The sequence below is a fragment of the Acomys minous genome (assembly GCF_964271855.1).
Source record: "Acomys minous genome assembly, chromosome: 6".
NCBI classification, from domain to species: Eukaryota; Metazoa; Chordata; class Mammalia; order Rodentia; family Muridae; genus Acomys; species Acomys minous.
In genome coordinates, this window is record NC_140487.1 from 118,284,932 (window position 1) to 118,351,597 (window position 66,666).

The window sequence follows — 66,666 nt, forward strand, 5'->3', positions numbered from 1 at the left end:
AAATAGGCTGGAAAGATGGCTCAGAGGTTAAGAGCACTGGCTGTTCTTACAAAGGTTTTGAATTCAATTCCTGGAAACCACACAGTGGCCCACAAACATCTATAATGAGATCTGGTGTCCTTTTCTGGCATGAAGGCACACATGCAGGCAGAACATTGTATACATAATAAGTAAATAAATATTTATTTACTTATTTATTTTGGTTTTTCGAGACAGGGTTTCTCTGTGAAGTCTTGGCTGTCCTGGACTAGCTTTGTAGACCAGGATGGCCTCGAACTCACAGTGATCTGCCTGCCTCTGCCTCCTGAGTGCTAGGATTAAAGGCGTGTGCCACCAAGCCCGGCCCTGTTTTTGCTTTTGTTTTGTATTTTTGGTTTTTTTAAGACAGGGTTTCTCTGTGTAGCCTTGGCTGTCCTGAACTCACTTTGTAGACCAGGCTGGCCTTGAATTCAGATATCCGCCTGCCTCTGCCTCCCCAGTGCTGGGGTTAAAGGTGTGCAACACCACACCCAGCTCCTGTTTTTGTTTTTTAAAGATTTATTTATTATTATGTATACAGTCCTCTGCCTGCACATACACCTGCAGGCCAGAAGAGGGCATCAGATCACCTTATAGATGGTTGTGAGCCACCATTTGGTTGCTGGGAATTGAACTCAGGATCTCTGGAGGAACAGGCAGTGCTCTTAACTTATAAGCCATCTCTCTAGCCCCGGCTTTTCTGTTTGTTTTTTTGTGTGTGTGTGTTTTTGTTTTTGTTTTTCTTCTTCTCTGCTTTAGCCCTGGCTGTCCTGCACTTACTTTGTAGACCAGTCTCCTCGAACTCACAGAGATCTGCCTGCCTCGGCCTCTGCCTCTGCCTCTGCCTCCCCCAGTGCAGGTCTTACAGGCATGTGCCACCACACCCTGTTGCATGGTCGGTTTTAATGTCAGTTTGTCACAAGTTAGAATCATGTGAGCAGGGGCCTAGCTGAAGAACTGTCCTGGTTACCTATGGATGCAGGAAGGCTCACTCCAGTGTGGGTGGCACCCTCTGATAGCAGCCCAGATGACAAGGAGGATCGCTTGCCTTTTGCTTGCTTGGACTTCCGTCTCGACATCAAGTCTATACACCCTGTTGCAGCTGCTCCGCCTGCCTCGGATTAACGGCAAGTGCTTCGGCATACCATGCCAGGCTTTTTTGTTTTTATTTTTTTCCCCTTTAGAACACATTTTTACATTTTGAAATGTATTTAGTATGTGCATGTGGACACTTGCGTGTGCATATGTACTAGCCTGCCCCAGCACTTGTGTGGGAATTGATTCTTTCCTTCTACCATGTGTGTTTCAGGGATTAATTTCAGGCCATCGGGCTGGAGAGGTGGCTCAGAGGTTAAGAGCACTGTCTGCTCTTCCAGAGGTCCTGAGTTCAATTCCCAGCAACCACATGGTGGCTGACAACCATCTAGCATGAGATCAGTGCCCTCTTCCGGCAGGCAGGCACACATGCAGGCAGAACACTGTATGCATAATAAATAAATATAGTTAAATTCAGGCCATCAGGCTTGGTGGCAAGTACTCTTACTGGATTGGCCATCTCACCACCAACGCCTTTTTTCTTTTTGAGACAGGGTCTCATGCATCCCAGTCTGGCCTTGAACTTGCCCAACTCACTCCAGTACTTAGGGAATGAATGGCCTTGACATTCTGATCCTCCTGCCTAGTCTCCCAAATGCTGGGACGACAGGTATACAAACCTGTGCCTACCTTAGACAGTGCTGGGACCCAAACCCAGGGCCTGCTGGGTAGTAAGTAGTAGGCACTCTACCAACCGTGTCCCATCCCCAGTCCTTTCTGTTTTGGGGGCCTCATACATTAGAGGCAAGCAGCATCCCACTGAGTTACACTTCCAAGCCTTGAGTGACCAAAATGTTAAGACTCTTTGCCAGACACAAAATATTTTTTCAGAAAAATAATTTGATAAGAAAAGAAATCCCTGCCAGCCCACATGTCCCAGTTTTTGTTTGGACAACGGTCCCTGTGCCCATAAAGAGGAAAGGACAGCTGAGTCCACTTCTCCCCGACATGTTGCCAGTGGATTCCCAGCCAGGCTCTGGGCTGAGACTGGAATGCCTTCTAGAACAAACAGTGGGTTCTGTTGGAAGCCAGAAGCAGTCTGGGTCTGGCGGACGCTGGCTCTTTGCCCACCAGATGAGTTGTTTCCTCTGCTCAGGGCAAACCAATGGGTGGAAACCAGATCACACAGCAGGGGCCCCAGTGGTTTTTTCCTCCTTCTGTGTAGCCTTGGTTGTCCTGGACTCGCTTTGTAGACTAGGCTGGCCTCGAACTCACAGCGATCCACTTGCCTCTGCCTCCCGAGTGCTGGGATTAAAGGCGTGCGCCACCACGCTCTGCTCTGGGAAACATTCTTTACAGCACATTGGTTATTTCAATGTCCACATCCAGACTGCAACCTGGTCTTGGGGCACAAAACCCAGCATCTGAATACACATTGCACGTGACCAACAGGGTTCTCTGTGTAACTTTTCTTGTCTTGGAATCCTGTAGACCAAGCTGGCCTTGAACTCACAGCGATCCTCCTGCCTCTGCCTCCCAAGTGCTGGGATCAAAGCACACCCCACAGCAGTGGTAGATAGTAACTCTTTAGATGGCTCAGAGAGGGTCACACTAAGGTGGGTGGAGTGGGTACCCAGCCCTTTCTGGCCAGGATCTCAGCCCTGAACAGGCCTGAGATGGACCCTCATTACCTTCAGCAAGTCAGGGTCAGGGACTGGGGACCCGTAGCCTTGACTATTCTGGACTCACTTTGTAGACCAGGCTGGCCTCGAACTCACAGCAATCCGCCTGCCTCTGCCTCTCAAGTGCTGAGATTAAAGGCGTGCACCACCACTGCCCGGCTGGGTCAGGACATCTTAGTCGCAGGTAGGCACTACGTCTCTACCACCCTACCTCACCTCCTTGGCCACCTCAGTAAGGCACCTCTGTACCACATCCCAGACTAGAGACTGCAGCAGCAAGCTTAAACTATGCAAGAAGGCAGTTGGTATAGAAAGACTAGATGCCTTTCCAGGTCTGGGCCACTTGCAACAAACAGCATGTTTGAAGAAAGTGAGAAGGCAGGTGCTGTGACCAGGACCTATAGTGGTCATGAGCTATGTGACCTGGTACTTTTAAATTTTGATTCTTCTGAGATGGGGTCTCATTATGTAGCCCTGGTTAGCTTGGAACTCACTATGTAGACCAGGCTGGCCTCAAACTCTACTGTCTTTTGGGTTGGGCGTGGTGGCACAGGCCCTTAATCCCAGCACTCAGGAGGCAGAGGCAGGTGGAACTCTGTGAGTTTGAGGCTAGCCTGGTCTACAAAGCGAGTCTAGGACAGCCAAGGCTACACAGAGAAACCCTGTCTCAAGAAAAAAAAATCTAATTTGAAGCCAGTCTGAGGTGCATGAGACACTTGCAATTTTTTTTTCGAGACAGGGTTTCTCTGTGTAGCCTTGACTGTCCTAGACTTGCTTTGTAGACCAGGCTGGCCTCAAATTCACAGGGATTCACCTGCCTCTGCCTCCCGAGTGCTGAGATTAAAGGCGTGCGCCACCATTACCAGGCTCCCTTTTCTGAATTATCTGTCTCTACTATTTTAAAGTTTTGTGTATGTATCTGTGTCTGTGAACATGAATACAAGTGTCCAAGGAGCCCAGAGGCATCATATCCCATGGGACCTCCTACCAACAGTTGTGAGGTGCCTCATATGGGACCTAGGCGTTACACTCAGGTCCTCACTAAAAGCACTACATGTGGCCAGGCACAGTACTCAGGAGGCAGAGGCAGGTGGAGCTCTGTGAATTCAAGGCCAGCCTGGTCTACAGAGTGAGTTCCATGAAAGCCAAGGCTAACACAGAGAGACCCTGTCTCCAGGGGGTGAGGGAAGCATTCCACGTTCCTAATCCTGAGCAGTTTCTCTAGCTCCCAACCGTCTTGATAAAACATGTATTCCTGGTGCAATTCTTTGTCCTGGGACACAAGAGCTTCAGCCTGTGTCCTTTGTCCCCAAGGAGACTCAGGGCACAGCCATGCTTGAGGCTCATATCCCAGAATCTTGCCATAAAAAAACCTATGGCCTTCAGGAAGCCCCTTTTTCTTTCTATGTCGCTGTGATCCTCAACATAGGTTGAAAAAGTCATCTTTATTGTTTGGGGGTGGGGGAGGGGTGGCAAGAGGCCAGGGGACCATTCTGAGGTCACAGTTGTCCTCTGCCCTCCCCTGGCCAGGAAAGGCGGGTCTGATGAAACTATCCATCTTCAAGAGAGAGGAATTTACTCAGGGGCCTTCATGTCCCTACCTCCCTGGGTCCCTAGCCCTGGCCATCTCCTCTCTTCAGGGCTGCCCCCCATGGGCTGCCCTGAACTTTAGGTGGGGACCAGGTCTGCCCCTCAGTGTCCAGGCCACATCTTGTGGTCAAGGCCTTGCTGGTCAGCCTGCGTAGGCCTGAGACTGACTTCAAGTCCTCCGTGGGGGCAGGTCAGGAGACGACGGCGCTTCTGGACGGGGCTGGCGTGGAAGGCTGGGTCTCACATGGACCTGTCAGTGTTGATACCTTTCCTGGTGTTACTGCTGCTGTTACTGTAGGCCTCTGGGATGGAAAGCCCTGGATGGGTGGGGTCAGAAGGGACACATCCCTCAGTCATCAGACCCTCTTACCCCTCTGGGACCCCAGGGTGCCAGCTTATATGGTCCCTGTCACCCACTTCCCCACTTGTAGTGACCTAAAAGGACGTGGTTCCCTGTCCTCCCGGATCAATATAACTCTGATCAGAATTGGGCCTCTGGGGGTGCTGGGAATCTTGGGGGGGCAGGATGGGAAGCGGGGTTGGGGGGGTACATGAAGGTGCTTACCTGTATCTCGCAGAGGTCGATTAGGGCGCGAGTACCTACCAGGCACCAGAGCTCACCCAGGAGGGAGACAAAGATACCTAGGAGGTCCACCCAGCGGCCCACCGTCATCAACAGGATGAAGAGGCCACCCATGCGCACCAGCACCGTCTGGACCTGGCCCTGTAGGCTGAAGCGGTGTTGCCGCTGCTCCTCTGCAGGACGTGGTTGTCACTATCTCGGCCAGCACCTTCTGGAGGTCAGCTGGGGCCAGCCTGTTCCACTTCTCAACTGCCTCCCCCAGGGATAGCATTATTTTCCCTGACTGCCTTCCTGCGTCCCCCTCTGGATACCCACAGGACTTAATACCCACCCTCTAGCCTCAAACACACAGCACCCCCCCCCCGCAAATTGAGACAGAGCCCTGCCTGCCAGCCTGTGGCAGAAATCTAACCCCTTTCTGCCTGTGGGTCTGATTCAACTGCAGCCCAGTCCACCTCTACCCAGCATGTGCCCTACTCTCCTGTCCCAAGCCTGGTCCCAGCCACCTTCCCATGTCGCTGAAGCTCATTCACAGGGGCCCCTGACTTTTGCTCTTGACCAAGCTCTACCAACAGCTAAAGTGTCCTGAACATGTCAGTAAGATGGCGCCACTCCTCTGTCATCCAGTTTAGGATGCTCCAAGGACTTCCTATGGCTTTCAGAATAGAATTCTAATCCAAGCCATGTCTTCTTACAAGGTCGGACTTGGTTTGGACCGAGGCCACTTCTTGTCCTCGCCAGATCTCTGACTCATGCCCCCTTCTCCATCCCAGCTATTCTGGCTCCCCGTTTTGCATGCGGAGCCTGCCAAAGCTTATTCCCACCTCAGGGTCTTCACACTTGCTCTCCCTACTGCGTGGGTCACCCTTCCCTGCCCCTTCCAACCAATTCCCAGGCTGCAAGCCAACAGGTTCTTTCTAGAGGCCAGATCTGACCAGCCACCCCCCCCCCCCACCAGTATCTCCTGCTTAGGACCGTGCCCAGCTAGCTTGGCTGGCCAGGCCTTTCTGAATTTGGCTAGCCTTACCCCAATCCCTGTTTTACCCTCGCCTTAACAACCCTGGATTACTCTCAGTGGGTTCTGCGTGGTCGTGCCCTTACTCCCTCTGTGCTTTGGCCAGCATTTCTCCTACCCACAATCCCTTTCATCTCACTTAGTCCTTAAGACAAGCCAGGTGCCAGCTCTTTATGGCTCCTATTATCACTGCTTTGAACAGCCCAGTACAGGTCCTGTCCCTGGACTGGGTGGCTGGGATGGCAAGGGGGTGTGACAAGGGAAGGATTCTCACCCTGCATGTAGATGACCAGCAGCGTGTAGCAGATAGTGAGGGGCGTCCAGAAGCGCACGGCCTCTGAGGTGTTCAGGAAATCCTGGTTGATGAGGGCCACAGCTGCCAGGTCACTCACAGCAAAGGCCACTGCCAGAGTGCGGCCCAGGAGCCTGGGCAGGCCATGCTGGCTGGCCAGCAGGCCCAAGCAGACCCCACAGTAGCGCTGGCTGCTGTGCAACTCATAGAGGCTGCAGATGTGTCGGCGGAGGCGCCGGGCGACCAAGGCAAGCAGCGCGGCCAGCCCCAGGCTCAGCAGCAGGTTCAGGGAGCGATGTGGGGCGCCTTCCTGCAGGAAGCTCAGGCCACAGCTCAGGCCACAGCCCAGCGAGAATTGACACACCAGGAAGAGTTGGAGTCGCTCCTTGTCCCCCGAGGCCTGCAGGGGAAGGAAGCCCAGGGGAGGCTGCATTGTGGGAGCCTGGCATCTGATGGGTGCATTCTCTTCCTAGAGGGTGATGGTTGTGGGCCTTGACTTCACACCTTACTCCCTGATGACTGTTGACCACAGACAAGCCACCTGCTCCCCTGAGCCTCAGTTTCTAAACTTGTGGAGACCCAACAAGACCCTCAATCATTATAGCTGTCAGGACAAAATGGGCGGAGCCCTCAAGGGACTTAGCCAAGGCTGTGTGGAAAGCTCAGTAATACAGGGCTTTTTTTTTTTTTTTGAGACAAGCTCTCTTTTTGTTTTTGCTGTTGTTGTTTTTTTTCAAGACAGGGTTTTGTAGAGGAATGTTAACTAAGAACATGGATGTTCTGGCAAGAGATCACATCTAAAGACCTTCTAGGCCTGTGTGATCCAGCTGAAATACAAACATGCCTTTAATCCAGGAGATCTGAGTTCAAGGCCAGCCTGGTATAGAGCAAGCATCAGGTAATGAAAAGCTTAGATCCAGGCCTGGTGCTATATGCCTTTAATCCCAAACAAAGGTAAAGTTAGTTTGTAGAAGGAAACACCCATGTTTGAAAGTGATGTCTAGGGCTGGAGAGATGGCTCAGAGGTTAAGAGCACCGTCTGCTCTTCCAAAGGTCCTGAGTTCAATTCCCAGCAACCATATGGTGGCTTATGACCATCTTAATGAGATCCAGTGCCTTCTTGGGGTGGGTAGGCACACATGCGGGCAGAAGACTGTATAAATAATAAATAAATCTTAAAAAAAAAAAAAAGAAAAAGTGATGTCTAATTGAATGGCAGAAAAGGTGATGAATCAGAAGATTTGACAGAATGTGACATGCCCAACTCTCAGGAAAAGAGAGAGGAAAAGGAAGCTACTTAAGAGGCAGTTTTTCAGAGAGAGAGAAGGCAGTTTTACCAGGACAGTAATAGAGAGATGGGTTTGCAGAGAGAGAGAGAGAGAGAGAACTCAGGTGAAGATAAAACAGGACAGAAAATGAGGAACCAGAAGATTAGAGCAGATTGCTGTTAGTTTGAGGCCAAGCAGAGCAATTCTGGGCCGAGAGAGAAGCCAGATTAAGTCAGCTGGGAGAGGAGTTTGAGCTAGAACAGCTGAGTTGAGCCAGCCAGCCCAGAGCTCAGGAAGAACGAGTAAGGGTGAGCTTATTAAGCAGTAAGTCTCAGAGGCTGAAAACATTCCAGGCCTAGGTTAGATTGTATGGAGGTTAGAAGCTTCCAGGCCTAGGCCAGGAGAAAGAGGTAGTAAGCTTCCAAAACAATGAAACAGGAGAATAAGCTACTTTAACAGGGTTTCTCTGTGTAGCCTTGGCTGTCCTGGACTCTCTTTGTAGACCAGGCTGGCCTCGAACTCATGGAGATCCTCCTGCCTCTGCTTCCCCAAGTGCTGGGACAAGATCTCATGTGTTCCAGGCTGGCCTCAAAGCCAATAGTTAGTCAAGGATGGCCCTGAACTTCCCACATTTCTGCCTCCATCTCTTGAGTACTGGCATTCCAGGCAGAAGCCACCATGCCTGGGTTTACACAGTGCCGGGGATCAAGTCCAGGGCTTTGTGCTTGCCAGGCATGCACTCTGCCAACCAGGCCACATTCCCAGCTCACAGGACAGACAGTTTGTGCGTGTGGAGGGACACAGATGCGTCTTGTGCCGCCATGGAGATGCGGACTTTGGCAATCAAAACTCCAAGTAACAAACTGCAGTCTCCGGTCTCCGTCTGAAGGAAAAGGGGACGCCACTAGGCCCTCCTTCCCAATCCAGAGGATGAAAGTGGCACAGAATTGCTCCGCCCTGCAGTCTCACCTTGCCCAGGGACAGCACTGTGGACACAGCCCGGAGGGAGAACTCCAGCACCACGAGGGCGGCTACCCTCGTCCCCACCAAGGTCAGGAACAGGGCCAGACCAGCCAGGTGCACCGTCTCCAACGAAGCCCACTGGGCTTGCAGCTGTTGCTTTTGGGGCTGCCGCTGGGGGTCACTGTAGGGGCAGAAAGGCTGAGAATTAGGATCGCCGTGTCCGGTGCTGGGAGGGTGCCAGGGCCCCAACCCTCTCCAAGAAGAGACCAGACTCCGCGCAGGGCCCAACCGCCTGGGCAGGGCTGGGTAGCACCGACGCGGGTACTCACTTGACACAGGCCACAAAGAAGTAAACTTTCAGAAGACTGTTGAGAACAGAGACTCCAAGGGCCCCGATCAGGCCTGAGCCGGGCAAAGGAGAGGGGTGCAGGGGCGTTAGGATCGTCCGGGAGGTGGCAGGGTGGCAGGGGACAGGCAGTTAGATGCGGAGGCTCCCACGTGGATGGTGGGGCCCACCCTGTACTCCGCCCACCCGAGCGAAGGGCGGGCCCAAGTGAGCATGCGGAAGGTGCTCACCTTGCAAGAGGCTGTCGAAGAGACTGGATCCCCATTCAAAGGAAGGGAGGCTGGGGAGCCAGGAGGAGAAGGAGGGTAGGGAGAACATGGCAGCCTCCGGGGATCCAGCCCCAGCTTCGGGCCGGGTCTGCGCTGGGACAGACTCAATGACATCACCGGTCAAAGGTATCTCTGGAGGCCAGGGGGTGGGACTAGGAAGGGGGGGGAAGGGAAATGTCAAAGGCCTGGGGGCGGGGCAGGAGAGCCAGAGGCTAGGCTTCTGGGATCAGGGACGCTGTTAACCTGCAGCTGCTGGTGGCTTCCCAGTAAGGCCTCAAGGGCAAAGCAGACTGGTGTTGGTCAGCTGTCCCTTCTAGACTTTAAGCCCACCATGCCTTCCGGAAGTCCCTCCTCTGCCGGCTCACCTGGCCTTCCCAGACTCAGGTGTGAGCGCGCACCGCACGCCACCTGAAGTGTGAGTCCCAAAGCAGCAGTTCTCCCCACAGCGCTAGAAGGTCTCTCTAGGCTCTGTCTCTGTAGGTTTCTGAAAATTACTGCAGCTCTACAGGCCGCGGGGAACGAATGGTTTGGAATTCCCTTAAAATTCAGGTTGGGTAAGCCAGGGTATGGTGGCACACGCCTTTAATCCTAGCACTCGGGAGGCAGAGGCAGGTGGATCGCTGTGAGTTCGGGGCCAGCAGCATGGTCTATAAAGCTAGTACAGAACAGCTAGGGCTACACAGAGAAACCCTGTCTCGAAAAACCAAAAAAAAAAAAAAAAAAAAAAAAAAAAAAAAAAAAAAAAAATTCAGGTTGAGTGAAGCCCGCCTCCGGGTCATACTGTTCCTCCTGGGTCCACTAGGCGGCAGGACTCACCTGCGCGGGTGGTCCCTGCTTTCTGGATCCTTCCTAGAAAAGGCTTGAGAGCTGAGGATCTGGCCGGAGCAGGGAAGCAGAGGGGAGTCGCGAGAGTACACAAAATAGAAAACTTTATTGGAGTGTTCATCTCGAGCAGTTTTTCCATACTCGGGGTGTGGTCGGGGAGGGTGGCTGGAGCTGTCTGGCCAAGAGTTTGTCCACTTTTATAGTATAAAGGCGACTGGGTGCCTTCCAGACCTGTGGTGGAGTGTGGCTGCAGTCTGAAGAGAGGGTCCAGAGTCTGTCTTTGGCCCTACGACCCACATGGGCAGGCACCCACTTCCCTAGGCCTGTATCTCCCTTGTCTGAGCTCCATCTGGAGGTACACAAATGTGGAAGCCTGAACTCTGATTCTCCCGACTGATATCCTAACCCGCTTCCTCAGGAGGTGACTGTGTGTGGAGACTGTGGTAGCTCCCTCTGTAATATGCGGTCCCCGTGTGGGCCCTATCCAAAATAACTGGGTTCCGTGTCTGTCTCGCCCCCATCTTCCTGTCCCCGTTCCTCTTCCTCTACCTTCCTCTTTTCCTCTCTTTCCTCCTCTCTCTCTTCTCTGGCTCTCATGGAGTCCAGGCTGGCCACAAACTCACTATGTAGCCGAGAATGACCTTGAACTTCTGACCCTCCTGGCTCCACCTCCCCCGTGCTGAGGTTACAGGTGTGTGTCACCGTTGCCCAGTTTATTCGATGCTGGGGCTGGGACCTGGAGCCTCATGAGGGCCGGGCAGGCAGTCTGCTGACTGGTCCTATGTCCCCAGCCTGAGGCTCAACTCGGGTGTATAGGGAAGACAGAAGACTTGCTCATCTTCAAGTCAAGGAGAGAGGCCTTTGGAGAAGTCAGCCCTGGGCTGAGGATGTGGGGCACCAGCAGAGCGCATGACTGGCATGCCCAGGTCCTGGTTCTACCACGGCACCACAGATAACAGAAATAAAGGGGAGGGGGGAGAGAGAGAAGCTAACACTGCCAATACCTCCTTGGGTTTCCAGGCATCAGAAGAGAAGAAAACAGGTATTCAAGCTGTCAAGGCTTTAGAAACCTGTTCAATAACTGGCCTTAGGGCTGGAGAGATGGCTCAGTGGTCAAGAAGACTGACTGCTCTTTCAGAGGATCCGGGTTCAATTCCCAGCACCCACACGGCAGCTCAGAACTGTCTGTTAATTCCAGGATCTGACACATTCCACACGGACATACATGCAGGAAAATAAAAAAATAAAAAAACAACTGGCCTTGGCCAACTAGACTGGGGACACTAAGGTCTCCCTCATGGCATAACCAAGGGTCTCCTCACCTGCAGCGTCCCCTGGGGAGGATACACAATCCAACAGTCCTGATCTAGCAGTGCTCTTGTGGGGATCACTGGACAGGGGTGAGGTGAGGTGGGGTGGGGTGGAGGTGGGGTGGGTGGGAGGGTGAAGGTGAGTGTGGGGAGTGGTCAGCGCTGAATTCCAGTCCTGTTTCTGTCACCACAAAACTGTGTGACTCCAGCCAGTGATGTCTGCCTTCAGCCTAGCTCTCCTTGTACTGAGAAAGGATTATGTGGTCACACAGCGGTCGGAGGACTGAGGGGCCAGCGCAGCTGAGTGGCTCTGCACATGGTGATCTTTACATGCAGGTATGACTGTGGCAGTGAGCTAGGGCACAGTAACCCAGGGGGAGTAGGAAACAAAGCAATGGCAACTTGGGGTGCACTGGTCCTAGGGCTTAGTTGATCGCAGTGGTCCACAGTCCCCTGCTCCCTCCCCCCCCCCCCACCTGTGGTAGGACCTGCCTCAAGCTGGCTCTGGGCAGCCAGTCCTACTGAAGCAGCCATCACCTCCACCAAGTGCCAGGCTGGTGGCGGGATGAGGCACGCACGGTCTAGGTTCCCTGGTGTGGGGCTCTTGCGGCCAGTTTCCGCAGCTCATCCCAGAAGAACATGCTAAGGATGGTGTGGGGGCCCAAGCGCAGATAGGCAGGGCCTAGGCCCTTGTACAGTGCCAGGGGTCCCTCCTGTTGACAGGTCTTCAGCAGGCAATCAGCAAGGCCCCTGTACAGCTGGCCCTGGGGATAATAAACATGCAGTAAGGGTTGAGAGGTCCCAGATGACACTGCCACGTGTGTCTACTGGTATGTCAGAGAAAGTGCCTGTCCCCACCTGGGACAATTATGGGCTGTGATAATAAAAAGTAGCCTCTCCCTTCAGGCAGATAGCCTCCCTCAGGGGTGCAGCTTGGACATAGCACACAGGCGACTCTGTCCTGACACTTCCTCTTGGCATTACCACAGGAAGGCCATGATTCCAATCCTGCCTTTTCCACTAATCATGTGGGTGACCTCAACCAGGTCACTTGATCTCTCCCATCAGGAGACAGAATAAAATCCAGTCAAGGGGCTATTAGTGTGTTGTGAATATGGTACATGTCCCCTAGTGGCTGTGCGTGCGTGCGTGCGTCCGGTGTCCCCACATCTTCCATTCCCCTATGGCCTGCTTACCCTGCCAGCTCTGTCCACCGGCTGATTGTAGAGTCGAGTGCTGACCACGTCCAAGGGAGTCATGACTGCAGCCACCGCCACACTGCTGATCATGCCTCCAGCGAGGGCCACCAGCCAGCTCTCTTCCAAAAACCACTGTGGGTGGGGGATGGTGCAGGCTGTTGACTCTGCCCGCTGCCCTTACCGGTAGTGTGCTCTCCCTGCCCCAAGCCCACGAGGGCTGGAAGGGTTGGGGTAGGTGAGCAAATCAGACCTCTCCAGCCATTTCCAACCCCCCAGTGCCAACCCTGCATTCCTCTGTGATTTCAGCGTTCACTGGTCACCCCCAAACTCCTGTCGGACACAAGGGCTGGGTTACAACTACAATGGCAGAGCCAACAATTTTATTTTATTTTTCCTCCTTCCATCCTACCCTTCCTTGAACTCTCTCTTTTTGTTGAGACAAATCAGGCTGTTCTCAAATTTGTCATCTTTCCGCCCCTACCTTCTAAGTACTGAGATTACAGGTGAGAATCCATGTCCCTTAGCTGTAACCTCTCTCCTTCCTCCTGCCCCCTCTCTGTGTAGCCCTGGCTGTCCTGGACTCTTTGTAGACCAGGCTGTCCTCGAACTCACAGAGATCTGCCTGCCTCTGCCTCCCAAGTACTGGGATTAAAGGCCTGTGCCACCACGCCCGGCTGACTTTGCACGCTGTTGCTGAGGACTTCCTTAAGTTTCTTGATCCTCCTGCCTCAGCATCCTAAATGTTAGGAATGTAAGTGTGTCCCACCATGTTCAGCAAGACCAGGTTTTGTTTTGGACCCCATCTGTCACTACCCTTGTGTAAAAGAGGCAGGGACCCTCTCCTGTGTTCCCAGCCCCTTACCTGTTGCTCCTGTACCCAAGCCTTGGCAGAGGTGAAGGTAGCCAGCTGGGTAGCTGAGCCCACTGTGACTCGGGGCACAGCCCCACCCACACCCCGCCACAGCCCCAGGAGTCCCTGTTGGCGCCAAATGGTCTCCAAGGCACCCAGGACAGTCTGCAGGAAGGAGAAGAAATGGGTCACGAGACAGATACAACTCTTGAACAGTCTGGGGCCCCGGGGTTCTGGGAAAGATACCTTACCTGATGCTGGTGTTGATGCCCCACGGCCACAGCAGCCACTGTCTGGGCTTGCAGCTGCGTCTTGACCTGGGAGTATAGAGAGATTGGGGATTCTGGGATAGAGGCTGGGAGCTGAGCTGAGCGCACCTGAGCTCTTCTTCTACTGCATGGTCTCCCTGACCCCACATCTGAAGCTTGGAGCAGTCTCAATTGGCCAGCGTTTTATTTATTTATTTGGTTTTTCGAGACAAGGTCTCTCTGTGTTAGCCTTGGCTGTCCTGGACTCACTTTGTAGACCAGGCTGGCCTCAAACTCACAGCGATCCGCCTGCCTCTGCCTCCCGAGTGCTGGGATTATAGGCATGCGCCACCATGCCCGGCTTCAGAGTTTTATTTTTTATTTTTAAATTTGGAAGTGTGAAAAAATAAAAATTGGAGCTGGGCAGTGGTGGCACACACCTTTAATCTCAGCACTCTGGAGGCAGAGGCAGGTGGATCCCTGTGAATTTGAGGCCAGCCTGGTCTACAAAGCGAGTCTAGGACAGTCAGGGCTACACAGAGAAACCCTATCTCAAAAAAAAAAATTGCAAGTGTCTCACGCACTTCAAATTAGATTTTTTTTTTGAGACAGGGTTTCTCTGTGTAGCCTTGGCTGTCCTAAATTCACTTTGTAGACCAGGCTGGCCTCGAACTCACAGAGATCTGCCTGCCTCTACCTCCCGAGTGCTGGGATTAAAGGCATGCACGACCAAACCAGGCTAGTTTTGTCATCATGATGTTAATTCTAATTTTCCTGTCTCTCCCTCTCAAATGCTGGGGTTATGGGCAGGCAGGTGGTGCCACATCTGGTTTATATTGTGCGTGGGAAGAGACCCAGGCCTTAGTACTTGCTAGGCAAGCACAGTACCAACTAAGCCATATCCTGAGGCCTGGGTTTGCATCTGGGTGGATCAGGTTTCTTAAGGAGCTCTTTGGGCTTCTGCCCTGCCACTCTCAGGGACAGAGTAAAATGACATTCAGTGCCCAGACCAGGACACAGCGGCCTTGCTCTGCAGCAGCTTTTACTCCTACTGTATGCCAGGCTCTCTAGGAGTAAGTATGGGCAAGCGGGGACTGGAGTCCACCTACTTTGTAACCTGTTCCTTCTGCCAGCTAAGACCAAGTGGGCATGGCCCCCAAAGGAGCAAGGGTCAGAGCGAGGGCAGATTCCAGGGCTGAGCCAGATATTCCCATTGGAAGTCCCCTCCCAAAGCACCCCGCCCAACCCAGGGCCACAGAGTCCACTGGTCACGTGGGTCACAGAGTTGTAAAGGAAGGAGAAGACACTTACCAGGTAAGCAGGACTCCCCACAAAGGCTCCCAATGCCCCAGCCATAGCACCCGCGACCACAGTGCCACCTGGGTACTGGGTGAGGCCAGCCTGGCATGCTAGGCTATAGCAGTAGAAACGGACCCCATTCATGAGGCCCTGGTAGAGAAGGCCGGCGGCCAGCCCCTTTTGCAGGCCGCACAGCCCATCTGCCCGCGCAACGGCTGCTATGGAAGACACAAAGCCCTGGTAGGGCCGTGGGTAGGTGCCTGGGGCCTGCAGTTCTCCTTGAAGTTGTAGACGCGTCTTCACCACTTCCAGGGGATTGGTGAACACACAGGCCAGGCAGCAGGCTGAGGCACCCAGCACCAGGTCCACAGCCGGGGACACCGTCTCCCCTGAATCCATAGCAGGAGCCATCTGTGCCTGGGTCAGGGTCACGGCACAGGCCATAGGTGGCAGATCTAGGCTATCTGCACCCCTGTGTGGCCATGGGGCTGGGGATCAAAGGGGGGTCAGTGCCATATCTACAGGACAGAGATCCTGCCACTGCCTGGAGGCCCCGGGTCTGCCCTGGAACTCCACCTGCTGTTCTGCAATCAGGGCTGTGGGACTCTGGACACGCCTCCTCTGGCTTGGACCAATCCCTGCTGCAGCTGGCCAGGGCGGGCCTGGACCCTGGGATCTGGAGGAAAGGGCACTTGGGACTGGGAGAGTGGGGCCTGAAGAAAGAGCCAAACTAGAGTAGGGGAGGGCAGTCCTTCTTGTCCTCAGACTTCCTGTCCCATCTCTAGTCCAGCCCTGGACATGTGGTGACTTGGCCCTAGGCGTGAGCTACCCAGGCTACATCTGCCACAGCCTGTGTGATTTCCTCTTTCCTGGTCTCAGACTTCTGTGTCCCTCTGTCATAGCTCCATTTTCTTTCGTTTAAAATGTTTATTCACCAGATGAGACTTGATAGGGTGAGGTCAGATGCTAGGGGAGGAGGGCTCCCCTTTCTGAGGCTTAGGGGAATCAGGGAAGGTGTCTACAAAGCACCAGCCAGGGCTGTTACACAGAGAAACCCTGTCTTGAGACAAGGTCTATGTAACTAACCCTGGCTGGCCTGAGGTAGGGTGGCCAGAAAATCAGAGATCCGCTTGTCTCTGCTTCTCAGTGCTGGCATCAAAGGCATGTGCCACCACACCCAGCTTTGTAGTGCCATTTCAACAAGAGTGAATGTAAGAAAGGATCCCAGGGCTGAGCAGAGCTATGAGTGAAAGTGTTTAGTTTCACGTGAGATGGTGTCTCATTCGCAGGGTCTCACTGTGCTGCCCAGGCCTCCTCCAAACTCAGGGTGTCTCCATCTGCCTCTGCCCATCAAGCGCTAGCAGCGTGAGGATGCACATCTGTCTACTTCACCCTTTTATGTACACGGGTGTTCTGTCGGCATGTATGTGTGTGCCTGGTAGCCATGGAGGCCAGAGAGGGTGTTGTAGCCTCTGGAACTGGAGTCACACATGATTTTGAGTGACTATGTGGGTAGATGCTAGGAATTGAACCCAGGTCCTCTAGACAAGCAGCCAGTCCAGTGTTCTAACCACTGAACAATTTCTCCAACCCCATTATTATTATTATTTTTTAAAGACAGGGTTTTTCTGTGTAGTGTTGGCTATCCTGTATCTAAGTAGACCAGGCTGGCCTGCAACTCATAGAGATCTATCTGTCTCTGCCTTTAGAGTGCTGGGGTTAAAGGCATGCAATACCACACCATTAATGTCAAGACCTATCTTTTTTTTTTTTTTTTTTTTAGACAGGGTCTCACTATGTAGGTTAGGTTTTCCTGTATGTGTGCTTGTTATGTGTGTGAGGGGATACACACATGACACAGATGTGTATGGAGGTCAGAGGACAACTTTGGGGATCATTATTAAATAAAAAAGGGTTACTTGAACACAAATCCTGCTCCACCATCAGTCAATAGGAAAACCAAGTGATTAATGGTGCACACAGCATGGACACAATGCACAACTAACTACATAAGCCACACCCATGCAGGCTGCAATCACCACTCAAGCCAATGCACATGTTTAAAACTTCACAACTGCTTGTTGCTAGAAATTTCCATCTCCCGTTTTCACATTGCTTCAGGTAGCCAGACTTGGGAGAACGGTGCTGCTACTGAGAGGGAGGCCAAATCCATGAAGTCTCACTCCAGAAGGGCCTTTGGGAGACTGATGTGTGAAAGCCCGTAAAAGGTGGCCCACACCTCTCCTGCTCACCCCAAACTGCGGAGTCCCTGGAATGGACCACCGTGAAGAGTAATCTTTGTGGTTCTAGGCATTTTCCTTTTCAACTAGGTCACCAGGCTCCCACTTGTGGCGGCCATGCAGGAAAGCAAGGCTGGTGCTGAGTGTGTGTGTGTGTGTGTGTGTGTGTGTGTGTGTGTGTGAGATAGAGATGCTGCAGGGAGGGGGGGGTGTGGCGCTCTCCTCCACCCACCTCACACTTAAAGAGGGCCAGTGACAAGTCTCAGCAATATAACGTCAATTTTATTTTATAAAACAAAACCCAATCGACTTGACCTGTCCCCCCAAGGGACCTAACAGCTCCAGCCAAGCAGGGGTCAGTCAGGTGTCAAAGTAGCCACCAGGCTCAAGGGCCTGGCTCCTCTCCCCGCCCCTCTCCTTTGCTCCTGGCAAGAGGGGCCAATTGATCCCTATAAGTTCTGCTGTATTTGAGGAAGAGGAGAGGCAGGGCTGTGGACATGCAGGGCCTCCTGGCAGCCACGGAGGGCTGCTGGCTGGGCCCAGGCTGTGCAAGGCGGGCCACTGTGCACGGGCTGGGTGCATGAGGAGGAGGCATGCACAGATATCTAGTGTTCCCGTTTCCCTGTGCAGTGAGGATAGTGTTCCAAAACGAACAAGGATGGCTGGGCACTTAGGACCCCCAGGGGGCCCTGACCATCTGCCCAGGCCCCTGACCCAGGAGAGGAAGATGGCGTGCCCACCCTCCTGGTCTGTTTGTGCTCCCTTAAATGGATGATATTATTCTCATAGCCACCCTGAGCAGATGGTGAGGACTAAGGTGGTGGCCCAGGGGACACTGTGTGTCTACAGAGCCCACAGGGCTCAGACCTTCTGCCCCAGTGACCTCTAGTCACTACCAGTTGGGCAGGATGCTAGGTGCTAGGCACCCACTCTGGATTCCTGTCTCAAGCCACACAAGTGGTTCTGCCACCCAAGGCAGGAGTGGGCTGTAGAGGCCTGTGGGCACCTGGCTCCGAAACAGCATGGTGGCATACCACAGTGCCCTTGCTGATCAGCCTGCCTCCTGCCTGCCTGCCTGCCTGCCTGCCTGCAGTGCTGCCCAGCCATGCTTCAGCACCAGGGGTCCCGGGAGGCTCTGCCACGGCACAAGCTGTCACTCCGCTGCCAGGCGCTATGAATGAGGCTCAGAGCATCTTCAAATTTCTGCTTGACGGAAGCTTCATGGATTGCCTTGTGAGGGAGGTCTACCTGTGTGGGGACAAGCAGGGAGCATAAGGGCTTTCCCAGGAGCCATGGAAGACCTCCAGGGCCCTGCACACCCCTTTGCAAACATCTTGCATGTGGTGAGTTTCCCTGCTGTTCTGCACACATACCCCCAAGGCCCACCCAGCTCGCAGGTCTACCTGGAGTTCACTGGGCGAGGAAACGTGTCCTTGATTGCTCTCCACCTCTGGCTCAGTTTATAGCTACCCTAGAACCCCAGGGTGCAGGGAGCATATGCATAAAACAGTAAGTCTCCCTGGGTGTGGTGGCAATATATGCCTTTAATCCCAGGAGCCAGAGGCACATGGTTTCCCTGTGAATTCCAGGCTAGCCAAAGCTGCATAATAAGACCTTGTCTTAAAACCAGACAAAAGAGAGCTGGGCGTGGTGGTGCATGCCTGTAATCCCAGTACACGGGAGGCAGAGGCAGGTGGATCTCTGTGAGTTTGAGGCCAGCCTGGTCTACAAAGTGAGTCCAGGACAGCCAGGGCTACACAGAGAAACCCTGTCTCGAAAACAAACAAACAAATAAACAAACAAAAAACAGACAACAAACAAAAGTCACTACCTCTCTAGGGGTGGGTGTCTTCCAGTTCCGGGGAGGGCCTGTCTTGGGTCTCACCAGCCAGGCCATCGTAAGCCCCACTGGAGCCAGGTCAGGAAGGGGACATATTTAGCTTTGACAAACATTTGGCCCTAAGTTTCTGTCTGTCTCAGAGTTGTTGGCAAATTGCTGTCCCCAGAACCTTGCAGGAGAGGCCACGCCCCAAGAACGGCTAGGTACCTGGTAGATGGCTTTCCACCCGGAGCTCAGGGCGGTCAGGAACCGGTCCAGTTCGGAAGTACAGCTCAGATAGATGACCCAGGGTTGGAGCAGCTGCGGGGTATCCTGGGAGAACTCCTAGGGACACCAGGTCCTGGGTGAGTATGCATGGATTTCCTTAGGAAAGGCCTGTACCCCCATTCCTGCCCACTCTCACCAGGACACAGTACTCCTTGCCGAGCTCTGTGGAGATGGCACTGATGTCTGCCAGCCTGGCTGTGCCGAGGGAGCGAAAGAAGCTGGTTTGGCAATCCTCGTGGCATGTGAAGAGGCGGTCCTCAGTGATCACCAGGCAGCAAGGGATACAGGGGCTGGGAGACACGCCCTGGGGTGTGACCTGGACATTGGCAGAAGGTGAGAGAGGCAGGCTGTTTCTCCAGGATGGCCTGTATAGGAATCCACTATAGGCTTTGTCTACCTTAGCAGTGTAAGAGGGCTGGGGGTGGGGGGGTGGGGGGTGGGGGCAACCGTCCAGGCTGCAACGTGCCCAGAGTCTGTCTTCATTCCTGGGCTGTCCCCCAGCGTCTACCATTTTGGTCCAGGCTTCTCTGTGACCCAGTGTGTTTTGGGGGTGGGACCCTGGAAATCCTGGATAGGCCAGGCTGGGCGGATAGCCGTGGAAACAGGGGCGCTTACTCCTTTGGACACGGCCTGGCAGAGATGTTGCATCCAGTCAGCCATCTCAGCCTCGCTGTCAGCACTCAGCTCCAGACAGGGCCGGTCAGCCAGAATGACCTGGAAGGCGTGGGGCCGATCCGTGGTGTTGGATCTCCGGCAGCCACCGCACTGCTCCCCCCTGGGCCAGAGGAGGGTGAAATGGGAGTGAAGAGGCAGGAGGGGGAATTCCTGGAACTGGCTGAGGTGTGCTGACGTGGGCCTCCGGTTCTAGGGACGTTTGCATATGCTTGGCAACACCGCCATTTTGGTGTAACAGCTGGTTTTTTTTTTTTTTTCCTTTTGAGACAGGGTCTCATGTAGCCCAGGCTAGTCTGAAACTTGTTATGTAGCAGAGGATGCCCTGGAACTCCAGATCCTCCTGTTTCTACCTCCCACGCTGGATTAGAAGTGAGCACCTGGTTACATGACAAACCACATGACAAACTACATTGCCAAGACCCTCTTGGGTACCCAAGCACGGCCAGGTGAGAGCACAAAGCTGCTTCTGGCAACTGCTCAGGACCAGGGCCCTCTCATCCACTTCCCCTGCAGTCGGCCCTCACTGGGTGGGGACTTCCTGGGAAGGGCTCCCTTCTCTAGGCAAAGAGGCCCTGCTTGTTCATCCTGTCTCCATGGCTCCGCACAGCTTGCAAAGCAAGGCACTAGCCAGGGCCACTGGAGAAGGTGAGGTGAGGGATGGAAGGACAGCAAGCTCTAGGCTTTAGACTCGGGCAGAGATGACCTCCAGCCAGGACACCTGTCCAGCCCCCTTTTTCCTGGGACACTTACCCCATGTTCACTGAGAGCAGAGGGATGACATCAGTGCGGTCAGGGTACTGGTACAGGATCCCATTGCTGTGGGGTCACAACACAGTGAGGTGAGGCCTGGCTGGGAAGATCCCAGCAACTCCCCATATACAGACTGGGAGCCAGGGACCTGCTTTCTATGGAGGGGGTGAGAAAGGAACTAGAGAGGCTGAGGAAATTCTGAGCACAGCTAAAGGTCTGTCACCAGGGGTGGCTCAGGCACCTGGGAATGAATCCTGGGCCCAGAGAGCTGTCTGTGCACAAAAGCTCTATAGGCCTGGGTGACCCACAGCACCATGGAGAAGGGAGGCATCCGCCCTTGGGCCTCTCCTGCTGGGGACCTGACACAGCCTCGGGTCACAGCCGCTGCTCCCACCTGAGCACCACGAAGCAGGTCTTCCAGTGCTCCTTGCCCAGGTAGGAGGTGCCGGCCTTGTAGTGCAGCACGCCTTCCTTGGTGATGGTGCCCTCGGGGGCTGAGCAGTGACAGGGAGCAGGGCCCAAGGCCTCATCCATGGGGTCCTCCCAGTGTACAAGCCCGTAGAAATGCACAGTCACAGTGGAGGCCTGGGGGGTGGAGGCAACGGACCAAGCAGATGAGACTCTGGCAGAGCTGAGGCCCCATAACCCAGCTCCAGGAACAGTTACTGCACGAACAAGGCCATCACCAGGTAGGCAAGAAGACAGGGCCCTGAGGACGAAAGCCCTTCCCACCAGGTGACAGAGAAATGCCAAGAACACTATTTGCATCCCTTAGCCTTAAACCACAGCAGGCCAATGTTGGCGCGTCACTGGAGTTTCCTCCCCAGGCACTGACCTCACATTTGGATTCCTGGGCGACAAATTTAGCCAGCGCCAGTTTCTCCATGGTGGCATCAGTCAAGACGCTGGGGTAGGGTGGCTCCCGGCAGCCTTTGATCATGGCCGACTTCAGAGACGCCAAGAAGAGCCTGCGCAGGGGGTGAGGTTTGCTGTCAGAGGCCCGTGGACAGGTCCTCTGTGGTCGGGCTTGGCCTGAGAATACCTGGCCAGGAGAGCTTACTCAAAGTAAGGGCTGAGGGTTCTGGAAACAGGGTAGCAGTGCAAAATGGTGCGGTCTGAGCTCTGCATCACCGGACGGGGTCTAGAGAAGGCCTGACCAGTCCCAGTGTCCAAGGGGCCTTGGATTCTGACAGTAAAGATGACCACACAGAGTCCTGGCCATTGTAGTCAGTACAGATATGACCTTATCACATGGAATTCCCATGTCCATTGTACAGGGCACTCCCGGGACAGTGGCCAACCCCTTGTGCCTTCTCTCCCCACTGGCTCTCACAGCAGCCCCCTGCCTCTCCATGGGTCCTGAGGGGCTGAGGTCACCTGGGCTGACGTGAGTCAGTCAGTCAGTGCCTGTCCACTTCCCTGCCTCTCAGAGCGGACTGCAGGCTCTTAGGGGAACAGACTGATGTCTCCTTCTACCTGCCCCTGCCCCCTTCCCCCCAGGGCCATGCCCAAGGCAGATGGTGATTCTCCTGTCTTGTTGAGGGGTGGGGGCTGACACTCACTCAGCCAGGGCCATGTCAGCCGTGTCCAGCAGAAACTGCTTCCTGCGGTTGGTGCATACCAGCTTGACAGTCTGTTGGTCGAGGCCAACCTGCCAGAAAGCACACAGGGCTTGGCCACTGGCCGGCATAAGGGGCAGCGTGGCCAGATTGAGGGTTGGCTAGGATTGGGAAGGTTAAAAAAAAAAACAAAAACAAACAAACCACATGTCTGGGGTCACCACTAGGAAGGCCCTGAGCAAGATCTGGGGTTTTGGCATGAGTTAGGGAAGATGGTCAGCAATCTGGTACAGAAGAGCATCTTTACCCTTCACCTCTGTCTCCAGCACATGTACAGAGGCCTCTGTAGATGTTGGTACCCATCCCCAGGATGGGCGCCTTGTTCTGCAGCTCTAAGCAGGGGTGGCCTGAGAAGCCCTGTACCTAGGCGGGTACACCAACTGCAGAGCCTGCACTCACCGACACATAGTCAAGTTCATTGTAAGAAACAGCCTCTTCCACCAGGTATGGCTTCTCTGTGGCCCCTGAGAGAGGAGACCACAATGCCTATTACCTGGCTGGCCTCTTTTCTTTCCCCCAGCCCCATTTCCTAAGACCCAGCCCCCTTGCAGAGAAGACCTCCTCCTTGCCCTGCAAACGTGAAGTGACAGCACAGCAGGATGACAGGGTGCTCAGCCCAGCTAGCAGTGCCTTCCTTGGGACACCCTGTCATCAGAACAAGCCTACCGTGGGGGTGGGGGTGAGGGGCTGGGGAGGAGCTCAACCCCACCCACCCTGGCCTGGGGCGGCAGGCACCTTTCCGAAGCAAGTAGACGTAGCAGTCTGTGAGTAGCACGTACAGCAGCTGCAGGTTGCCCTCCATGTGCCCCGTGCTCATCCGGATCATCTAAAGGGCCGAAGCACACGGGACTCAGCTCGAGAGCGGCCCGCACAGCCGGACCCGCATGCACACTGAGCGATGCAGTGCCTCATCCACCTTTGCTGTGTCGCTTGCTGGTTTCCCGGTTAAGGAACTTACTTTGAACAGCTGCTCTTCGTTTTCTCGAAAGACGTGGATCATCAGGAGGAGTAGGTGGTTGTTGTCTACTCTGTGACAGAAAAAGGGTGGGGAGGGGCAGGGGTCAGGCAGGAGGTCACACTCCTTTCCACCTGTCACAGCAGGTTAGACCTCCATCCACTCCGTCCCGACTGGTAGATGCTGCATCAGGCATAGACAGACAGGCCTCACCTGAACTCTGAGGGGTGCGTCATCTCTGAAGGGCTCCCCTGGCCCTCATCTACCCCAGAGTCCTCGGCACTGCTCAGGCATGGACTGGGCTGCTCTCGCTTGAGCTTGCTAAGAGCCTCCTGAGTACCAAGTTCCACCTGGGACACAGGTTCAGGCCCAGGCTCCTGGCTGACCAGTGGCACTTGGCCTTCTGGTTCCTGAAGCTCTGGTCCCTGAGCTTTCGACTCCCGAGCCTCCCGGGGCACGTCCTCTAGGGGCAGAGATGCCTGTTCTTCTCCTCCTCCTCCCTCTTCTTCTTGGCTAGCAGGCGCAGGGCTACCAGGAACATGCAGCGGTTGGCTCGGCCCTGCAGGGTCATGGTGGCCGCCACCTGGTGCAACAGTACTTGGACTCTCGACTGTAAACCGGTAGAAGTCCATGGGGGCTGGAAGCCCCTCACTAAAGTCGCAAAATGGTGGCTTCTCCGGGGCCTCCCCGGGAGAGCCGGTCCGAAAGGACTGATCTGGGGGATCGCCGTGGGAGCACCAGGTGCTGGGGTCCAGCTGTCCGTGCAGCTTGTCAATGACCTTGCTCAGGGGCTGTCCCAGGCACTCCATGGAGGTGTCCTTCATCTCGGGGATCAGCAAGCCCACCTGGCCGAGCTCTGAGAGCTCAGTGCTCTCAGTTGCGCCGCAGGGCCCTTCCCCTTGCTCCTGCGGGGAGGCAAGCGCGGTGTCTGAAGAGTCCCGGGCCAGGCCTGGGGTGCCCACAAGTCTGTCGCCATCCCCCTGCCTGCCACACTTCTGCTGGCTAGAGATGGGGTGCAGCGGGTGCACTTCCTCATCCAATTTGTTCTTTTTCTTCTTACCAGTTTTCTTCTTCTTGGTGACCCTGCGATGGTAGTGACAAAGGAGGGCATTAACACTTGAGTAACCACTGAGGGAAACAGGCCGGGTCAGAGAGGCAATCCCGAGGGCTTGTGGTCCTGGGCAGTGCAAGGTAGGTATGAACGGCTCCTGAGACGGCCTATAAATTCTACGTGATAGAACTGAGGTAACAATCAGACCTTAGAGACCCAACACTCTGGAAGCAGAGGCAGGAAGTCATTTTAGGCAAACCTGGTGTACATATCAAGTTATAGGCTAACCAGGCCTACATAGTGAGACCTTGTCTCAGAAAACAAAACCAAGCAATCACTTTGTTTAACCCAAGTGAGCTAGCCAGCTGTGCCCACCCAGGAATCAAACTCAGGCCACGGTTAGCTGGAGCAGTGGCTGGCTAGTCGGCACTCCTTAGGATGTGAACAACAGACCCTTCCTATGAGATATTATTGGGAACAGATCATATGCCCAGAGATGCCTCGGGGTTCCTGGATGCATCCTCTTGGCCCGACTCTTTGGTTCTAAGATGGCTGGGAAGGGCCTGGCTAAGCCACCTCTGGAACTGTGGGTGTGGCACCCTCACCTCAGCCACCAGGATAAAGGCCTGATGTGGCCTGGTGAGAAGGCGCACACTTTCAATCCCAACCCTCAGGAGGCCTGGTCTACAGAGTCTTCACACAGAGAAAGTCCGCTGCTCTGTCTCTGTCCGTGGTCACAGCAGCCTACATGGGACAGGTCCTCTGGTCTGAGAGGCCCGTAGATCTGTACAAGGTGTGACGGGGGCTTCTTGTCAAGTCTCATCAATGTCTGCTGCTCTTGGGAAGCCTCTGTCTGCCCCAGACTACACAGCGAGTACAGATGTGGCCACTGGCACCACAGCTCAGCCACCTTCTCCCAGCTCCCCTCCCTACTGACCTGATAACCTCAAGCTCCGTACAAGCATCTGGCTGGTCTGGGGCCTGGGCCCCTTCCTTCTCCTGAGAGGTAGTGTGCACAGGGGTGGTGTCAGATGATGCGGTCTCGGCCTGCTCCTCGTTGAAGGGGTTATGGCGCTGGGTGGGGCTCTTGGTGGATGCCTTGCTACTGGTCAGGTCCGAGGCAGTGGAGCGGGGGCCACTGATGGTATCTGTGAGGTCTCCATCTACAAGGACAAGGAGACAGGACACACACAGCCTGTCAGCCACCAGCTGGGTCCCAGAGGGTGTCCTATCTCAGGGGAGGTCTGACCATAATGGCTCTAGTTTAAGAGCAGAGGCCCCAACCCACAGGACATGGAATTGGTGCTTTTGGAGGCAGTTGATGGGGGATACCCTCTTGTCTGTCACTGGGAACCCTTAAATACTTACACTTAGCCAAGTTCAGTTAAGGGTCCACAATGTGAAACAGCTTCTAGGCCTAAGCCCTGGGCAGTAACTTTGATGCTTCCCAGGGAGGCTGGGACCCCAAGAGGAGACAGGTTGCATATCTCCTACAACAGCCTCAGAGCCCTCTCCTGCAAGGATTTTGGGGGTGCCCAGCAGCCCCTCAATACCACTCCCTGTGGAAAGTGATACCCAAAGTCCTCCACAAGCCCCACTCTGCCATGGACAACAGGGAACAGAGGAAGCAAGAGAGAAGAGAGAGAGAGAGACAGCATGGGCAGGGGCGAGCAGGGGAGTGCAGGGGAGGGGGCAGGAGAGCACAGGGGAGGGGGCAGGAGAGCACAGGGGAGGGGGCCAACACCACAGAGAACAGTGCCAGAGATCAGGGGCAACAGGATGAGATGCAGAGAGGAAGGGGTACAAGGGGCTGCCCCCCAGATACTCTGTAGACTCTTGAGCGGATGTTGCCTCTTCTCCCCTAAAATGCAACAGCACTTCTGGAGAACAGAGCCAGGCTCCCCTCTTAGGGTGAGCTGGAGGATGCAGCCTTCCAGTGAGGAGCTGTTCTAACTGGGCCTCCAAACGGCTCCATCCTAACTCATTGGGATGGGCAGGCAGGGAGCACGGTCATGGGTGGCGCCATTTATCTGGCAGCACTGAGAGCTGCTCAGGCAGGGCTGAGGCCTGGGACCAGCTGGTGGGACAGCCTGGGTGTGAGCTAGTGGCCTCTCATGCTCTGGTTGTTGGCATGTGCACATCTTACTGGCCAATACCTGCGCAGAAGTGGCAGGAACACACTTCTCTAAGCCACTGGAAGGGCCGGGCCTGTTGGCTGACACAGGACTTGTTTCTCTTGTTTTAAGTGTCTGTCTTTTCTCTTATTCATTTGTTTGTTTTGAGATAGGGGCTCTCACTACATAACCCATCTGGCCTGGGACAACTAACAGTCCTTCTGCCTCAGGAAGGGTTAAAGGTGATCATCCTGCGATTGGAGCCTAGCTCTCAGAGGAAGGAAACCATGCCTTCAGACTGCACAGAAGGCGCCACAGGGACAGAGTTTTTTTTTTTTTAATTTTTATGTCCTCCCTTCCCCTTAGCACTTGTGGCTGCTTGTGGAGGGGCCATGGGAAGTGAGTGAACAGACCCCAGAACACAAGCAGGTGTTAAGCCCAGATTCCTGGCAATTATATAAAGAAGTGTAAGACCGGGCTGGAGAGATGGCTCAGAAGTTAAGAGCACTCACTGCTCTTCAAAGGTCCTGAGTTCAATTCCCAGCAACCACATGGTGGCTCATAGCCATCTATGATGAGATCTGGTGCCCTCTTCTGGCATGCAGGTATAGGTGCAGGCAAAACACGCATATGTAATAAATAAATACATCTTTAAAAAAAAACATGTAAGACCGTAGAACGCCCTAGTCAACCCTGCTCAGGGCCCCCGTTTGGAGTTGCCGCCCAAGTCCTGCTTTCCTCCAGGCTCGAGGAGACAGGGGGACTATAGCTAGGTGAGCTGCCACAGTGGGACAGGGAACTTGGGAAGTCACCAACACACTGAAGCTAACCCTGCCTGCGCCAGCCTGAGCGAGCTGGGCTATTAGTTCCTGGGTAAGACCTAAGTGTTTTGGAGGAAGGCCAGAAGGTCAGGGCCTGCCTGGCAGATGACCGTAAAAAGTGTCAGGAATAAGTTAGTGGTTAGAGTCAGAGGGGAAAACCAATGCTGGCATTATGCTTCAAAGAAGCGAAGAGGAGAAAAGATGTTATGGTGGAATTCTGGGTCTCGTGCTCCCTGCAGTCAGAACACACTTTCCTTCTTGATCAAACAACACAATTTACCTCAGCATTGGACCCCACGTCTCTCAAAGCTAAGCCAGTTCACACTCACATCTCATGAGAAGTCCACTGCTCAGAGGGAACCCCACCTCAGGCAAGAGGGGGTCCCCAGGGCAGGAGCTCTTTAGGAAGGGAGTCTGGGCCAGCCTCAGAGGTAAGGAGCAAACATTTTCCATATGAAACATAGGCCCTACCCTGAGTAAGTCCTGCAACCTGGGAGTCACTGTGTGATCCAAGCCCAGCTGTGGACCAGAGGCAGAAAAATAACCCCACAGCTCTGGTGCCCAGTGGGCAGCACAGGAAGCTAATGCACTTTAAATTATTTATGGAGCGGCATGTATGTAGAGGTTAGGGGACAACCTGAGGTTACTTGCCAAGCCATTTCTGCTGGCTCCTCCCTGTAGGGGGTTTTAGCTATATGTAGGCAGTTTCCTCACTTGGACCTCAGTCCATTAGGGATGACCTGAAAGGATCAAGCCTTCATCTTTCTCCTGGATGCTCATGGGGTAGGCGGGAGCTTAAGATCCCTGTATCTCAAAGCATCGCTTTTCTTTCTTTCTTTCTTTCTCGCCCCCCCCCCCCTTTTTTTGGTTTTTCAAGACAGTTCCTCTGTGTAGCCTTGGCTATCCTGGACTCACTTTGTAGATCAGGCTGACCTCGAACTCACAGCGATCCACCTGCCTCTGCCTCCCGAGTGCTGCAATTAAAGGCGTGTACCATGACGCCCAGCAGCATCACTTTTCTAGAACAGGTTTCCACCCCACTGAGCCAGGCCACTCACATACACCATTACTATAACAACTGGGACTGGGGTGGCCTGGTGTTTGTGCAATGGTCACTTGGTGACTCCTGAGGCCCCCTGTGGGAAGGCCGGACTGCTCCCTGAGAGAAGGGCTCCTGGGCTAAGGGCTGAGTCCCCCTACAGCAGAATTCCACCTACTCCAACACCAGCTGTGGCGTCGTTATGACCACGGGCATTGTTATAAGGAATAAGGAGCTGACTCGGAAACATGCAGCAAGCTTGGCGTGTGGACACGTGGCAAACAGGAAAAGAGGGTCACAGAGGACTCTGTCCCACCTTCCCAGTCTGTGCTGGGTACAGACGGCGCTGCTGGGAACACATCTCCAAAATCATAATCTATAAAAACGAGGGACAAAACTCAGGATTAGAAACAGGCAATGGAAGGAGGCCGAGGGCAACGGGTGGGAGACACGGGGGAAGAGGGAGGGAGAGCTCTGGACATGTTTCCTGACACACACCTGTGCCCTCAGCTGTCTCCAGGGCCACGCCTTCCCAACTCAGCCTGTTCTGGCAGAGAAGCACCTGGGTTTCCTTGGCCTAACCCTAGTCTCTATCCCTGTGGCCCTCAGGGTAAGGAGGCCCGGGCTTGACTTAGTATAAATTGCCGGGCTTGGGCAGAAAGGCCTCCTCCATTCATGGATGGCCTGCTTGTTTCTTCAAGGTCCGTCCCTCCACTCCCCCTCCAGGGTAGCCCACGGGGCCCACCCAAAGGAGACGGAGTTGTTTCTTCACTTTGTACCACATGCAAATAAGCAGTGCCAGTATTTTTATTCTCTGTTCATGTAGGCCAGTGTGGAGTCTTGAGTAGATGGAACAACTGTCAATAAAGCGCTGTTTAGCCAATCAGCTGGGCAGAAGGCCAGTTGATGGGGAGGCGGGGGGGTGGGGGGGCGGGGGGGGTGGGGGGGGTGGGGGGGGCAGGGGGGTGGGGGGGCGGGGGGGGGCAGGAGGGCGGTTGACAGTTGACGGGAAAGGAGGAAGAAGCCTCCGAGGATAAGATTGGCAAATGCTTGGGATATATGTATGTTATGAGGTTTAGAGTAGTTTGTTTTAGTTTAGGAGTAGATTAGAATCAGTTTAGATTCTGCCTGGCGTGGTGCTTGCAGCTTTAAAGTAAGTTTCAGACTCTGTGTCAGTTATCGGCTTCCTAGGCACAACCGATACAATTTATTGTTAACAAATTGGCGCCCAGTGTATGCAAATAGCAGTGCAAGTATTTTTATTCTTTTTTCTTGTAGTCCAGGCTGGTCTTGAATTTGTTCCATAACCCAGGATGGCCTAGAACTTTTGGTCCTCCTGACTCTGCCTCCCAAGTGCTGGGATGGCAGGTGTGCCCCGTCACGCCTGGTACATGTGTGCGTGGTGTGCGTGTGCTGTGTAAGCACAGGGCTGCATGTACCACGGTGCCTGTGTAGTATCAGATCAGAAGACAACTTTAAAAGTCAGCTCTCTCCTTGCATGGTGGGTCCCAGGATCAAAGTCAGGCTGTCAGGCTTGTGTGGTGTGGCAAGTGCTTTTTAGCTGCCAGGCCACCTCACTGGCCCCAAGCGTGGACTTCTGCAGCTGGCAAAGGAGCTCAGGGCTTCACCCACGCTAACCAGTGCGCTACTCACTGAGCTACACTGCCGGCTCCTGCAGTGCAGATCCTGCTGACGGCAAGTCTGAAAGTGGGACCCATGATCCACGGCACAGGCAGAAACAAAGAGTGAGGAAGGCCGGACTCAGGGGAGCTGAGTGACCCCCTGAGGGACCCCATCCCCACCCTCACCCCCAGAGGTGAGCTGAGTGAACGAGGGCATCGCTGATCTTACCGAGGTGGAGCAATGGCTAGTTTTATGAGTGCGGAGGCCTAAGGTCTGAGGAAAGCCAGGGTTTTCCAGCACCTAATCTGAGGTGAAAGGACCTGCCCGCGGCTCCTCAGTCTCCGAGGGACGAGTGCAGCCTTCTCTGACCCATTGAGGGGCATGAGGAGGGACTGCCCAAGAAAGCATGAGGGTTCCTGCCCCCACCCCACCCCCAACGGCCTGCCAGTCTCTCCTATGTTTGCCTGCTGCAGGACAACCTTCCTCAGGCAATGGATGCTCAGCCCAGCCTCAGGCAAGAGTTTCCAGGGCACATTGCTAGGAGTCTCTCCTTGTCCCTGGGCGTGAGGTTAGAAACTTTGGAAAAGTTAGTAAGGTTCATAAAGACTGATTTAGCCGGGTGTGGTGGCACACGGCTTTAATCCCAGCACTCGGGAGGCAGAGGCAGGCGGGGATTGCTGTGAGTTCGAGGCCAGCCTACTCTACAAAGCGAGTTCAGGACAGCCAAAGCTACACAGAGAGAAACCCTATCTCAAAAAACCAAAACCAAAACAAACAAAAAACAAAAACAAATACAAAAAAATCTACCACAGAAACTGAGGAAATAAAGATCTTGGAAATGACCTGGGTGGTAGTGGTGTACATCTGTAATCCCAGCACTAGGGAGGCAGAGGCAGGCGGATCGCTGTGAGTTCGAGGCCAGCCTGGTCTACAAAGTGAATCCAGGACAGTCAAGCTACACAGAGAAACCCTGTCTGGAAAAAACCACCACCACCACCAAAAAAAAAAAAATCTTGGAAACAGCCAGCTCTGTTCAACTGCAAATCCCTAACACCAGCGAGACAGCATCACGCAGCCAGGCTCAGGAAGCTCCAGAGGCCACTTCAGGGCACAGGCCTTGCTCCTCCTGCCCTGGAGCCACTTACCCTCGCTAGAAGGGGCAATCGCGCTGTCATCCCATTCCAGGTTGGTGGAGGTGACAGAGTTGAAGGAGTTGAGGGAGAGGCTGTCAGAACCATGGACTGAGCTGGGAAGGCGGTCTTCAAAGTCCAGCAGATACTGAGGCTTATAGTAGTCAGGCATGTAGGGGGCCAGGTCTAGGTAAGGAGCGTCCTGGGGAGAGAGCGCAGGTAGGAAGGGAGGGTGGATTGGAACCTGAGGACCGCTGTAAACAAGGCTCGGCAAGCAGTCCCCAGAATCAGGATGGGGAAAATGGGGATCTCACATACACACACACACACACAGACACATGACATACACAGACAGACACGCCACATCACACATCACACATGCACACATAGACACACATGTACATATGACATATGCACACTCACACATGCATGCACACACACAGACATAAACTCACCACACACAACACATACACAGATACATATGACATGCATACATACAGACAGACAGACACACACACACATACCACACCACATAGGCACACACACAGACGCCACACAAACACACACACATACGCATGCACACACAGAGAGATACATATAACATACACAGAGAGACACATCACACCACACAGGCACACACATATACATATGACATATGTACACATACATATGCATGCACACACACAGAGACACAAACACACCACATACACATACACAGATACACATGACAGACACAGGCAGACACACACACACCACACCACACAGGCACACACAGTCAGACAGACATAGACACAAACACATACACACACACATAGAGATACACATGACACACACACACACACATAGAGATTCACATGACACACACACACTGCACAGACAAGACACACACACACATACTATACTCTTTTCTTAGGGAAATCAATGTGCTTCAGGAGTTAACCAGGAAATAACTGACCCATGGAGTAAGGAAAGTTTTAAAGGCTCGGATGTGTCAGAAGGCATGCAAGGCCTGGTTCCTATCATCAGACCCACAAAAAGAGTCTCAGAGTCCAGCTAGACCATCCTTGACTGATCTGGACAGCATTAGAACCTCCAGTTTCTTTAGTTTCTCCCACTGTCAAATCCCATCCTCTGCCTGTTCAGGGAGGATTTGGGCAGGGGTGCAACCAGAATGGGGCCACTACACCAATCTTGTCAACCCAGGCTTGTGACATGCTCCAGCCTCTTTGGGGTCAACACTGTCCTCGTACAGTCATCTCTCTCCTCAGGATTGTAGTTTTGTTGTCTATGACTTGTTACTGTAGTCTGGAACTATTAAATGGAAATTTCCAGAAATACATAATTGATACTTTTCAAAAAAGTGGAAGCCAGTCATTGTGGCACACGCCTTTGATGCCAGCACTTGGGAGTTCTAGGCCAGTCAGGGCTGTGTAGTTCCAGGCTAGCCTGAGATCCTGTCTCAATAAAAAAAAAATGTTTTTACTGTGTGTGCATGATACATGGGTGGTAGTGGCTGGGGGTGGGGGTGGGGTAACACTGAATATGCCACAGGATTTGTGGGCAATGTTGTGGAGTTGGTTCTCTCCTTCCACTTTTTCTGTGGGTTCTGGGTATTAACTCTCCCCGCCCCCAGAGGAGCAGGTTTGTGTGGCAAGTGTTTTTACCCACTGAGCCAAATCACTGGCCACTCATTTTGTTGTTGTTTTATTTTCAGTAGGATTTCCTGTATCTCGGTTGGGCTTGACCTTGCTATACAGCTGAGGACGACCTGGAACTTTACATCCTCCTGACTCTGCTGCTTTTTTTGTTGTTACTGGATTTTTTAAAGCTCTTATTATATTGTTATAATTGTCCCCTTTACTACAATTGTTATCTCTTACTGAGGGCAGCTTTTTTTTTTTTTTTTTTTTTTTGAGACAAGGTCCCTCTGTGTAGCCCTGGCTGTCCTGGAGTCACTTTGTAGACCAGGCTGGCCTCGAACTCACAGCGATCCGCCTGCCTCTGCCTTCCGAGTGCTGGGATTACAGGTGTGCGCCACCACGCCCGGCGAGGGCAGCTTTTTTTTTTTAAATTGTATTTTAAATATGTGTTTATGCCGGGCATGGTGCTGGTGCATGCCTTGGACTCACTTTGTAGACCAGGCTAGCCGAGAACTCATAGAGATCCACCTGTAACTGCCTCCCTGAGTGCTGGGATTAAAGGCCACCAGGCTCGGCTTTCTTTTTCTTCTTTCTTTCTTTCTTTCTTTTTTTCTTTTTTTTTTTTTTTTTGGAGGCAGGGACACTGGTATCTTAAACACAAAGCTGAGTCTTTGTGAGCTAAGTCACTTCAGGCAATATGGCTTTTCCTCAGGCAGGAAGACACCGAAGCAAGAATCATAGCCATGAGTAAACTGAGAGAGAGAGAGAGAGAGACAGAGAGACAGAGAGACAGACAGAGAGAGGAGAGAGGAGAGAGAGAGAGAGAGAGAGAGAGAGAGAGAGAGAGAGAGAGAGCCCTTCCGCCCAATCCCACTGATCCTAAAGACATCCTTTATCTGAACTGACAGGTGTTGCTGAGCTCAGCCACACCCAGCAAGCTCCAGAGCATGAAATCCTTGTTCCCTCTCTCTCCTCCCTCCAGTAGCCAGAGCCAAGGCGTCTCACCAGATCCAGGTCGAACCGAATAAACTCCAGCCCGGACACCAAGGTCAGGAAGAGAGTCAGGTGATCATGGCTGCAGACCAGGGCGTTCCTGCCAGGCAGAGAAAACAACTGGGGTTGGGGGGTGCCCTGCTGAGTCTGGACACCAGCCTGGCTCACCCTCACCAGTAAGCCCACTGTGTTGAAGTTGGACACACGACAGCCTGCCCCCGGATGGCACCCAGCTCACTGGGCCACGAGCCACTCCTCTCCTATCTCTCCTGATCTCTTACTCGCTGTGAAGCTTGCTGGTCTCTCCAGAGACAGGCCTGGAGCGTGAGGCTTATCAGGCTCTCAGTCCCTGAAGTGTCCCCAGCAAAGGGGAAGGCAAAGCATTGGGGTATTTGGTCAGTCTGAGGCCAGGGCAGACACCAGGCTGTTCACACAGCCCAGCTGGAGTTCTCCTGGAGGAAGCCACAGACTGCCAGCGTGACGCCACAGCTCTCTGCCAGCACTGTGAGGCCGGCAGTATGTGAGGAAGCTAGGCCTCTGTCTCTGTGGAATGGGGGGCTTTGGGTTGAGGAGCAGGGAGCTGGGGGCCGTGTTCCAGACACTCACCTGACGTAGTGCTTCTGTAACAGATCCTGGCTCTCTTGGAACAGGCGCAGGTAGCTCTCCAAGGAATTCTCATTGAGAGCCAGGTAGAGCCAGGCCCGGCCTGCAGAGAAGCCAGGAGTAACTCACCAGCTGATGCTCACTTGCCAAACAAAGGCCTCTGAGGAACTAAGGTAATCTAACAGCCCTCAGGCCTTAACTTGTGACCAGCTAGGAAAGCTAGAGAACGCAGAAGGCATGCTGGTGGTGGCCAGTGTCTTTGTGAGTTACTCAAGCACGCTGCCCCAAAACTGCTGGCTAGCACAGTCTCTACCTTGTGCGCTTGGCCTGGGACTGACTACAAAGGAACTCAGTTTTCTTGTGTGTCATGTTTCCCTTCACTTCCTCAGTGACACACCCACAAACTGTCACGGGAAGGGGAAAAATGAGGCTTTGTGTAGGGTGCTAGCACTTTAGCCCGGACTGCCCACTAATGACAAAGAGAGACAGACAGCTGCCTCAGGTTAACCTGGGCTGGACCTCAGCCCCAAACTCCTCAGAGAGAGAGAGAGCACAGTTGGTTCTTGGTTCTACTCACTGCGCCCCAGGTTGGTGGCCACATTCTGTAGCACTTCAATTTGCTTGACGGCCTCTCTGCGGGTGAAATGGACCACAAGCACCCAGTAGCCGGAGGACAGGTCTTGCAATCTGTGGGGATGGAACGGCAGTGCTGGGCCTAGGTCGGGCTGCCTCGGGCAACCAGGTGTGTTCATTCTCTCCCCGCCCCAGGGCTTTATTGCAGTTTGTCTGAGGACAAAGAGGCAGAACAAGAGGACAAGAACAGGAGCCTCTGTCTGGAGGGCATCTTGGGCCCTGCACCTGACTCCACTGGCCCTCAGAGCAGCCCGCACTCACCCGTACAGCAGGGCATGGTCCAGGTGCTCACACAGGCGCTGCAGGACCTTGTCATGGTTCCGGATAGCAGGGGTCTCATCCTCACAGGCTGCAAAGTAGCTCTGCAGCTGCAAGAAAGAAGATGACCGCGCTGGTCACGCGAGCCCCAGGTGTACAGCGTCCTGCGGTGGACAGCAGCAGAGGCAGCCTGCAACTGCACTGCTGAGTGCTGGTCTTGCCCAGGAGGCTCTCAGGAGGGGCTTTGCATAGACAGCCTTGTGCTGGTGAGAGATGCCCAGTGGTGGGTACTAAGCCTTGGGCAGAGCCATAGGCTACAGTTGCCGCCTGGGCACTATACACAGTGGTGTCTGTGTAAGTCAAACATGCTCAGGTATAGACAGACAGACAGACAGACAGACAGACACACATACACACACTGGTACTACCTGAAGGCATTTAAAAAATTCCCAATCAGCATTACAAAATCATTTATTTAGTGTGTAGGCCCTGCTTGGAGCTGCCCTCTGTACACACTGAGGTCTGAGAGGCTGTGTCACCTGCTCTGATGGCTTTCCTGCCAGAGGCTGACATGGATATCGAATGTGCCCGAGGAACATGGCCAGATCTAGGTGTGTGCTAGGTTCATGTCAATCAAGCCCTATGCCAAGAAGGACACTGTTCCCAGGGCTGGAGACAGGGACAGGGAGAGGGAGGAAGGGATGGAGAATGAGGGGGGGAGGAGAGGATAACTGAGATCACAGACAGTGTTCCGGAGCCCCCCACCCCCAGGCTGACACACCCAGAGCAGAACCCTCCATTCCTGTCACCTTCCCAGTGGCCTCGCTGGAGAGAAGAGCACAGACACCCAACCTCCCCCAACGCTGGGGGTTGGTTTCAGCGCCTGGGTCAACTGCATTCTCAAGTGTTTTCTGGAAGCAGAAGCCGAGATGCAGCAGCCACGCCAGGGAGCACGTGCTCCTGGAGGGAGGCCAACCATTCAAGTCCACAACAAAAATAGTCTCTTCTCTATGACCCAGAGCAAGCCCAGCAGCCTGGCTGACCAGGGCAGAATCAGTCCCGAAGGGTCTGCCTTTCTCATACAGGCAGAAGGGGCAGAGAGAGGAAAGCTTTCTAGAGGGCTCTGATGGACCAGCCCACGGTGCGGCACAGCTGTCGGCGGTAATGGCTGAAGGGCTTTGTTTTTTGTTTTTAAGATTTATTTATTATTATGTATACAGTGCTCTGCCTGCATGTACACCTGCAGGCCAGAAGAGGGCACCAGATCTCATTATAGATGGTTGTGAGCCACCATGTGGTTGCTGGGAATTGAACTCTGGACCTCTGGAGGAGCAGTTAGTGCTCTTAAACTCTGAGCCATCTCTCTAGTCCCTTGATTTTTGTTTTGAATGATTCCCAACTGGCTAATTTTAAAAAATCTTTTTTTCTACTTTAAAATTTTTAGTATTTATTTAATGTATATGAGTGTTTTATCTATATGTGTATCTGTGTGCCCCGTGCATGCCTTGTGTCCAAAGTGGCCAGAGGAGGGCATTGGGTCCCCTGGAACTGAAGTTACAGATGCCTATGAGGCACCATGTTGATGCTGCGAATTGAACCAAGGCCCTCTGCAAGAGCAGCCAGTGCTCTTCACCCTGAGCCATCACTCCTGAAGCCCTCTTGCACACGTTAGTGTTATGTCACACTGCCACACCAGTGCCGCGCTGTGTTCTCTCGGTGTCCTCTCCTACTCCATCCTGACCCAAGGCCTCACTCCATAGCTCAGGCTGGCCTCAAACTCCTGCTTCAGCCTCCTACACGTGGAGATTCCAGATGTGCAGCACACACCTGGTCTGCACAACCACGCCCAGCCTTTTGATTGATTTCTTGCCTGATGTCCCTTGTGTATTGTCTCTGGTGTCATTTTTTTCCCTACTGAAAAACTCACCATTTTCAGTCAGCTTGGTCAACAGTTTCCTTTAAAGGTTCTTTTTCCCCCCACCCCACCCCCACCCCAAGACAGGGTTTCTCTGTGTAGCCTTGGCTGTCCTGGACTTATTTTGTAGACCAGCCTGGCCTCTAACTCACAGCGATCCTCCTGCCTCTGCCTCCTGAGTGCTGCACCACCACTGTCCTGCTCTACAAAGGTTCTTGTTCCTCTACCCTGTTACATCTTTTATATTTTCAGGATTTACTTTGTATATGGCTGTGTCATGTATGTGTGTGGTACATGTACCTATATACATGTGTGCCTATGCTCTTGCACAGAGGCCAGAGAAAAGTATTACATGCTCTCCTCTACCACCCTCTGCCCTGTTCTGTAGGCTCAATTTTCTTTTTTTTTTCTTCTTCTTTTTTTTTTTTTTTTTTTTTTTTTTTTTGAGACAGGGTCTCTCTGTGTAGCCTTGGCTGTCCTGGACTCGCTTTGTAGACCAGGCTGGCCTTGAACTCACAGCGATCCGCCTGCCTCTGCCTCCCGAGTGCTGGGATTAAAGGCGTGCACCACCACACCCGGCTGGCTCAATTTTCTTAACCAATATATTTTATTACGAACTTATTAAGCGAGCATATGTCCCTTATAACCTGACTAACCTAAACAATAGGAAAAAGAAGATTAAAGAATAACAAAACCGTAAGGATATCAGTTCCGAGGAACAATTCTTCTGGCATAATCAGCAGGATTTCTTCTGCTGGAACCTGGAGTAACCAGAACCTGGAAACTCAGCAGAAACTGGAGCCCCGAAGCCTTCCCTCGAGCGGTTCTCTCTAGGAGCGTCTTGAAGTCAAGTGATGAACAGCCAAAACTATCCCAAGTCTCCAAAGGCCCCGCCTCCAGTTCTGGGCTCATTTATATATCTCCCCCCAGAGTCTGTTCATGGATCTTTTCAGCTGGCAACAATCAAGCTCCCGCACGAGGTGCTTTGCCTTCTAGTGGATTGACCTCACCTGTTCTCTCACAAGACCGTTCCCCATCCCACACTGTTCCTTTCCCTCCCGGAACCCTGAGCTCTTGCTTTCAGGCTGGGTTGGCAGCCAGCAAACCCCAGCAACCCTCCTGCCTCCGATCCTTAGAGCTGGGTGTGGGGCCCTGCCCAGCATGTTAAGTGGCTGCTGGGATCTGAGCTCAGGTTCTCATGGCTGCTCAGCTTAGCCACCCTTCCAGCCCCTCTTATTTCCTGAATCCATGCTAGCTAGGCAATGCCCAGCCACTGGAGAAGCTGTCACTGACTACCCCGCCCCTGTGGCCCTTTGTCTTCTGTGTTTAGGTCTTGGAGCATGAAGGTGAGGATCACTCTTGATAGGTGGCCCATCTTCTCTTATTTATTGATGGCCCAGCCGCTCTGCATCTGACCCACAAGTCAATGTGTCCTTTCTAGATCATCCCGTGCCATTAGACTGCTGTTTATCTCTATACCGTTTTAATTATTTCCACTTTACTCAGCACTTGGATATGGGCAGAAGAAGCCCGCTTAGCCCCTACCAGCTCTTCTTTTTCAAAGTAGTTATTCCAACCCCCCTGTGCACATTTGATGGCTAGGGGACAACTTACTGGAGTTGGTTCCCTCCTTTTACCTTGTGGATCCGACCAGGGGATTGAACTCAGGTCGTCAGGCTTGGTGGCAAGCCCCTGTGCATGCTCAGCCACTTTGAGACCCCAAGCTATCCTTTTAGAATCAAACTTCGTCACCGTCGCATTTTCGAATTTTATAACATTCTTTTATGCACATGGGTATTTTGCTTGCATGTGTGTCAGTTGTACAGACGGCTATGAGCCACGTGGGTGCTGGGAATGGAACCCTAGTCCTCTGGAAGAGGGACCAGTGATCTTAACTGCTGAGCCATCTCTCCAGCCCCATCTTGGATTTATAATGGAATTATGCTCAACCCAGAGACTGTTCACGCAGCGAGATACTGTCTCGTAGTACCCAGTCTTCCTGCTCAGAAACACAGGCTCCGTCCTCATTTGCTCAGGTCTTCCTTTATGCCCTCAGGAAATCTGACAGCAGTCCTTAGCTATGTCTTGCACAAATCCAGGTGAGTTGCAAATCTACACACGCTATCATGACTCAGACAGCAATCTAAAAGCACACCACAGCTCAGCACCAAAGGCACTTGCTACCAAGCCCGATGACCTGAGTTCAATCCTCCAAACCCATAGTCCTGAGCTCTAGACATATGCCACAGCATGCGTGCAGCGCCCATCCCACATATATGCATAAAAACATGCAATTAAAAAATTGTAGGAAAGCATAGGGCAATGGCACAGAAGGCTGAGGTAAGAAGCAAGAGTTAAGCCTGGCACTGTCCCACAGCGGCACACCCTCAGAACGCCATTTTACTCTCCCACTCATTTTTCTCTCCCCTTTAAAATGGCTTAAAGGGGAGTCAGGAGGTGGTGGCGGCGCACACTTTTAATCCCAGCACTCAGGAGGCAGACACAGAAGGACCTCTGTGAGTTTGAGGCCAGCCTGGTCTACAGAGTAAGTTTCAGGACAGCCAGAGCTACACAGAGAAACCAAACCAAACCAACAAACAAAAACAAAGAAAGAGAGAGAGTCGTTAAAGGGCCTTTTTTGAGCCACGCTGCCCAGTATAGCACAGCACTTGCTGACCTTATGTGGTTACTTGAAGTTAAATTATGTCAAGGTGCTGCTGGTGTGGCTGCAGTGATGGCACACTTACTTAGCATGTGCAACCCTGAGCTCAATCCCCAGCACCATACAGAATGCACTTTTTTTTTTTTTTTTTTTTTTTTTTTTGTTTTTTCGAGACAGGGTTTCTCTGTGTAGCGTTGGCTGTCCTGGACTCACTGTGTAGACCAGGCTGTCCTCCAACTCACAGCGATCTGCTTGCCTCTGCTTCCCAAGTGCTGGGATTAAAGGCGTGCGCCACCACCACGCCTGGCACATAATGCACATTTTAAAAAGAAAATTTAAACCAAACTTAAATGAAACAAAAAGTCCACTCTAGTGGCACCAGCAGTATTTTTTTTTTTCCAGAGACAGGGTCTCTGTGTAGCCTTGGCTGTCCTGGACTTGCTCTGTGGACCAGGCTGGCCTCGAACTTAGAGATCCACCCGACTCTGCCTCCTGACTGCTCAGATTAAAGGCGTGTGCCACCACTTCTGGCACAGCAGCCATATTTCAGGTGCTGGTAGCCACTCCCTGCCCACCCCACATCCCTGACCCAGTTCTAGCAGCTCTGTCCAGTGCAGACCCACAGCACTGCCATCACGGCAGGCTGCCCTGCTGGATGCTGCTGGCTTAGGGGATCAGGTAGTTAAAAGCATCCAAGAGGCTCGGCATAGCTGGTGACACCAAGTGACAACTAAGCATTAGCTGAGATGAGGAAGAATGTCCCCGCGTCCTCAGTCATACCAACGTTGTAGTGTCTGGCTAAATAGTCACTTAGGTGCAAACATGGCAGACTCTGCTCTTATTAACTATTATCTTATTAGCAGTGGTTCCTACTCTTCAGACTTTTAAATTTTAATTTATGTGTACATGTCCTAGTTTTATTTCTGTTGCTGTGATAAAATGCTCTGACAAAAATCAACGTAGGGTCAGCTGGGCGTGGTGGCGCACGCCTTTAATCCCAGCACTCGGGAGGCAGAGGCAGGCGGATTGCTGTGAGTTCGAGGCCAGCCTGGTCTACAAAGTGAGTCCAGGACAGCCAAGGCTACACAGAGAGACCCTGTCTCGAAAAACCAAAAAACCAAAAAAAAAAAAAAAAAAAAAAAAAATCAACGTAGGAAGAAAGGGCTTGTTTTAATTCACAATTCTGGGTCATAGTTCCTCACGGTGGGAGGAACCAAGGCAGCAGGAACCTGACACATCACGCCCAGAGTCTCAGCAGAGAGAAATGAATGTGTGTGTTAATTTGTGCTCAGGCTCCTCTTTACACTTGCACAGCCCTGGGCCCCCTGCTTAAGGAATGGTGCCGCCCACAGTGAGCTGGAAACACATCAGCGCAGACATAATGGAGACAAGCCTCCAGGTGAGGCCACAGGCTAACCTTGATCTAGAGAATCCTGCTGAAGCTCTTCCCAGGCCATTTCATATTGTGTCACAATGACAGCTAAAGTGGCAACGACAGTGTGCATGGTGTATGTGTGTGCATATGCATGTGTGTGCATGGTGTGAGTACATGGGGTGTGATTGTGTGTATATTCATGTGTGTGGATGATGTATGTCTGTGTATGGTACATGTGGGTACATATTGTGTGCATGGTATATATGTACATATTTGTGTGTGTTCGTGCATGGGGAGAAGGCAGAGATTATGTTATCTTCCTCTATTGCTTCTCTAGACTTTAAAAAAAAGGGCTTTTTTGGAGAGATGGCTCAGAGGTTAAAAGCCAAGCCCTGGCTGTTCTTCCACAGGTCCTGAGTTCAATTCCTGGCAATCACATGCTGGCTCGTAGCCATCTGTAATAAGATCCGGTGCCCTCTTCTGGCCTGCAGGCACACAGGCAGGCAGAATACTGTATAATAAATGAATAAATAGATACATAAATAAATGATTTTTTAAAAAGCTTTCTTGTTTTGAAACAGGTCTTGTTATGTAGCTCTGATTGGCCTGGAACTTGCTGTGCAGACCAGGCTAGTGTCAAACTCAAGGAGATCTACCTGCCTCTGACTCCCAAGTGCTGGAAATAAAGGCCTGCTCCTCTATGCCAGGCTACCAGCTTTATTTTTTTAAGACAGAGTCTCTGAACTGAGAGCTCACCAATTGGCTGAGCTAGCTGGCCAATGGACTCCAGAGATTTGCCTGACCCTGACAGGAGCCACCATGCCCAGCTTTTATGTGGGTACTGGGAGTTGGCACTCGGGTCCAGTGGTAGGCGCTTTACCAGCTGAGCTCAATTTAGGCTGGGGAGGAATGTCTGCCATCTGAAGGGAGGTCTGGTGCGGTGCTCGGGCAGGGCACAGGCCTTGAGAAGAACAGGAAGAATGCTGGTGAGTCAATGATCCGTGGGCTCAAGAAGCTGCGTCCACAGCTGGAGCTCATGCGCTGGCTGTGAGCTCGTTAGCAAAGCCTGGCACCAAGGTAAACAAACAGCCAAGCGCTGCAGGTCTGGGGGAACAAACAGTGAGTGAGGATCCCAGAGGGATGGGACCGGCAGACAGGACATATGAACAGCCTGGAAGTGCGGTGAGCATCTTTGATGCCAAATGACTCTGTTACACTGGATATCTGCTAATAATGAGCACTTGCTATGCGCGTCAGGAAGGCAGCACAGCGCTAAGAGTATGGGTCCTGGGATCAGACAAGGGTTGGATGCTGCTGACCCTGCCACTCACTGGCTGACCATGGGCAGGTCACTGAGCTGCCCACTTGGTTTCCTGAAGGCTTCCAGGAGGTTCAGATAACAGTAACACCTTATTTATTAAAAAAGACTCAGGCAGGAAAGTCTTGTGAGGCCAGCCTGGTCTATGTAGTAAGTTATAGGTTAGCCAGAGCTCCATAGGGAGACCCTATTTTGAAAAACCAAAAACCCAACAAACATGAATCAAAGAGCCTCATAAACACTTTACAAGTATGAGTGGCCGCGATGCTGATGACAGCAATGCAACTCAGACACACTAGTTAGTCATCACAGCCACACACAACTCAGGTCACACAGGCAGTAACTGGCACAGCCATATTTAAAACACAGATATTTCATCACAGTTGGGGCTTGAAATCCCTGAATGAAGGAAAGAGTTACCAGGTGTGGTGGCCCATGCCTGTAATCCCAGCCCTCCAGACGCTGAGGGAGGATTGACTTTGAGGCTAGCTTAGGCTATACAGCCAGCCTTAACCTCAAAAGCCAACACAAAGCAAACAAACAAAAGTTAGACTGTTTGGACTCTTTTCTAATATGTTTCAGGAGCGCCCAAGAAGAAAAACTCAGTGCACAGCAGGGCCTGAGAGCTGGCTCGGTGGTCAAGAGCACTGGCTGCTCTTGCAGAGAACCTGGGTTCAGTTCCCAGCACCCACCTGGCAGCTCACAACTCAGTGCCCTCTTCTGGCCTTTGTGAGCACCTGGCACGAGTGTGGTGCACATGCATGCAGGCAAACCATTCACACACACACAAGTAAATCTTTAAAAGCCTGTGGAGTTGAGCCTCATGGTCAGAGAACCAGTGGGGACCACGGGCCTGTGACTCTCCCTCCCTGTGTCTCCCTGTAGACCCACAGAAGAGCACCCCACTTCTGGGTAGACCTTACCCTACTGCTCAGAGAAGATTTCAGAGTTGGCGGAACACACTATTGTTATTGTGTTATCTACACTGCCCTGGTGCCACAGTGACAGAGTCAAGGGCATATAACAGAGGCTAGCTGGCCTGAAGGGCCTAAGTACTTACTATTCGGCTGCGTAGAAAAAGGACGCTGGCCCATGGCCTAAGTCCTTGAGAGAGGTGGCAAGCGGCACACACTGTGACAGTGGGGCTGAGAGCAGTGTCTCCACAGGTCAGTTCAGCAGCGGCCAGAAGCAGCGGCTCAAGTCTTCGGGACTCAGATAGGGCAACACATAATACTAAGGATCTAGTATGTGTGGTTATGAAATCTCTCTGTATCTCAACTTGGCAGTCGTGGGGCTCAAACCCAGGGCATTGAGCGTGCTGAACAACCAGACTACACTGGCTGCGCCCCTAGCCTCAGATGCCATTCTTCCCAGATACCTACAAAGTCTTGGCATTTTAAAAGTTACACTCTGGAGGCTGGAGAGATGGCTCAGTGGTTAGGATCGCCGCCTGCTCTTCCAGAGGACCTGAGTTCAATTCCCAGCAACCACAGGGTGGTTCACAACCATCTGTAATGTGATCTGATGCCCTCTTCTGGCCTAGAGGTGTACATGCAGGCAGAACACTGTAGGGATAATAATAAATAAATAAATCTTAAAAAAAAAAAAGTTACACTCTGGTGCTAGCAATAAACTATATGCAACTATACATTGCTAAATGTATAAGAATGCTAAATGGTATTTCAAAGCAAAGAAGGGCAGGGGCCTGTTAGTAGTTCTGGACCAGGGATGATCGATCGCTCCAAGTATGACCACGGAGGTTTCAGAGTGTTCGTGTCTCAGAACAAGGCCAAAGGCCCTGAGGCTGGAGCAGCGATGTGGCAGCTGATGTGCTGAGCTCAGGAGTGAGGACGTGAGTGGTAGGAGATGGAGCCATGAAGGCGGCTGAGGGCGAAAGCATGCGCAGGCCAGGTAAGGACCTCGTCATTTCCAGTTTGAGGAGAAGCTGCCCAAGGCTTGAGCGTGAGGAGGTAACGTGAGTGCATGCGTCCTCATGGGCTTCTGTGTGGCAGGCCCAGACAGTGGACGACAAGTGGGGGTAGAAAGCTAGGTTAGGAGGATGCCCACTGTGCAGATGGGGAACCAGAGCAGTGGCTCCAGGGCAGCTGTGGCGGTGGAGGAAGTGAGATGAGGGACGGACTGAGGATCTGAAAGTGTTGTCCAGGGGCTCAGCAGTGAGGCGCTACGTTACCTCATTGTATTCTGTGAGAAAAGGGAAGCGATGGCAATTCTGGGTTTTCTGGTTCCAGCCACTGAATGGTCCCATTTATAGATCAGGTGGCACTCTGCCAGGAGACATGAAAGGGTGCTGAGATGCACAGATAGTCATGCTGGGTGCTGAGGTCAGGAAGAGGGTCTCTTAGTGCTGGCCAGGAGCCCCCCTTAGACCAGGGCCTCCACGGAGCACGCATAGAACTTGAGAAATATAACCATGCCTAGGCGCCTTCCTAGACCGACATGGCAGATTCCAAAGCAGGACAGACACCACCTTTCCTTCAGCATTGCAAGAAATCCCATGCACAGCCGATGTGCTGGGGGCAAGAGCAGGTGTGAGGCTGGGGCAGGACCACCGCTAAGCAATCCTACATAGCTGGAGCCCAAGGCTGAGGTGGGTGACACGGGATGGTCGAAGGGTAGCTTGTGGTCAGATCCTGTAGGACAGTATGTGCTGCAGAAGCCACGTGAAAGAATACCCAGAGAGAGAGGACACCATGGGTCTCTGGGGTCACAAAGGCCAAGGACACAAAAGGACAGGATAGGAAGTTTGATGAAAGCCCCTGCGGTGAGGGGCAGGGAACATGTTTCCAGTAAATAAGGCACTTTAAAAAAATTACTGCAATAGTTACAACCTGAAACCCAACCGATTCTTGAGCTAGCTGTTTTGAGTCAAGGTCTCTTATAGTCCAGGCTGGCCTTGAACTTGCTGTGTAGCTGAAGCTGACCTTAAACTTCTTGTCCCCCTGCCTCCAACTCCCACGTGCTGAGGTTACAGTTGTGTGCCACCATGCCTGGTTTATGCAGTGCTGGGGATTGAACCCAGGACTTTGTGTGTGCTAAGCATGGTCTTTACAGGCCGAGCTACAAGCCAGCTCTGATGACGTTATGGAAATGTATCACTATTTTTCCCCCCAAGACAGGATTTCTCTGTGTAGCCCTGGCTGTCTTGAAACTTGCTCTGTAGACCAGGCTGGCCTCAAATTCAAAGATCTCCCTACCTCTGCCTCCTGAATGCTGGGATTAAAGGTGTGCACCCCAAGCCTTTATCACTAATTTTTTTTTGTTTGGTTTTTTTTTTAAGATTTATTTATTATGTATACGGTGCTCTACTTGCATGTTATCACATTACAGATGGTTATGAGCCACCATGTGGTTGCTGGGAATTGAACTCAGGACCTTTGGAAGAGCAGGTGGCGCTCTTAACCACTGAGCCATCTCTCCAGCCCCTTGGTTTGGTTTTTCGAGACAGGGTTTCTCTGTGTAGCCTTGGCTGTCCTGGACTCACTTTGTAGACCAGGCTGGCCTGGAACTCACAGCGATCCACCTGCCTCTGCCTCCCGAGTGCTGGGATTAAAGGCATGTGCCACCACTGCCCGGCCTTATCACTAATTTTTAAAGGAGGTAATGGTGGTGTCAGGTTCTGTGGGAAGAAGAATTATCTATAAGCAATGTACACTGAAGTACCTATGGATGAATATGTTTTAAAAAAAAAAAAAAGACAGTGAGATCAAGAGACAACAAATACCACAAACTCCTTTGACCAGTTTAGCTAAAAGGATGGTGGGGAAAACAGGTGGAACAAGCAAGCCAGGCTTGTCCCAGGAGTCAGGGTGTGTGTGTGTGTGTGTGTGTGTGTGTGTGTGTGTGTGTGTGTGTGTGTGTGTGTGTGTGTGTGTGTGTGTGTGTGTGTGTGTTCCATGAGAGACACAGGTGGGCTGGTATGCTTGATTCTGGGGGGATGAGAAAATTCCCATCAGAAGAAGTTTAAATGCTTCCGAATAAGGGGCTGGAGTGCTGGCTCGGTGCGCTTCCAGAGGACCCGGGTCCAATCTACAGCTCCCACATTGGGCAACTTACAATGGTCTGTAACTCCAGCTCCAGGGGATCCAACCTCCCTATTCTGACCTCTCAGGCAACTGCACACACATGACATACACTCACATGGACACACACACACATAAATGATACAAACACAGATCAAGATCGGCTGGACAAGAGAGGGACTGAGTATTATAATATTCTGTCAAGCTGCTGTTTGTTTCCAGCCCACACGCTGGACGGCTAAGCTGATCTTTGTCTCCCATTTTGCGGGGTGTGCTTAAGCACCAGGTCCACGGAGAGCTTACCTGGCTCATTCTAGTTTCCCTTAAAGCCAGGAGGATGCACTCCCTGAACGCCCTGAGGAGACCAGCCATCACATGACTGCAACAACCCTGTGACTTAGGGCAAACGTGGGTGGCACTCACCACCAAGCCAAGAAATGTCTGACGCATTCTGATCAGGGTTGGGCCCAGTCTTTGTTCTGAGAGCTGGTCTTGTCTCTCCTATAGACAAGTGACTCAAAACAACACTCAATCCCACGATAGGTACCATGTGAGATTATAAATGGCCAAGTGCAAAGATGGGGACAGGTGACTTTTATTCTTCTGCCCTGGTCAGTCAGGACTGCAAGAGGCCACAATGCTGTCCAGGCCAACAGAGAGAGACCTGGGTCCCAGCCCTGGTACTGACTGAGGCTGTCCTGGGGGAAAACTGGGTCATACTCCTGTCTTCACAGGGCAGGACAGCCCCCTGCTTCCACAACATCAGGAGAGTGTACAAGGCACAGCGGCTGTACAATGGCTGCTTTAAGCACCTGGCTGCTAGAGACTCCACAGCGGCACATGCCCATGCCCACCCCTGCCAGTCACAATACCGGTTCTGTCCTTGTGGCTGCCTCATCCCTGCTCACTCAGAGTGTACAAACCTCAAATATAAAAGGAACAGCGTGGCAACATGGAAGGCAGGCATGTTGTGTTGCCTGAGGTGGAGGTTAACCTGGTCACGGCAGCCTCCCTCTGGGCCTCACAGAGAGCTTGAGTATTCAGATGGGCGACCACTAAGGAAGCTCTCAGGAGTCCAGAAGCAAAGTTGGGCTCGCCCAAGCCAGCCCTTTAAATAATTAAGTGGCTGGGAGGCACGCTCGAATGGGCTCAAATGAGCGTTGGAGCAGACGGAGCAACCCTCTGGGGCACTCGGTCTACCAGGAAGCTTCCCTCAGATACGGTTGCAGGGACGCCTAAGCAATTGTGCATCCCAGGAGAAATGGAGGGCAATGTCTGCCTTGCAGCTTGGAATTCTATCCCAGGCATGGCCACTGACTGGACAGACTACAGGGCCTTCTGTTTGTGGAGTTTTGAGTCATGGTGTCTCACTCTGTAGCCCAGGCTAAACCCAGATTTACAGAAGTCCTGCCTCAGCCTCTCAAGTGCTGGGATTGCTGGGTGCCGCCATGCCAGGCAACGGCTCTGGTCTCCACAACACTTACTCCTTCTGAAGCAGGTCCTCAGAGGAACAGCAGAGGCTGAACCACACATCATTTATTATCTCAGGAATCAGGACATCCTCAAACTCTGACTCCTAAACTTCTCAGGAAGAGGCCAAAAGAGGACGTGTCCACCCAGTGACAGATGAAAAGCCTGTATGCCTATGTCCCCTAAGGAAGGTCTCCGTAATTCTGGCCCTTTTAAAACTTTTCATCTTGAGACAAGGTCTTACTATGTGGAGGTTTGAATAAGAATGTCCCCCATGGGCTCCTGTATTTGAGTGCTTGGTCACCAGGGACTGGAACTCTTTCATAGGATTAGAAGGATTAGGAGGTGTGGCCTTTTGGAGGAAGTGTGTCACTGGGTGTGTGTGGGGGGGTGGTGGCCACTGAGGTTTCAAAGGCCCTTTGTTTATGGATCAGGATGGAGCTCTCAGCTCCTTCTGCAGCACCATGTCTGCCCGCAGGCTGCCATGCTCCCACCGTGATGATAACGGACTAAGCCTGACACTGTAAGCCAGCCCCAGTGCAACGCTTTCCTTTGTGAGAGCTGCCCAGGTCACTGTCTCTTCACAGCGTTGAACAATGACTAATATAACAGGTTACCCAGGTGGCCTTGAACTTGAAATCCTCCTGCCTCAGTTTCCCAAAGAATTGGCCTTTACAAACACTTGCAACCAGGCCTAGCTTTACACTGGTCAGAAGTTTGTACCATCTTCAGGCACAGATGCCAGAGTCTTGATGGGAAAGGCTGGTACCCACCACCCAGCCCCTCAAAAAACAAAAAGATGTACAGTTGCACAGTAAATATACACGTTAGCAACGCCTTTTCCCTCCCCTGGCATATGAGAGGGCGCCTCAACAAGTCCAGGCTGGCAATGTAGCCAAGGATGACCTTGAACTTCTGATCCTCCTGCCTCAGCCTTCTAAGAGCTGTAGTTAGAGGTACGCATCATCACCTCTGGCTTTGTGCAGTGCTGGAGATCACAGCCTGAGCCTTGTGCACGCTAGGCAGGTATCTATCAACCGAGCAGCATCTCCAGGCCCACGAAGCTTCTTCAGAACAACAGTGACGCTAAGTAACAAGGCGGACCCTAGGGAGGATGCTTACTTATTCAGAAGGGCAGACAGACTGGACACTGCAAGCGGCTGGAAAGGGAGAACAGCATAGCAGCCTACCATGGAGGTCTTCTGGAAGACTCTACCCAGCAGGGGATCCAAGCTGAAACTCACGGCCAAACTTCAGGGTAGAGGGCAGAGAGTATTATGGAAGAGTAGGGGGACAGAAGGACGTGGAGAGGAAAGGCAGTCCACAAGGAGACCAACAGAGCCAACAAATCTAGGCCTGGGGGGCCTGCTGAGACTGATGCAGCAACCAAGAACCATGCACAGAGAGTACCTAGGCTCCCTGCTCAGATGTAGTCGACAGGCATCTCAGTCTCGATGTAGGTCCCCTAACATGGAGAACAGGGGCTGTCGCTGTCTTAGACTGTGTTGCTCTTTGATCACTTCACCCTGGCGGGACTGCCTTGCCAGGCCACAGAGGAAGAGGATGCAGGCAGTCCTGATGAGACTTGGTAGGCTGGGGTCAGTTGTTAGGGGAGAAGGGCTCCCCCTCTGAGGGTTGGGGAGAGGGAGGGAGGGTGGGACTGGGAGGAGGTGAGGGAGGGGGCTACAATTGGGATATAAAGTAAATAAATTTTTAAAAGCAAATGTAAATAAATGATTTAAAAGAACAATAATGCCTGTTTCATGTGACCCAAGGAGCAGATCGCTGCTGCCAACAGTATTTCTGGAGAGAATTCCCAGCCGGGTCTAAGTCAGGACCGGATGCTGGCCAGGGCTGAAGAACTCTGCATCCCAGTGTTTCTAAGACAACCATCTGGCCATCAAACAGTTTCCCACGGTCTTGGTAAGAATGCCCAGTGCAGGATGGCATTGAGAGACCAGAGAGCGGAGGACAGTGTGTGGCGCCTAGCAACCCACAAACACACTGGAAAGTCAGAAAGACATCGAGGGACACCAAGGCTTCCCATGCCACTGGCCACTTGTGCTCAGACCCCAGAGGCGGCTTCCCCTGTTTCCATCCCACCTGAGATGAAGCACAGGGTTTGAGGGGTGCAGTGACCTGGGCCACAGTGCCAGGAATGTTCTAGCTCTTTCCTTCCTTGACAGCATCAGATTACAGGTCCCAGCTGTCTGCAGTTCCATCACCACTGGCAGTGCTTTTGTGCCTCCTAGTTTTAAAGTCTTTACCCTAAGAGCCCACTCCACCTTAGCCTGGAACAGATTAGCAGTGACGATTAGGTACAGTGGCCTACGGAGCTGGAGAGCACAAAAAAACACCCTGTATGAGAACGGACGAGGGACTCGGAGATTCAGTCCACTACCTAGTCCCTGAGGCATCTTTTTTGTTTTTGTTTTTTTCCCCGACAGAGTTTCTCTGTGTAGCCCTGGCTGTCCTGGAACTTGCTCTATAGACCAGGATGGCTTCAAAAGGTGTACACCACTGCCTGGCTAAAATTTTAATCAACAACAACATCAACAGCAGCAACAACAAAGGGTCTGGAGAGATGGCTCAGTGGTTAAGAGCACTGACTGATCTTCCAAAGGACCCGGGTTCAATTCCCAGCACCCACATGGCAGCTCACAATTGTCTGTTACTCCAAGATCTGACACCCTCACACAGACATACATGCAGGCAAAACACTAATGCACATAAAAAATAAATAAAAACAAAACAAACAAACAAATCTTAGCTGGGTGTGGTGGCACGCACCTTTAATCCCAGCACTCAGGGAGACAGAGGCAGGTGGATCACAGTGAGTTTGAGGCCAGCCTGGTCTACAAAGCGAATCCAGGACAGACAGGGCTACACAGAGAAACCCTGTCTCAAAATAAATAAATAAATAAATAAAGGAAGGAAGGAAGGAAGGAAGAAAGTTGCTAAAGGCCAGCAAGATGGCTTAGGAGGTAAAGGTGCTTGCCTCCAAGGCTGATGACCTGAGATCAATGCCTCGTCCCACCATGAGGAAGAAGAGAACTGACTCTTCAAAAGTTGTCCTCTGACCTCCACATGTGCACAGAAGCATGTTTGTCTGCCCACAAATAATTACATGTAACTAAAAAAATTTTATGTTACGTGCATGAAGTGTTTTACCTACTTCTGTGTATGTAGCCACAATCGTGCTTGATGCCTGTAGAAACCACAAGAGGGCGCTGGATCCCCTAGAACCAGAGTTAGAGATGGTTGTGAGCCACCACACCGGTGCTGGAAGCGAAACCGGAGTACTCTGCCAGAGCAGCCAGTGCCTTTAACAGCCGAGCCATCTCTCTTACCCTAAAAACATTTTTTTAAAGCAGTTAACTACTTTTCCTTCCAGGAAGGAGATTGCCCAAGCCTCAAAGTACTTGGGAGCAAGCCTTGACCGCTTTTTGAGGAACCAAGGATGCCTTTCAGAGCGAGGAGAAAAAACTGCCAAGAGCGACTGGGCAAACACCAGAGGCCCAGAGGGCAGGCGCTGGCCTGGAAGAACACACTGCATTCCTCTAGGCTGGAGCTAGCTGACAGAACTCTGCTCTTTTTCTCAGTCACCAGTGTTGTGTGCCATGCCTGCGTGGGGGAGGGATTTCTCCAAGCCTACTCGGAAACCCGGCTCCCAAGCTGCACCTGTGCTCTCTTTCAGTTCCCATTTCCTCTATCCACGCCCCCACCCAGTCAGGGAGGCAATAAAGGAAAATGGCCACCAAGGCCACCTCTTGCACTTAGGATTAGTCTAGAGGACATGGCGGGAACCCTTGCCTCCAGTCCAAGGCGCGTGCAATGCCACGGTCAGTCAGACACATTACAGGCTGAAAACACCAACAAAGGGTGAGGAAGTCTGCTGGGAATGTACTGGATTACAAAACGTGGTTACTTAAGGAGAGGAAGGGGGGCCTGAGGACACACACATTCATCCATTGTAATTTTTGGTCTTCATACATTTGCGTGTGTGATAATGGAGAAGCCAGGGGACAGCCTCTAACGCCCGTTCCTCAGGAACAGTGTCCACCTTGGCCTGGAATTCACTGAGTGGGCTAGACTGGCCATCAAGCCCCAGACATCCTGCGGGTCACTGCCTCATGGTCACCAAGCATGGCCTGCTATGGCAGCTTTCTTTCTTTCTTTCTTTCTTTCTTTTTCTCGAGACAGGGTCTCTCTATGTTAACCTTGGCTGTCCTGGGCTCACTTTGTAGACAAAGCTGGTCTCGAACTCACAGAGATCCACCTGCTTCTGCCTCCCAAGCACTGGGATTAAAGGCGTGCGCCACTACGCTCGGCTATAGTAGTTTTCTATTTTGTTTTTGGGTTTGGTTTTTGTTTTGTTTTTTCAAGCCAGAGTTTCTCTGTGTAGCCTTGACTATCCTGGACTCACTTTGTAGACCAGGCTGGCCTCGAACTCACAGGGATCCATCCATCTGCCTCTGCCTCCTAAGTGCTGGGGTTTAAAGGCATGCGCCACCACACCTGGCTACAACAGCTTTCTAAAGTGGGTTCTGGGTGATCAAACTCAGGCCCTCATACACTTTACACAGACCCACACTGTGACTGTTATGATGAAACCCATTGTTATATATACGTTAAAAAGACCCACCTATAGAGACACAATATCATTTTAAGGCTGATATCGTGGAGAAATGAAAAGAGCAGGAGCCAGAAAAAAAATGGCTCCAAGGTCAACCTGGCTCCTTCTGAGGTTAATGGTTTTGGACAAGCTGCCTCCCTGAGCCTACTGTCCTGAGTTAGGCAGGCAGCACCGGCAGTGTGTGATGACACTGATGGGAGAAAGCTGTGGAGAGAGGAGCTGGCTCCAGCAGATTACATGGAAGGAGACCAGTTGTATAACCCGCCTCTTCCTCTCAAATGGGTTGGGCTGCTTCAAGCCTCAGCACCCCAGAACACCCTAAACAAAGAGCTCCAGTGAGACTGGGGGGGCGGGGGGTGTGGCTCAGTAGGTAGGGGGCTTGCCCAGCATGCACAAAGCCTTCCGTTCCATCCCCAGCAACACATAAAACTGGGTAACTGGGTGAGGTGCTCCATGAGGAGGCAGGAGGATCAGAAGTTCAAAACCATCCTTGGCTATAAAGGGAGTTCAAGGCCAATGGGCCATCACCAGACCATCTTTAAAAAAAAAAAAAATCAGAGAACCTGTGCTGAGATTGACCAGTGAAGCTAGGCATGGTGGCGCACGCCTTTAATCCCAGCACTTGGGAGGCAGAAGCAGGCGGATCGCTGTGAGTTCGAGGCCAGCCTGGTCTACAAAGTGAGTCCAAGACAGCCAAAGCTACACAGTGAAACCTTGTCTCAGAACAAACAAAAAACAAAAAACAAACAAACAAAAAAGAAACAAAACAAAAAAAAGATTGACCAGTGACCTTTGACTTCCAAAAAGTAAGCTAGATTTTGTGTGTTTCAAATGTGTACAGCCCCTTCCTGTTCTCCTGGGTTCTTAGACTCTGTCAGTTCCCACAGCAGCTGGGGAAGAGGAAGGTCTACAAGAAATAGCTATGTTCCTCCCTGTGCAATTCTGTAATGTTGAACGCTTACGAGCAAGGGGAGAAGATAAATCCCACCTACACAAGACAGAGAAGACTGCGGCAGGACCAGCCGGCTGTGGACAGTGCGCACGCCCAGGACCCCAGGCGTTTATGAAACCCTACAGATCAGTGAACTTCCAGCCCCAGCCTGAGAGCTCAGCACTCTCCTGCCTTTCCTGTCCTGAACTCTGAGTTCAGGACGCTCACACCTAGCAGGCAGCCAGGAACATTCCCTCATACCAACCAAGACCGCTGCCTAGGAGGCTAGCTCAGGGCAAGGGTTACTCCAGCCACACTGCAGGGCTGGGTTCAGGCGCCATGCTCGGAAGCCCCTTTGCCGTCAAAGAGGCCACCTGGGAGAATTTTGCAGGAGAAGCAGGGACGGCCCCAGTGTTTCCTGAGGATTTGGGGTACTGTCAGCCCTGAGAGCAACACGTGATGGCCTTGGCAATGAGTCCTGAGGCCGAGACGGGTACTTCAGCAGGACAAATGAGCTCCCGAGGGTGGGGTTGGGGTATGTGTGAGCTACCTACAAGAGCCAGCCTTCTCCTTCCTGCATCATTTACATCCCGTTCCTCTCAGCATCTTGACCATTGCACCCTCACTCAGTATGCTTCTAGACCTAACGTCTTCCCAGCTGGCAGCATATTCTCAGTATTCCTATGACCTTCTTTTCACACTGGACTCCAAGTAGATGAGTTTTGAGGAAGGTCACAGAATCACCACCGAGCCCCCCAACTCTTTTGAGTGTGAGCGGCAGTTACTACGTGACCCAGGGACTCAGCCTTGGTCCTCCATGCAGTGTGCTATTGCCAGCAGGTGGCTGTTTCTCTAAGCCTGGCCTCAAAGCATCACACAGAGCCTTTCAATATGAATGGCTCTGAGCCAGAGGCGAGCCCAGGATGGCGAAGGCCTGGAATGTTCTGCGATGGGTGGGAAGGACCACAGTGTTACAAGGCTTCTAATCGAAACCGGATGTCAGGGAAGCACCACATAAAAAGAGAAGCATGCTGTAAGCCGGATGGGCAGGCTCAGGAAAAGCAGACAACACTTGTCTCACTTCTGTTCCTGGATGTCAGCGGGGTGACCTACAGGGTCAGAGCCTGCGGTGCACGATACGTAATTCCTACGTAGTCCTTGGGTGTCCTGGCTATGTAGCCCTGGCTGTCCTGGACTCGCTTTGTAGACCAGGCTAGCCTAAACTCACAGATCTGCCTTCCTCTGCCTCCCTGAGTACTGGGATTACACACCTTTTTGTTTTGTTTTTTCGGTTTTTCGGCGTTCTGTTTTATTTTTTTAAGTTATTTTATTTTTATTTTATGTGCATTGGTGTTTTGCCTGCATGTATGTCTGTGTGAGGGTGTCAGGTCTTGGAGCTACAGACAGTTGTGAGCTGCCATGTGGGTGCTGGGAATGGAAACTGGGTCCTTTGGAAGAGCAGTCAGTGCTCTTAACCTCTGAGCCATCTCTCCAGTCTTTGTTTTGTATTTTGAGACACAGTCTCATAGAGCCCAGGCTGGCCTAGAACTCTCTATGTAGCCAAGGATGGTGTTTGATTTTGGATCCTCCGGCTTCTACCTCCTAGTGCTGGGATTATGGGTGTGCACTCCCACACAGTGCTGGGGATCCAGCCCAGGACTCTGTGCATGGGAAGAGAAGCATTCTACCACCGAGCCACACCCCCAGTCCACATTTGTGTTTAGTGCCCTGTGGGTGTGTGTCTGTGTGTGTGTGGCCCATGTTTGTGTGGTGCATGTGTGTGGTACATGTGTGTGGTGCATGTGTGTGGTACATGTGTGTAGTGCATGTGTGTGGTACATGTGTGTGGTGCATGTGTGTGGTGCATGTGTGTGGTGCATGTGTGTGGTACATGTGTGTGGTATATGGTGTGGGAGGGAGGTGTGTGTTGTATGTATGTGTGGCCCATATTTGTGTAGTGCATTGTGTGGTGTATGATGTGTGGTGCTGTGGGAAGTACATGTGTGTGTGTCTGTGGCCCATGTTTATGTGGTATGTGTGTGGTATATGGTGTGCGTGTGGTTCATGTGTATGGTGTACGGTGTGTGGAGGGGGGGGTGCATGTGTGTGTGTGTGCTGAAGCTAACATCTCTGCATTTTCATTTCTGTTCATAAATCTTTTTAATTTTTAAAAAAAGATTCATTCATTTATTATTTATACAGTATTCTGACCACCTATGTGCCTGCACACCAGAAGAGAGCACCAGATCTCATTATAGATGGTTGTGAGCCACCATGTGGTTGCTGGGAATTGAACTCAGGACCTCTGGAAGAGCAGCCAGTGCTCTTAACCTCTGAGCCATCTCTCCAGCCCCGTCTCTGAGCTTTCATCACACCCTGCCTAAAGCCTGTGCAACACCAGCTGGAATCTGGAGTGGGTGAACATAAGATTTGACTAAATTATTCCTTGTCTTCTACTATAATGTTGCTTTCAGGAGGATGGAGTCTTTATCCTTGTCCTGTGTGACTTTCTTAGGGCCTAGAACAAGGAGGGCCCCGGGGAAGGTACTCAGGAAACCAAGTGTGTGGCTGGGGCTCATGGTGCCCACACACATTCCCCGTGCAAGCCTGATACAACACAAAGACACAGCCGCCATCACACTGGGCTTTCTACTGGCCTCCTCACACTCATTTATCTGAAAGTGCTCCCCAGCCTGCCATGACAGGCACTTTTTTGGGTATACCCACATATTCATATATAAACTACTACTTGTGGGTGGAAATTTAACCTAATTTTATACATGTTTACTGGAATACAACTTTACCCATAAATGTGTGGTTGAATTGGAACAAAAAGGGAAAAAAAATATTCACCACCTGATCTGTTAAGAAAAAGTTTGCAGCTGGGCATGGTGGCACACACCTTTAATCCCAGCACTCAGGAGGCAGAGGCAGGTGGATCTCTTTGCGTTTGAGGCCAGCCTGGACTACAAAGTGAGTCCAAGACAGCCAGGGCTGTTAAATAGAGAAACCCTGTCTTGAAAAACCTGGAAAGAAAGAAAGAAAGAAAGAAAGAAAGAAAGAAAGAAAGAAAGAAAGAAAGAAAGAAAGTTAATTTACTATTGCATGCATGTGTAATAATATAAATATATATGTAAAAATAAAAAATTATAGCTGGGCAGTGGTGATGCATGCCTTTAATCCCAGCACTTGGGAGGCATAGGCAGGCAGATCACTGTGAGTTTGAGGCCAGCCTGGTCTACAAAGCGAGTCCAGGACAGTCAATGCTACACAGAGAAACCTTTCTCGAAAAACAAAAACAAAAAAGCAAAAATAAATAAATAAAATTCTAAAATTGAAAAAAAAGAAAAAGCTTATAGAAAAGAGGGCATGGTACTTAGGTCTATGATTGTAGCTAAAGCAAGAGGGCACAAGATTGAGAGCAGCCTGGGCCACATAGACCCTGACAGTGGCGCACGCCTTTAGCCCCAGTACTCAGGAAGCAGAGGCAGGTGGCTCTCTATGAGTTCAAGACCAGCCTGGTCTACAGAAAGAAACCCTCTCTTGAAAAACCAAAAACACGAAGAAGAACAAGGAGGAGGAGGAAGAAGAGGAGGAATAAGAGGCACTCAGGACATAGCTCAGTGGGTGGAGTGCCTGCCTAGCATGCAAGGGGCCCTGAGTTCAATTCCCAGCAAAATAAGAAGCCAAGCATGTTGGTGCATGCCTGTTAATTCCAGCACTTGCAAAGAGGACGTGAAGATCAAAAAGTCACCAGGAGGTCACTTTTGTCACCCAGGCTATCTATAATAACAAAGGAAAATAAAATAATGAAACAAAAAAGGCCTGTGGTTGTTGGTCTTACAGAGCATGCATGAGGCCCCACCTCAGGGAGAAAAGGCAAGAAGGCGATGCAAGTCACGATGGCAGAGGACGGACACAGCCTTTAGGCCTCCGTGTGTGGTGGGGGTTGTGCTGAGGGTGGCGGGTGTGTTACCTCATGGACCTGACTTCCCATTATGATATCATGAGCAGAGTCCAACGGGTGAGGTCAACAGAGGCTCCACTGTCTGCTAGGATCATCATGCCCAACGAGAGGTCCAGAACCCTAAGCCAGCCCTGGTCTGCACACCTCCGGCCTGTGTGGCAGGCTGTACAGCTTTTCCAGACTGCACGTTTTAGCCACATCTAGCAGAACCCTCACTACTCATCCTTAGATGACCACCTGACAGTGGGGGGACAGGGGGCTCCCCACCTCTTTGGGGGATGTTCCTTCTAGCCCGAATGCCTGCTTCTCTCTAAGAATGCTACCAGCCTGCCAAGGCTTAGTTAGGGCCTCCCTCTCTCAACCAACAGAGTCTTTGGAGGGCCACAACCTTTTACATAAAAGGCTTATTTTCATTAATTTTATAGTGTGTGTGTGTGTGTGTGCGCGCACACACACACACATAGTCTAGGTGTACAAGAAGGCCAGGGTCACTTGCAGATGGAATTACAGGAGGGAGTGACCCACCCAGTGTAGGAGTTGGGATCCCTCTTAGGTCTTGCAGAAAGCTGCCTGTCTCTTAGCCACTGAGCTATCTCTACAGCAACATTTTTTTTTTCTTTTTCCATCATGAGTTCTGGGGGCTGAACCCAGGCCATCCAGTTTGCACACCAGCTTAAGCTTCCAAGAGCTTTTGCCTGCTGTACCATCTTACCTACCCTGCCAGGGCTGCTTCTTAGAGCACAGACTAGGGTGCAGAAGCCTTGGTGTCTACTGCTGGAGGCCAAACTTGGTTCTTTGGTTTGGTTTTTTTGTGACAGGTTTCTCTGTGTAGCCTTGGCTATCAACTTGATCTGTCACCCAGGTTGGCCTTGAACCTCTGCCTCCCAAGTGCAGGGATTAAAGGCGGGTGCCACCCCTCTGGGCTTGTTATTGTTTTGAGATAGAATATTACTATGTAAAAGCCAGGCAGTGGTGGCCCACACCTTCAATCCCACCACTCTGGGAGGCAGAGGTAGGTGGATCCCTGTGAGTTTGAGGTCAGCCTGGCCTACAAAGCTAGTCCAGGACAGTCAAGGCTACACAGAGAAACTGTCTCCAAAAACAAACCAAACCAAACAAAGAATATTACTGTGTAGCTCCAGCTGCCTTCAAACTAAGTAGCCCCAACTAAAGTCCTGTCTCAGAATAAGTCGTCCCCCCCCCCCCCAGAGGCAGGGTTTCTCTGTGTAGCCTTGGCTGTCCTGGACTTGCTCTGTAGACCAGGCTAGCCTCAAACTCACAGGGCTCCACCTGCCTCTGCCTCCTGAGCGCTGGGATTAAAGGTGTGCGCCACCACCACCCGGCTTCAGAGTAAGTCTTACTAGAAGCAGAAATCTTTATTTTCTAGGTTGGTTTTTTTTTTTTTTTTAAAGACAGTCTCACTATGTAGCTCTGGCTGTACTAGAATTCACTACGTAGACCAGGATGGCCTCAAACTGATAAGGGATCCACCTGCCTCGGTCTCCCGAAAGCTGGGACCAAAGGCCTGCGTCACTATGACCAGCTAGAAACAGAAAGGGGCCAGGCATGTGTGGTGGCTAGCCTTGTCTACGTAGTGAGACTGTTTAAGGAGGAGAGAAAAGCAAGAAAGAAGAGGGGCAGAGAGATGACCCAGGGGTTAAAGGGACTTGCAACCAACTGACAACCTGAGTTTGATTCCTCAAACTCACATGGTAGGAGAGAGCTATCCTCTGACATCCTCTCTCCCACCTAGCATGTGGGCACACACACACACACACACACACACACACACACACACACACACACACACACACAATAACACACATGTGAAAGAACACGAAGGAAGGGAGTTAATCTTTCCAAATCAAGTGAGCCAGGAATACAAATAATAAAAAATAAACAGAAAGAAATCTATGTAGGCTTTTGGTGCATATGAATTCTAACACCTAGCTTGGGATCCCTTTTTGGTTTGTGACTGCCACTCCTACTTTTTTTTGTTTTCGAGACAGGGTCTCACTATGCAGTCCAGGTTAGCCTGGACCTCAGGGGGTCTGCTGTGGCCTCCTGAGTGCAGGGATGACAGACACGCATCACCACGCCCAGCCTTTTAAGGCTGGCCTGTCTCATCACCCATGTGCATGCTTTTGACAGGTAGTCATTTCTGTCAGGAATCCGGGCAATGACAATACTAGCAAGCCCCAAAGTGTCTTGGTGTCACTCTGTCCCACGGCTCACCATCCAAAAATCCAATCCCAGGCACTTTAGGTCCTCAATCAACTCTGTAGTGAGCTTTTTCTAAACTGCCATCCTGAAGTAGGATGGCTTGGGGACTCCCTGGGTCCCAGGGCAATGTCGCAGCTGGGGGTGGCCTTTGCCCTGAGGAAGGATGAATGCAGTGGATTCCTCAGGGATGCTCTCTGCGCCGGGTCCTCCCCGGAGCCTTCCTGGAGTGTCACCGGCTCCTCTTGGGAAGGCCAGGCCCGGTCGGGCACCGGAGAGCTCCGAGGACGCTGACCTCAACTTTGTTCTTTAAAAATAGCTCGGAGGCCGCGGCGCTCTCGGGAGCCGCCCGCTTCCCCTGCAGGGCCCAGGGTCGCCGGGAGGACGGTGACCCGGGGTCCCGGCCACAGGGGAGAGCGACGGGGAGCCGGGAGGGGCCCGAGGCGAAGGAAGCCACTCACCTTCTTCACCGACAGCGAGATGTTCTCCAGGATTCGGTCCTTCACCTCCCGCGGCTCCATGGCGCCGCCGCCGCCTCCACCGCCGCCCCGTCGCCGCTTTCCGCGCCAGGCGCCCGGGGCCGCCGCCAACCGCTGCCGCCGGCCGTGCGGGGGCTCCGTGGTGCCGGCCGCGGGCCCCGGCGCCCGCCGCCCTCGCCTCGCCTCCCCCGGGCCTCGCTCCGCCGCCGCCGCCGCCGCCGCCGCCGCCGCCGCCGCCGCCGGTGTCTCCCGAGCGCCGCGGAGCCGGGAAGGAGACGCGGGCGGTGCGCGGTCGCAGGAACTGATGTCAGGCGGGGCGGTGCCAGCACCGGCCGGGAGGGACCGCAGCGACCGGGCGGGCCCGCCTCCTCCGAAGCCCGGGCGGCGGAGACCCGGGTGCTCACAGACTCGGGGACTCGGAGATAGGGGCCGCGGAGACCCGGGGACTCACCCAGGCGGGACCTCACGCAGACTCGGGACCTCATAGACCCGGCATCGCAGAGACTCGAGACCCCAGATACCCTGGCTCTCAGAGACGCTGCCTTAACCCCCACTCCGCACAACTCCTCAGAGACTCGGGGGACTTGAGACCCGACCCCTCGTAGATCTCCAGAGCCGCCCTTCTCAAACAGCCCGGAACCTCACAGACCCGGGCCCCCTCCCAACACCTCCGAGACACCGTGTGGTACCCCCATACCCCACCCTCGCAACTGGGCCCTTCCCAGGCGTGGGAAACTGCTGCAACTCCTTAGATTACCCGCTCCATCCTCGCCCCACCCCCGACGCTCCTTCCCGGCAACATTCAAAGACCCTCCTCCCAGAAGCTGTCCAAGTCCTTGGAGACCTCACTCCCACTCAGAACCTCCACAGACAGGGCTCCTCCCTCATTCCAACTCTGGCATTCCTCACCTTTGCCCACATGGGACCCCCCAGACACACCCGAACACTTGAGACACTAGAGACAAGGCCTGACCTGTCAGAAACACCTACCTACTTAGAACATTTTCTTAATTAGTGATTGATTGGGGGGGGCGGTGGAGGCCGGGCGGAGTTCATTGTGGGTGATGCCATCCCATCTTGGCCCCCAAGTAGCTTTGGTCATGGTGGGTTTTGTTGTTGTTTTGGGTTTGCTTTGATTTTTCGAGACAGGGTTTCTCTGTGTAGCCTTGGTTGTCCTGGACTCACTTTGTAGACCAGGCTGACCTCGAACTCACAGTGATCTGCCTGCCTCTGCCTCCCGAGTGCTGGGATTAAAGGCGTGTGCCCCCACACCCAGCACAATAAGTCTGTTCTTTAAGTCCTCTCTTCTTGCTCCCTAGTTTTCAACAGTCTCTGCTCTGGCAAACTCATTCCTAAATTCACCCGTGGAAGCGCTAATTCTATAGCCTACGAAAAGAAGACCCAGTCCTTTCGCTGGCTTCCAAAGGATGGTTTGAAAGTTTTGTTACTCAAGGGCTAGATAAGGGGACAAGATCAAAGGAAAGGGGGTCTGGAGTTCCTGCATTCCTTACCACTTGGGCCTAGTGTCAGGCGTTCTCAGTACTAGCCACTGAAATCAGGTGTCAGCCGGGCAGTGCACACCTGCTCTCCCAACACCTGGCGAGTGGAGGCAGGAGGGTCTGGAGGAGTTACAAGCTGTTCTCAGCTACACAGTGAGTTGTAGGCCAGCCTGGGCTACTCAGACTCTGTCTCAAAAAAACAACCAAAACAAAAAAGCAAGCAAGCAAGCAAAACCATTAAGCCATATAGTTTCAGTAGTGTTTTTGTTTTGATTTATCTTGATTTTTGAGACAGTTCTCATCCTGCGGCCCTAACTGGCCTGAAACTCACTATGTAGACCAGGTTGGCCTTAAACTCACAGAGATCCACCTGCCTCTGCTTCCCCAGTACTGTGATTAGGGGTGTGTACAACCACACCACTAGATCCAGGACTAGTTTTTGGGTCAGGGTCTCACTCTAGCCCTTCTTGGCTTTGAACCTGATACACGGCCCACACTGGCTTTGAACTTGAGCCGATCCTCCTGCCTCTGACTCCAAGCACAGAGACGCACACCACGGGGATCAACTTGAACCAGGAGTTTCTCGTAGAATCTAGAAGAGGACTCGAGGAATTCATCTGTGTGGTTTTCTTTTCTTTCTTTCTTTCTTTTTTCTTTTTCGAGACAGGGTCTCTCTGTGTAGCCTTGACTGTCCTGGACTCACTTTGTAGACCAGGCTGGCCTCGAACTCATAGCGATCCGCCTGCCTCTGCCTCCCGAGTGCTGGGATTAAAGGTGTGCGCCACCACGCCCGGCCCACCTGTGTGGTTTTCTGGCCCCAGGACCCTTACGGTTTGTAGCCTGTTCTAGTGGAGCCACCCTAAGGGTCTGATCTGACCTTTAGGGAGAGAAGGAGAGTCTCTAGAGCAATGGAAGCCAGAGCTGTTTTCAAATTCGTATTGAATTCAGGAAAATAGTCACTGTGGAACTGGGTAGACAGCAAAAAGAAGGATGGTTGGGGATCAAGGTTGCGTCTGTTCCCCGGGTGAAGAAAAGATTAAGGACAGAACACACATTGCATTAAATGATGAGAGAGAGAGAGAGAGGTGCCCAGAGGTGTTGGTGGCCAGGACGATCATCAGCTGGAATGGATGACTCCCCTCCCAGTCCCTCCTAGCCAGGATGCCTACAGGCCCCGACCAGTGTGAGACACGGACCTGGCTCAGGAGAACCAGAGCACCAGTACAGCCAACAAGCTATGTGGTTATTGCCTGCTACTGAACATCCAGCAACCTGATCGGCACCATGTTCCAGCGAATGCCACTTCATGTCTTGGACTCAGGACAGATTCGACTTTTAAAAGCATCCGTGTCTGTGCGCTCGCGCGCTCGCGCTCGTAGGTCATAGGACAACTTGTCGTGTCATGCTTAGAAACACTGTCCACCTCCTGTGAGACAGGGTCTCTTACTGGCCTGCCACTCACCAATCTAAACTGCTTTGGCTTCCCCCATGTATTACATGTCCATGTATCACCACATCTGGAACTTGGGGGTGGGGCACCGAGCAGATGGACAGTGTCCTTATAAAAGGCAAGTGCTTTGCTGACCAAGCCCCCTCCAATCCCCACCTCCTTTTGTTTGTTTGGGAATAGGATTTCATACAGCCTAGGCTCTCCTCAAACTCCCCATGTCCCTAAGAAATGCTGGTGGCTTCTGACCGTCCCAGGGCTGGAACGGCAGACAGGTGCCACCATCACATCTAATTTATATGGTGCTGGGTGTGAGAGCCATTTTGATTTTTTTGTTTTTGTTTTTGTTTTTCAAGACAGGGTTTCTCTGTATAATAGCCCTGGCTGTCCTGGACTTGCTCTGTAGACCAGGCTGGCCTTCAGCTCACGGAGATCCACCTGCCTCTGCCTCCCAAGTGCTGGGATTACAGACGCGCGCCACCACGCCCAGCAGCCTGCTCTCTTAAAGAGGACTGGGAGTTGGGTACCCAGCACCAATATTTGGTTACAGTGACATCTTAACACCAGCTCCAGGAGGTGTGACACCCTCTTCTGGCCTTCCCACATACAAGTAATTAAAAAATAAATAAAGAAGAGGGAAAGGTAGGTTTGTGTTTGAGGCCGGTCTGCTACAGAGCAAGTTCTACCAGTTAAGGGAACACAGTGAGACTTTGTCTTAAAAAAAAAAATCAACTTTTACGACTTATGGAAGAACATATGTTCTCACTGTCTACCAGCTTCCCAAGGTGTTTAGGGGTACGTGTGTGTCTAGAAGGAGAGAGACATGCTCGGTCTGACAAGCATTCTTGATGAGAAGAAGAGAACACAGCTGTGTCCGTATGCCAGCCATTGTTTAAAAACAAAATCTGTCCTGTCAGACACAGAGTGAAGGTCTGGAAAGATGGCTCAGCACTGGCTGCTCTTCCCAACACCCGCACCGAGGTTCACAAACCTCTGCAACTGCAACCGCAGGGGATCTGACGTCTTCTAGCCTCTAGGGGCATCAAACATGCACGCACGCGCACACACACACACACACACACAGAGGCAGAAACAGTCATACATATGAAAGTAAAGATTAAAAAATAAATAAAAGATCCGGGTGGGTGGTGGCGCACACCTTTAATCCCAGCACTCAGGAGGCAGAGGCAGGCGGATCGCTGTGAGTTCAAGGCCAGCCTTGTCTACAAAGAGAGTCCAGGACAGCCAAGGCTAACACAGAGAAACCCTGTCTCAAAATAAATAAATAAATAAATAAATAATAAATAATAAATGAATAAATAAATAAAGTATACAGATAAAGAACAGTGACTCTGGGAAACACAGGCGTCCTAAAGCCGGGAGTTAGGAAGCTGGAGATCGAAAGCCATTTGTTTCTTGCACAACACTTCCCTATCATGTGGGCTGCTCATGAGACTCTGAGTCAAAAGGCATCAAAAATCAAAACCTGCTGCTGATTCATGCCAGGGCCTCAGGCGAGTCACTTGCCCTGGTTTCTAAATCAGTGACACAGAAAAAAGAATTTCAGAGCCAGGGATAGTGGTATAAGCCTATACCCCTGATGCTGAAGCAGAAAGAGACTTAACGTAGGTAGACCAGAGACTGCAAGATGCATGTGTGGATGGAATTGATCCTAAACTTGATTGTATTTTGGTTATTTTGCCTTCAACTCATTCTTCTACTGGGCTCATTATGCCAAAGGAAAATAATATTATGGAATGGAATTTCTTCCTTCTTTTTTTCTTTTTTTGTTTTTGTTTTTTCAGACAAGGTTTGTCTGTGTAGCCTTGGCTGTCCTAGAGTCACTTTGTAGACCAGGTTGGCCTTGAACTCACAGCAATCCGCCTGTCTCTGCCTCCTAGGTGCTGGGATTAAAGGCATGTGCCACCACGCCTGGCTCTTTCTTTCTTCCTTCCTTCCTTCCTTCCTTTCATTTTTCGAGACAGGGTGTCTCTGTATAGCCTTGGCTGTCCTGGAGGAATGGATTTTCTTAGCACATAAACAAAGTAAAAATAACTGAAGATGTACATAGGAAAGGGTTCTGAATTAATTATAAAGGGTAGAATAAGACTGCATCAATTGTCAGGAACAGACCAAGCTAAAATTGTAGTGCCTCTTACTAATGCTGAGATTATGTCATTATGAGTAATCAATGAAGATTGGCAAAGAACTTGTTGTAACTGTTTGGGAGAAATTAATTGCAAATATCCTAAAAACAAGCATCTGCAGTTCAGAAATCAAAGTTGGGTGCAATCTTTTTTAATTAATTAATTTTTAAATTTTATGTGCATGTATGTCTGTGGGTATCAGATTTTGGAGTTACAGACAGTTGTGAGATGCCATGTGGGTGCTAGGAATTGAACCTGGGTCCTTTAGAAGAACAATCAGTGCTCCGAACCCCTGAGCCATCTCTCCAGCCCATTGTGTGCAATCTTATGCTACTATTAGATTTTTCTGAATCTTGAATTTTTTTTCAAGACAGGGTTTCTCTGTGTAGCCTTGGCTTTCCTAGACTCACTTTGTAGACCAGGCTGGCCTTGAACTCATAGCGATCCACCTGCCTCTGCCTCTCTAAATCTCTTAATATAATTACTGACTCTAAATATGCAGAAAGAATTGTCTTGTATATAGAAACTGCTGAATTTAGTTCTGATAATTCAGAATTAATTTTGTTTTTTTATGCAACTGCAATAGACAATCATAAATAGAAACTATCATAGCTGGGCATGGTGGCGCATGCCTTTAATCCCAGCTCTCCGGAGGCAGAGGCAGTTGGATCACTGTGAGTTTGAGGCCACCCTGGTCTACAAAACAACTCCAGGACAGGCAAGGGTACACAGAGAAACCCTGTCTCAAAACAAAACAACCAAACCAAACAAACAAACAACCTCCCCCGGAAAAAAAAAAAGGAAAAAAAATAAATAAAAACTATCCATTACATATCACCCATATTTGGTCTCATATGGGTTTTCCAGGTTCATTGACATAAGGAAATGAGGAAATTGACCAAATATTAGTAGGAAAAATGTGTTAGAAGCCTCAAACTTTCATGAAAAACACCATGTTAGCTGGGCATCATGACATGTGCCTTTAATCCCAGCACTTGGGAGACAGAGGCAGGCGGATCTCTGAGTTCGAGGCCAGACTGGTCTACAAAGTGAGTCTCAGACAGCCAACGCTGTCTTGAAAAATGAAGAAAATGGCTGGCAAGTTGGCTCAGCAGTTAAAAGCACAGTCTGCTCTTCCAAAGGTCCTGAGTTCAATTCCCAGCAACCACATGGTGGCTCACAACCATCTATAATGAGATCTGGTGCCCTCTTCTGGCCTGCAGGTATACATGTAAGCAGAATATTGTATATGTAATAAATAAATACATCTTTAAAAAAAAAGAAAAATGAAGAAAAAGAAAGCTGTTTTAATAACAAAAGGATTTTCTGACAGAGAGATACATCTGTTCCTGGCAGCACCCCCAATCTACTTCAAAGAAGATAATTGACACTGGTAAAACCTCCACATGGAGTTTGCTTTGAACATGGCAAAGCTAGCCACTGGACAAACATCTGCCTTTACCTCGACTGCTGACAGCATGCTGTCCAAACTGTGGACACGCACGACAGTGGGAAGT

At 51.9% G+C, this 66,666-nt stretch overlaps 3 protein-coding genes across 7 annotated transcripts; all 3 read right to left on the reverse strand.

The window, feature by feature from the left end:
* Positions 1 to 4,161: 4,161 nt before the first annotated feature.
* Positions 4,162 to 9,964, reverse strand: TMEM82 (transmembrane protein 82). Of its 2 annotated transcripts, XM_084786501.1 has the most exons (7): positions 9,878 to 9,964; positions 9,023 to 9,213; positions 8,776 to 8,848; positions 8,453 to 8,627; positions 6,198 to 6,615; positions 4,891 to 5,081; positions 4,162 to 4,642 (listed from the first exon to the last, which is right to left on the reverse strand). In XM_084786501.1, exons 2-7 carry the CDS (start codon positions 9,108 to 9,110, stop codon positions 4,517 to 4,519), a joined length of 1,071 nt encoding a protein of 356 aa, XP_084642627.1. In that variant the 5' UTR covers positions 9,111 to 9,213; positions 9,878 to 9,964; the 3' UTR covers positions 4,162 to 4,516. The 2 variants fall into 2 exon arrangements, with proteins under 2 accessions (XP_084642627.1, XP_084642628.1); XM_084786502.1 differs by lacking the exons at positions 8,776 to 8,848; positions 9,878 to 9,964.
* Positions 9,965 to 9,973: 9 nt separating this feature from the next.
* Positions 9,974 to 15,389, reverse strand: SLC25A34 (solute carrier family 25 member 34). Its single transcript, XM_084786503.1, has 5 exons — positions 14,805 to 15,389; positions 13,497 to 13,562; positions 13,258 to 13,410; positions 12,393 to 12,527; positions 9,974 to 11,960 (listed from the first exon to the last, which is right to left on the reverse strand). The coding sequence occupies exons 1-5, from the start codon at positions 15,234 to 15,236 to the stop codon at positions 11,778 to 11,780; spliced, it is 969 nt and encodes a 322-aa protein (XP_084642629.1). The 5' UTR covers positions 15,237 to 15,389; the 3' UTR covers positions 9,974 to 11,777.
* A 1,907-nt stretch (positions 15,390 to 17,296) lies between these two features.
* On the reverse strand, positions 17,297 to 60,247 carry PLEKHM2 (pleckstrin homology and RUN domain containing M2). 4 transcript variants are annotated; one of them, XM_084788204.1, is made up of 21 exons: positions 60,039 to 60,247; positions 35,047 to 35,153; positions 34,730 to 34,839; positions 34,156 to 34,255; positions 33,562 to 33,649; positions 30,932 to 31,118; positions 28,480 to 28,539; positions 25,127 to 25,352; positions 23,352 to 24,221; positions 23,142 to 23,211; positions 22,919 to 23,009; positions 22,583 to 22,647; positions 22,127 to 22,215; positions 21,625 to 21,750; positions 21,400 to 21,532; positions 20,959 to 21,149; positions 20,565 to 20,630; positions 19,755 to 19,914; positions 19,276 to 19,455; positions 19,080 to 19,196; positions 17,297 to 18,280 (listed from the first exon to the last, which is right to left on the reverse strand). In XM_084788204.1, exons 1-21 carry the CDS (start codon positions 60,096 to 60,098, stop codon positions 18,143 to 18,145), a joined length of 3,234 nt encoding a protein of 1,077 aa, XP_084644330.1. In that variant the 5' UTR covers positions 60,099 to 60,247; the 3' UTR covers positions 17,297 to 18,142. The 4 variants fall into 4 exon arrangements, with proteins under 4 accessions (XP_084644330.1, XP_084644331.1, XP_084644332.1 ...); XM_084788205.1 differs by lacking the exon at positions 28,480 to 28,539; XM_084788206.1 differs by lacking the exon at positions 21,625 to 21,750.
* Positions 60,248 to 66,666: the final 6,419 nt, after the last annotated feature.

Excerpts from the sequence above, each read along its gene's own strand:
- PLEKHM2 (XM_084788204.1), bottom strand. The coding sequence starts at position 60,098 with ATGGAGCCGCGGGAGGTGAAGGACCGAATCCTGGAGAACATCTCGCTG. Across the intron at positions 20,631-20,958 it reads ACCTGCTTCGTGGTGCTCAG|CAATGGGATCCTGTACCAGT; the intron begins GTGGGAGCAGCG and ends GTGACCCCACAG. Across the intron at positions 18,281-19,079 it reads GGTGGAAAGCCATCTACCAG|GTAGACCTCCCTCACAAGGC; the intron begins GTACCTAGCCGT and ends GTCCCCACACAG.
- TMEM82 (XM_084786501.1), bottom strand. The coding sequence starts at position 9,110 with ATGTTCTCCCTACCCTCCTTCTCCTCCTGGCTCCCCAGCCTCCCTTCC. Across the intron at positions 8,628-8,775 it reads TTCTTTGTGGCCTGTGTCAA|TGACCCCCAGCGGCAGCCCC; the intron begins GTGAGTACCCGC and ends CTGCCCCTACAG. Across the intron at positions 4,643-4,890 it reads TCGACCTCTGCGAGATACAG|GGCTTTCCATCCCAGAGGCC; the intron begins GTAAGCACCTTC and ends CCACCCATCCAG.
- SLC25A34 (XM_084786503.1), bottom strand. The coding sequence starts at position 15,236 with ATGGCCTGTGCCGTGACCCTGACCCAGGCACAGATGGCTCCTGCTATG. Across the intron at positions 13,411-13,496 it reads GGCATCAACACCAGCATCAG|ACTGTCCTGGGTGCCTTGGA; the intron begins GTAAGGTATCTT and ends TCCTTCCTGCAG. Across the intron at positions 12,528-13,257 it reads CTTGGGTACAGGAGCAACAG|TGGTTTTTGGAAGAGAGCTG; the intron begins GTAAGGGGCTGG and ends CCCCACCCACAG.